Genomic DNA, 72,089 nt, shown 5'->3' on the forward strand with positions numbered 1-72,089 from the left:
ACGGTCAGTAATGTTGCTGTGGTTGTGTTCCATTCATGGTGTAGTACGTTGGTTTGGCCAGAAGGTGGCAGTTTAGTAGGTTCTCTCGTCCTCGCTCTTCGCGCGCTCTCATCTCATCCTTACCAACCAGTGCGAGTTTACAGAACACCGGTATCAGCAGTGGGGAACTGTCAGGGCCATCTAGGCCCTCAGAGAGGCCCTAATATATTCTAAAAATATATATTTTAAAAGTAATCTGTACTAATTTTATTTTATCAATTCATAATTTGACAATCTGAAGACAATATTTCTGAAACAAACACTTCAATCCTGCCTATTCAGTTTGTGTTGGAATGTGAAGAGTTAAATGAAAAAATCCCCCTTGAATCCCTTATCAGAATTTGTTGCCTCCGTTGTTGGGAGGAAAATGCTATGCAGCTCTGTGATTGGTGGTCCAGCTATAAATTTACAGAGGGCCGATTAATAGTAATTCAATGAAAGACTAATTTCCATTGACAGTCAAATTGTCCAATCATATCCTCCCTCTAAATGGGTGGGCTTTGTTATCGCTAACTTTATGACAAATTCCGCCCGCGGTGGGGGAACGCGATCAAGCTAATAAACTATCCAACAACGTTAGCTTGTTCGTTTACTTCCCAATGAAAGCCGCATGTAACGTTCCCGATAGTGAAGAGGACATTGTTTCACATTTGTTATATGCAACGTTTTCAAGGTTAACTTTGAATGATAATTTGGAGTTAATCGCCAAGGAAGACCTACACCAGAACTTAATTTTGTGCAGAAAAACAAAGCTCATCAAAGGTAGGCTATGTTACATAAAAACTTTTAGGCTGCCAATGCCATGCCAACTGATTTTAATCTAGCCGCCGCTGCCACTGTTTTGTAGCCCTAGCCTATCCTATATGTTACAGTGTTGTGCAGAATGACCGGTCAATCTGTAGGCTAAACGCAACGTCATTATGCACAATTACCGTAAATAGTGCCGCAAGGGCTGGCTCAAATAGTGCGTAAAGACCAACACAATTTCATGTAGGCCTAATGCTGTGTGCGCGCTGTATTGTGTTTTTTTCCGACGAGTAATTGGGGTCAGAGGGCCAAGGATGACTGACTTTTCACAGTCGCAAATGTAGGAGATGCAGAATTAGAGCTCAGACAAACACACTCAGAAGAAAAAAAGATGTATTTGAAAACTAAAGGATAAAAAGGACAGATTGGAAAGTACAGGATGGACTTTTCCAGCGAACAATAGTGCTCGTTAGAGGCAGATCGCAGCCCGGCTAACCGTCCGTCCATCTACTCTGCCATTACGCAGGAAATCAGCCCACCTCCGTGCCAGTTCTCGTTAAGGCATCAGGGATGATTCAGAACAGTGTGCTGAGGCCGCCACAGCTGAGATTACACAGCTAGAAACACTGTGGCCTGAGAGCTACTGACAGAACACAGATCATAATCAAGAAATGTCAAGGAGATCATGATGGAGGGGTGAAAGCGTTTTCTGTATTCTGCTAATAAGGAATGACATGGTATATGGATGGTATTTATTATTTTTATGTCCATGCACTATTGCTATTTACTATTTATATGTAGTATTTCTATGTACTTATTTACAATTTGTATGTGTTATTGTATGTTTAATCTTTGTTCATTTTACGTCTGTATGCACAACCTAGTACTGCCTCTTGAGGGCGACATTTACCTTTTCATTCAATCGTGTTTGTTTTATGTTGACTCCCTGCAGAAGCTGGTATTCAGTACTGACTTACTCTAATACTGAAAACGTTCCTATTTTACAATCTTACCTTTGCTGTAAGTCTGTGTTAGTGTATAATACATATGCAGAGCTGATGTGCTGACATTCATTAAGTGTAAACTGCCTGTTGACTCTAACCACCAACCTCAAACTGCCAAAACACTTAGATATGCACTTCTGATCTGATCTTCTGGACTTTCTACATACACTACTTTTATGTCGCTCTGGATTAACAGCGTCTGCCCACATGAATGACATGTAAAATGTAAAATGTGTGCTTCCTTGCTAACAAACTGTGGAGCTGCGTTGTGAAGACCATCCTGCAGGTGGCAGTAGTTGGCTGTGAACAGACTTCCTGTCATGGGAAAAATGTCAAGGCAATGCATTTAGTGCTGCCAGTGCCAACACAGCCATTATCTCCTCCACCTTGCTCTCCCATCACAGGGGTATTAGGTAGGCTGAACAATAGCCCTGTCACTGAGCTCTCAGGCCAGCTGGAGAAAGAGAAAAGGGAGAGGAAAAGATCATATACCGTCGTTTATGAACATTTTTATATAATAGTGTTGTGGAGTATTGCATCAATCAAGTGCGTCACCAGCTCAGGCCCATCTGCTATCACAGCGTTTGGATCCCCCAGCCTCCGCTTCCAAGCTGAGCCAGGGTACGGCATTCTGGGACTGTCAGTCTTGGCTTATGATTCGGACCTTCCCTCCGTCCATGCTGATTGATGAACTCCTCTCGTAAATCTGTGTTCTCTCTTCACAAGAGAAACGGGCTCCGGGTTGTGGCTCCACAGGCCCACAACCCTGAGCAGGTCTTCGTCCACACGTCTGTAATCTGGTGCTCAGAACCGCTAACTGTTAACAAAGCTGCTAACACTGGGAACCGCTAATGCTCAGAACCGCTAGCTGCCAATGCTCAGAACCGCTGAAGAATGTTTTGGGTTCAGAGGCAATTTTATGTGTTCCGGAATGATGAATGAATGCATGTTCTAGTCGCTCCATCCACATTTGAACATCTTCCGACATTTCACCAGTTTGTGGCATGAGTTTGTACTCATGCCATTTCACTGGTCATTCACAGCACATAGCCCTCCAGTCTAGTCTCAACCCAGTTCAGCTGTGGTCAACCATCTGGACTGAGAAGTAGCAGTTATTCTGGCACAGTATACTGTAGCAATTATTACATCTAAATCGCAATTTCACATCTCCCGAGCAATTGAGTCTCAAAATGGTGCACTTATGTGAATCAATCCATTACTGGTCATCACCCACCAGCCGTCAACAGTTGGGGTTTTCACATAAAAGGACTGCATACTGGTTTGAACACTCAGCAACTAGCAATTTGTTTGCAGCAAAAGTCGCTGTAGACATCAGTTCTCTATAAAGACCAGGACCAGAAAATACTCTAATCAGATGTCAGCGGCTGCTGTTTGTGAGACCATGAAACACACTGCCATGCAGAATGGTGTCTGTGCAGGTTTATTTGATATAAAAGAACAGACTTGTTCTTCATCCCTTTGTTCAATCAATACAGAGCGCAGGCAGACGGTTAAATGCCGCCATTATCGAAGAGTCAATACTGCATTACAAAGACGACATTTACTCTCATACTTTTTTTTTGTAGCATGTAAATCTACTCAAGTGTAAAATTTAATTATACGTTTAAATACTGAACTACCAGTTGCAGCTACGTCGCCAGGCCAGAGATTGTGTACAGAAGAGTTTTCTATGACGACAACAAACAAAGGCAAACCATAATAATGTATTTATTCATCCGAAAGCTTTTATCCAAAGCAACTTACAGGAGTGCCATTTGAACTTGAGAAATCTTGATCTGCGGCCAACCGCTCCCCCACGGAGCTACACCCATCGCTATAATGTGGAGGGACCTAAATCATTCGCAACCAGCGACCGTCGCACATGAGTAGGCCCACAGCTGTGTTCACCAAGTGGCAAACGGAGTGATGAGTCATGATCTGTGATATTCCGCTCGGGGGTTTGAGTCGTCGGTGAACATGGTTTGTGAGTCGAGACAATTCCCCTAAAACCATTTGAGCTAAATGACATTGGTCAGTATCACTGCCATCCTGCCATATTAAATCAGTGGACTTGCTCACTTCTACATTAGGCTACATTACGTTACGTTTCATTCAGTTAGCAGGCGCTTTTATCCAAAGTGACGTATGAATAGTGCATGGAAACTAAGTAGGCTACAGCAGAGGATCAAGGATCAGAAGTGCGTAGTTCTTAGTAGAGTGTTTCAGTGGTCAGAGTCAAGGAACAGTCAGGACCGGGGTTTCAATTTCCATTCCTTCTCTGTCGGGGTTTAAAATGACAAGCTCTTCCCGATGACGAGTTGATAAACACATAGTATTCAATTAGATCATCCCCTCACAGTACCTTATATTTTGGCATCAGGAATGAGGACGTCTAATGGTTTCACTCTTGATTCTACCTGATAGACGCACTGAGCAGTGATCCAATCCAAGTATGACAGTGCTGCTGGGAGACTAATAAAATATGTTTACTACTGTTTACATTATGTAGTACATTACTATCATTCACCCCATTAAGTACAGCACTCCTGAGCAAGGCCACTGGACCACACCCCAGGAAGATGGACAAGGCATCCTGACACATAATAAAGCCAATGGATAAAATATACTTATGGATCTGGGAGAAAACAAAATGCCATAAGTAAGCTTCATAAATGTAACTTACATTTGATATTTCATTGATTTACTTACAAAAACAATGCTATACTTTAAACTGGTGTTTTTGTGTTTTGAGCCTTGTTTATAAGATGTAAAACCTGGAGGAATCAGTTCCTTGACAGAATGAGAGAAAGCTTCCTCTGGACCCTCGTGCTGCCTTCGGGTCACATGACCCAAAGGTTCATAACGAACCATCGTTGTGTTTACCCAATTTTACCCAATACAAAAACAAATACAAATAATTTTCTTTTAACCTTCACAATGTGGGGGGTCTGAGACAGCCCAACGGTTAAAAGAAAATGCTTCACTTTGTTTTTGTATGCGTTAAAGTTGCCGCAATACGACGGTGGGTCACAATGACTGATGGGTCAGAATGACCCGAAGATAACACAAGGGTTAACCTTTCTGTTCCGCATCCAGCGCCTCGCCCTGAATGCTCCTAACCCCGCCATCATCATGCACGTCATGCCCTATTGATTGTTGGTTTGCAGGTGGCCCTGATGATGGGAAGACAACGCTGTCGGGAAGAGGGGGAGGGGAAGAGGGAGGAGAGGGGAAGGGGGTGGATGAGAGGGGGAGGGTAGGAGAGAGAGGGAGGTGTGGGTGGGGGAGAGGGAGAGGAGGAGGGGCGTGCAAGCAGGTGACCTGTCATTTCACACCACGCATCTGTCACCAGGTCTGTCTTAGAAACCTCCGTCTGACCATCTGGCAAACGGTGAATAGACCTGAGGAAATCTTTGCTTCAAAATGTATTTTTTATAATGTGTTTTTAAAGGGGGTAAAGCTGTAAATATATGTAAATTCATCTTATGTTCACTTTCACAGAAATGGTGGTATTGACGTGGTGTTCTTTTATTAATTGAAAGGATACAGTACAGGGATGAACAAGGCACACATAGATATTGCTTCTTAAGATACTAAATTAACGGAACAAGACTTTTAATCTAAATCCTCAATGAATTCCAATACTCTAATGAACCAAGATTGAAACCGGTTCCTTCACTTAAGAAACAATCTATCCAAGTCACTCTGGCTCGAGGCCTAGATCCTCATTACCCTAATATACTTCCTGTCTGATCCTTATTACCCTAATGCACTTCCTGTCTGAAGACAAAAGCCTGACACAGCATTTCCTGCCCCAACTGTTATATTTCTGTGAAGAAAACGTGATTGATAGGAGATAAACTGACCGTTAGTAGTCAGAAACTTGCTCAGCAGTTTCTAGGTAGACAAGGATGTAATGAACAACCGTGGATTCCTATTGGACAGCCCAACTTGGATTTATCACCCTGTAAACATAACAGCCTCTATCAAATTACCAAACTTTGGGATGACAAAGCCCTATTGAAATGGATGTTTTGCAGGAAACAGGAATACGCTGCATGATTACAGTAATGGCTGAAGGCAAACAATTCATGTTGATGGATAATGAAGGTTGTTACATTATGTGGGGAGAGGTATCAATAGACCGCATGGTCAAGTTCTCCCCCTATAGGTCGCTTTGGAGAAAAGCATCTGCTTAATGAAAACATTATTATTCGATTTTGAAGAAAGTTGCTTATTCAAACGGAGTGGACCAGAGGAGCATGCAGGAGAGTCGGTCTCACTCGGTTCTGAATCACTGTTGCTCTGGATGCTTGTCAGCTGTAGGTCAGCCTAACTCACGGCCCTCTCAGATTCTGTACCATCATGATCCTCTCTGTCTGTCTCTCTTCCCCTCCCTCTCTCTCCCTCTCTCTAAACCTCTCTTTCTCTCTCAATCCCTCTCGCCCTCTCTCTTTCTCGGCCCTGACTCTCTAATATCCTGCCCTCTGCTTCCAGACTCTCTCCCTGAGGCCATGGTAGCCGCTCTCCATCCTGCAGCACATGTGCAGTACAAGGCCTCTGGCTACTATCTCATTACCAGTGTCAGCGTTTGTTAGCATTTACGGCTAGCTAGCAGGGAAAGCATGTGAAGCAGTGAAGACAATCTTTCTGACAGCTTGTGAAAGACCCTAGTGACATCAGCAAGAGACACTTTCCTGGGGGTTAAAAAATAATAATTCAGGCCTCATTGTTCGGCACGGTTCCCTGAGGGTGAAATGTAAACGATCTCCTGGTATCTGTTCATGAGCAACTCACTGAAGTAGCACACACGCGCAGTGGCGCCTTAATGCACGGGCTTACCTGGGCTTAAGCCCGGGGCCTCGACCAATCAGGGGCCTCTTAATAATAATACAAAATAATAATGATGATAAATGTCCGTATTCGCGGTGTCATTACTCTGCTCTACGGTGGCATCTGGTGTATGTGGAGGCAGGGGAGGCCCCCCCTCCCCCTTATCTAAACAAAATGTAACAAAAACTAGAGAGGGTACAATTTGTAAGGTGTGCTTGCTTGCGTCGGTTGCAGATGGGTCCATTTAATATGAAACAAGCTGAACCCCCTTTGAGACAAGCTATTCTAACAACGTTGTCACCGGCAGTATTTTTCAGATGGAATCGCGATTCAAACGGTACCATCTGCTAACTGAAAATATGCCCTCAAACGCGACTTTTTGGTCTCAGTCTAGAGCCCTGCGTGGAGAAGCTGAATTGTGCTACAAGCAAGCTAGCCTAGCTGCTGTTGCTAGCCAAACTTCACTGAGGGGATTGTTTGAATGCGCCAGAAATTAACGTTTCTTTTGACATAAAGTTTAGGCTGTGGCATTGAATACAGCGACGCACCACACAAGCTTGAGTTTAAATACATAATTTATTGTGACATTACTTACTGTACATGCAAGTCTTGAGTTGCTTAAATGTATAATGCTGATAGTACACCACGGCACGATACGATACTTGCTGTGCAACATTAATGCACGTTGTATCCATGCGTCATTGCTAACGTGTGCTGACGTTGTGACGTAGGCTAGCACTGAGTTCCCTTCGTTGACACAAGACACTTTTTGAATTTCAGCCTAAACCGTGCAACGGAATGTAAATAACAATACAAGCAACTCGTGCGATTGTGCGATTAGCGTGTGGGGGGCCTCAAAAAATGAAAAAAAAAGTCCATAGCCCATGGGCCTCAAGTGCTATTAAGACGCCCCTGCACACGCGTACAAGAACCCACACAGGAACGGACCCTCTCATGACTCAGTAGCAGTCTCTGCTCGTGGGGAATGATTCAGTTGAGCAAGCCTGTAGAGTTTGTATTTCTAAAACCTTCAGGGTTAACCAGGTTCAATGGAATACTATATATTTGCATTGAATAACTCCCTATGTTAATAGTGTCTTGGCGCTCAGCCTGAATTGCAGCCAAAAGAGTTCAAAGACAAAAGGACCTCAGACCATCAGCTTATGTTAGGAGTCTTTTTAGAGCTGCATTCGACGGTAGAGATAACCAGTTCAGCTGGGGATTCTGCATAAATGTTTTATAGCCATGCAAAAAGAGAACATCTCACAAAATGGTCAATGTATCGTTCTTGCGTGTAGGCTATTAGAATATCCTGAACTACGCTGTTGAAATGAGGGAGAAACCTGATTCTGTTTATCTGACTGCGACATTTCAAACTTTGTCAAACACAGAGATGTAACTGCACTATTTAAATAATCCCACTTCTTATCGACCATTTTCTATGGATCCACATCCACACAAAACTGAGCATGAAACCGTGTTCATGGTTCAAGGCCGCCACGTGAACAAAGGCCTCCATGGAAGAAACGCTCTGCAGTGCGTTGTAAGATTGGACCAGTGCCACGCAGTAATGGAGCAGCACTCCCAGACCACTCAAGTCGCCCGCGCTCCTCGATCCTGCCTCCGTCAGCGGACGCTGGTCTGCGGATGCGAGGACCACACGATCATCACTTCTGGAACAGCGTGACTTTGCGACCGTCCTCCCAGTGACGCTGGGCTTTGCTGTCACAGCGTTGTCTCGAGGAATATCAGGTGTGCCGTTCAGCCCACTCTCTTCCAAAACGTTTTGGAAAGGTTTACTTGTCATATTTTGTGGGCGTATAGATAGTGTTTTACTGTAATATTTCTAGCATCAGCAGTCAGTTGAGGTACTTAGTTTAGGCCTCACGGATTCCTGGAGTACCCCAGCCTCGTCCAGTATTAGCGTCTCTACCACAACATGACAGCTCCCTGCCACAATGGAATTCAATTATTCATTTATTCCGACTGTCTTACATCCAATTCCCTCCAATTACATGGCAGCTGCCTGTCCCCAGGAGCAGTGAAGAAGAGTCTCGTTTAAAGGTACAGTGGCTGTTAACAAGGCATGCCCCCCCCTCCCCCTTGCCATCCACCCTGCCATATCCTCCCTCCCCCACCCCACCACCCACAGCCCCCCTCCTCCGCCCTTTACCACCCCTGCCCTCACCTCACCACTCCCTCCCTCTCTCCCTTTCAGTCTCTAACCAGAGCTCCACCCTTCTGCAGCAGCAGAATGTCTGTCCTCCAGGTTTGTGAATGCCAGACCTTTCGACTGTGAGTCCGTGCATGTGGGTGTCCTTGTGTTTGTTAATTATAATCAGCAAGACAAAAGGACTGTACAGTAAACCTAAACAGAAAAAAACCTCTTTACATGCCTTGTAGGCAGCCATCACTGCCCCAGGAAGGACAATGAGTACTACATGTGTCCTGGTCTGAATAGGCTCTTTCAGGTGGTCTTGAATGCAGATAGACAGAGGCCTGGCTGTTGGAATTAGCATTATTTCTATTAGACAGAGATAGAGAAATGGACATTCTTGACATATTTGGAAATGTATTCAAATGGTTGCATTGCAAACAGTCATTCACAGCTGTAAGTTAAAGACAGATGAATTGTTTTCAACAGGAATGTTGTAATTATTTCCTTTTTTCAAAGACAGCGATTTAATACTATCTGCTTCCCTATAGGAAAAAAACGAACTTGAATGTTTAATAATGTTTTTCTGTCTACAAACGCTGACACTCAAGGGAATTACAGTAAACTTATATAAAATCTACAAATCAAAAAATAAAGACAACATCTAATAGTATATATTCAGCATCCATATATTACTGTAAATAGTACTCACAACTTAAATAATATTGCTCTACTCTATCATTCTTCTTACAGTAAATCTGACCAAAGATTTGCCATGTGGTCCCTGTGTTAGTTTTCAGACAACATGCAGGGAGAAAAACAAGCTTTCGGTCACATTTACATTTAGTCATTTAGCAGACGCTCTTATCCAGAGCGACTTACAGTAAGTACAGGGACATTCCCCCCGAGGCAAGTAGGGTGAAGTGCCTTGCCCAAGGACACAACGTCATTTTGCACGGCCGGGAATCGAACTGGCAACCTTCGGATTACTAGCCCGATTCCCTAACCGCTCAGCCACCTGACTCCCAGGTCAAGTGTACAGGCTTCTAAAAAGCATCATCTCCACACAAACTACAAGTGCCAGTGGTACTGTTTCAGCAGGGGAGTTACTAACAACAGAACCCCTCTGAGCAGCACTGCTTTACTCGTGTGAAACTGGGGCCCTCACAATAGAGAACAAGGAGAGAGGGAGAGCGAGAGAGGGGAGGGGGAGGAGGGGAGGGGGGGAGAGGAGGGGAGGGAGACAGGGAGGGATGGAGGGAGGGGAGGGAGAGAGGGGAGGGGGAGGAGGGGAGGGGGGAGGGGAGGGAGACAGGGAGGGATGGAGGGAGGGGGGGAGGAGGGGAGGGAGAGAGGGGAGGAGGGGAGGGGAGGGGGGGAGAGGAGGGAGACAGGGAGGGATGGAGGGAGGGGGGGAGGATGGGAGGGAGAGTGAAAGAGAGGGAGAGAGAAGGAGAGTTGAATTGGAAAAAGCTTGACATTTTCTAAAATGAAACAAAAGAGACGAGGAAATGCAATTACACACAGCAAGAAATGTGTCAAACAGGTTGAGAGGGCTGTCTCGGTGAACACCCCCCCTGGGTAATGAGATGTTCCTGTTGTCAACAGCTTAGAGCAGGCTAGCTTTTACCATGAGGTGTGAAGGGAGGCCTCGACCCTAGGACTTGTGAGTTAAGCACTCACAAGTATAGGACAATACACACACTATCAAGTCCTTCACTATCTACCGTGTAGACACGCACCGACTGAGCTAGGCTAGTGGAAAAGACAAGACTGTAAGCATAACAATGTCAGTCCTGGTTGTAAAATGCTGTCAAAGTCACATTCCCTGTGTTAATACCATCCTAATTAATGTAAACATATCATTAGACTGGTGATGAGATATTAATAGGAAGGGTTCAGAGTGATTTTGTTCGGCACGATATAAATAGGTTTTCAATAGGCCTTTGTGTGAGGAGAGTAATTGTCTCTTTAATCATGGCATGTTGCATACTGGCCTAATGGGTCTCTCATACTGAGACACTGGCATGAATGTTGACATGAGTCAAGGGCTAGCTGTAATTGTCCTGTTTTACATTCCTGACAGACACACATCCTTCAAACCATGAATCCGAACACGTCCTTTAGAACCTAACCTCTCAAACACAGCATATTTGAATGACAGAGTTAAAAAAAAGAAAATATTTATATAAATGTGATAGTTGGTGAGAACAATATGGAATCGGTTTCCCTGGAAGGACTGGGTTACAGGTGTAGAAAATAACCCTTCACTTGATATGAAGATATAGATGGGTTCTCCGGTCACATCCTAAACTAAACTCGACTGTGTACCAAGAGACCAGGATCTACTGCAGAGACCGGCTCAGAGAGACCTTGTGATATATGTGCCCTGCACTCACCCCTCAGCTGATTTACCAGTCCCCTCAGGGTCACGTCTCTAAAGTTACCCCTGCAAAGCCCCCTCTCACTCCACAGGAGACTGAGGGGAACATCTGGAATTGCCATCCTCAGCCCAGACCAGGCCCTGGTCGATGTGAGGCACTGGCGGCCATTTTATGAGCGTGTCTCTGGAAGGCAGGGTTGATCAAAGCAAGAGACACTCAGCTCTGTCTGAGAGCATCGTACTGCTTTCATCAGCGCCCTTCAGCAGGCTGCGGGCTGGAGGGTTAGCGCTCAGTCAAGGTGATTAAAGTGACGTGGCACGTCAACATCATATGTAAATATAGCTCAAACTGGGAAAAAATGAACTATAAAGCGATGCCAGGTTCATACATAGTTGATGATCCAAAAATGTAGAGGTCATATGCTTGAATCCCCTACTCCTGCTGGGATGATGAGGTTTAAAGTGGTTAACTTAATATTTGACGAGGCAGCAATATTATCACGACAAGATTCAAGGATAGATTAACACCGGTTTAGTCATCTATGACAAAAACTACTACTTAAAAAACGACTTCATTACATTTCTCCAAAATTAATCAAATGGTTTATGTTGATTAGAAAATGTGACCGTTGTCCACTTGAATGCCTTGCAGGGAAAACATGCTCAACGATGCTGAGTTATTCTGATTGGAATCCTATCAATCTCCCTTAATTTTTGCGTTCTTGTTGCCCTCAAGAATAATGTGTCCCCCAGGTCATTAATTCCAAAGCGGCGTCCCCAGTCTTTTCACGGGAACCGGGTCACAGCCCTGTGCCTATAGAGGATTGATGTTTGACAGAGCAGAGTCTGTCTAATGTACTGGCTGGCCCGGGCCACGTGACTGAACCCAGTAAATCATCCTCCGTAGGGACGGTCTGAGACAGTCTGCTGAGGGTGGAGAGATGTGATCCTGTCCTCCGCCACTCTGGCACCACACAACACTCTTCTTTATCTCCATCTCTTTTTTTTCCTCTCCTCTTCGATCTCGCTCTTTTCTGGATCCTGTCCCTTCTGTCTCTTCCTCATTCGTCCTCTTTTGCTCTTACTTTTTCACTCCATTCCACCCCCCACCACCCCCCTCTCTTCTCTCTCTCTCTCTCTCTCTTTCTCTCTCTCTCTCTCATATAGTGCTCCTTCAACAAGCAGCTTTACTTAAGCACGATTAAGACACGTTGAAAACTGTCCCACTCTCGGGTCTGACTCCAGGGGGCACTGAGAAGACGTTTCTCTGTCTGTTGAGTAAATAAGATTTTATTCTGGGAAGACAGACTCTCTGGGGAGATTGAGGGAAATGAAATAGAAGTGTCCGAAAGCAGCCGTGGTTCTTAGAGCAGACATTAATACCCCGAAAAGCCAACACTGTAATTTAACAGGACTGAACTCTTTTTTTGCTTTTTTCTGTGAGGAAGTTGTACCATGATGCAAAGTTGAATGTGAGGATGGATTCAATAAGTGGCCAGTATACACATTTTAACATCAGCTTACTGGTCACTGGTGTAACTTCCTCAGTGAAAAGCAAGAAACAACACATGAATCATCAATGGGGAGTCAGATGGCTGAGCGGTTAGGGAGGTTCAGAAGGTTGTTGGTTTGATTCCCGGCCGTGCCAAAATGACTGTGTCCTTGGGCAAGGCACTTCACCCTTCCCTTGGAGAGAATGTCCCTGTACTTAGAGCGTCTGCTAAATGGTTAAATGTAAATCAAGCATTCGACCCAAATCACCATCACCACTCCAACCCAACACTCAGACCTGTACAGTCACGCATTATAAAGAAGGGAAGGCCTCTTCACCAAGGACTCCTCAGCTACTCCCATCAGGCAAGCTTCAGAGCATCTCTGGCCAAACGGAGGATTTGGAAAACTGTTTAATTCCCTCGGCAATATCCATTTTCAGGCCAAATAGACTGTTTAAGGCAGCTTTGCACACCTACTCGTTTATTTGTGGACTGTTTGTGTTCAAAAGGAGTTGTATGTAATTTTATACAAGTCTTTCATGGGTGTGTATTTTATGCTGTTTGTGAGCCCTAAATTAAGAAAATGTTATTTTATCGTGTGACAGACTAAAGTCTTTTTCAATCTTGGAATCTTGAATTGAATCTTGAGCTCTATATATGTGAAGGTTTTTTACCTTTTACAGGAATCCACTGTCTGCTTAACTCTCAGAAGGATGTAGGGATTCATTTTGAATCTTGCAGTAGGGTGGCTGCAGGCTATAAGCTATTTCACCTTTAAAATGTCAACATTACACACACACACAATCAGTGGGGCCCATTCCATGTGCTGAGGTTGCCTGGTGAGCCAGCTGTTGGTGAGTTTAGTTTACATGTGCTGTTCAGTCAGGTCCAAACACAGTCTTTTCCCATGGAAGTCTGCCCAGGTCTTGTCAGCAGTACTCCCACAACGGCACAGCGGGCATTTATAATCAAGCATTTTCTCACTCTAACCGGTGTGACTTATCAGTAGATTACAGCGTTCCCAGTGAGTTATCACCTCAGCTCATGTGACATCCAAGTTAAAGTGTAAGCAGCAGAGCTTTTAAAGTCTGGTATGGAAGCAAATCAGTAACATAATGTTTCAAATTTTAAAAGGCATTGAATACTTAATATTGAAATTGATCACCACCGAATTAGTTGGTTTTTAATTCACCTCTTTCAAATTGAAATATAAATATATTTCAATGTAACAAAAAAATCGGATCCAAAAATTCAAGGTTCAGAAATTCAAATAGAACAAAATTCAGGCTGCTCAAATTCGAATGGTGAAATTTAGATCCCAAAAATTCTAGCCAAAAAAATTAATGACGAAAAAATTCTGACCTAAAACATTCTAGCCGAAGAAATTCCGTCCCAAAAAATTCTAGTCAGAATATTTTTTTCAAAAAAATAATATATATCCGAAAAATTTCAATTGCAACATCCGGGATACCAAAGTATTGCTTGCCTCTTGCCCTTGACCGAACCTTTCTCCTCAGACCCCAGACTGTGATTGTATGACTGATCTGCATGTAGGCCTATGTATGCGGCTAGCCAGTTAGCTACCGTCCGTGAGCTTCGCTTTTAACCACCCCCAAAATAATTATGCCCAAACCGTGCAACGGAACCTTCCAGCCGATAGGAACGCAATCAACATTTTGACACCGACACTGTCTATGTAGTGCACATATTGAGGGTCTAGTTAGGGTGGTAAAATAAATAAGTATAGTATAGGGTATATGAGAGAGAAACATTGTGCCTTGCAAAATGTGGAATGTTCAATACAAATATTTCAGTGCCGTTAAGGATGAATACAATCCAGCTCTACTGACATCTTTTAATTTTCATATTTTATGAAGTATGATCACAACTTTGTCGGACATTTAATTGTGTTGTTGGCAGACTCTTTTAGCGATGGGGGAAATTTGAACTTGTGACCTTATGATCTGCAGTGAAATGCTATGATCGCCGAGCTCTACCCACCCCTGAATTAAAAAAGTAAACAACAAAATCAGAACTAAAGCAAATAGCTCGAAGCCAGTGAGGCTGAACATGTCCAGTTACTGTGAGAATACCCTATTGACCCCTGTGTGACGCTGGCTGTACGTAAAGTGATACTGGAGATCAGATCTCACCTCACAGCCACTGTCTCTGTGAGGTAGGAAAGTTTTAGGACAGTCAGTTAGCCGTCACATGTGAAGAGTTATATACTGCAGGCGCTACATCTGACAACAGGGTGTTGAATTTTCAGTCAGCATTCACAGGGTTAAAACACCTGGTCTCCTTGTCTGACCACTGTTGTTAGAGCTGGGGAACTGCTTTGCATTGAGATTACATTAACTACCATGTAACTACATAGCAATACGTAGGGCCTACAGTAACAAAGACAAAACAAACAAGCTTCCACTGCCACCAAGGTCACAGTGGCCGCAAAGACACTAAGGCTAAGACATATTCGTAATAGAGAAAGTTTAATCATTAAAATATTATTTTTGTCAGTAATTATTTGAATCTGGCATTATTATTTGTATATTCTGTTTCTTATATAGCGTTATGTGAAGCTGGTTTGAAACAGTTTCCATGGCGAATAATATCTGTTAGTGGTTGGCCTCATCTGCCTCTGGTTGCCCCATCTGCACTTTATTTCTCTACGCATGTTTCCTTGTCATAATTTATAAGCTTGCAAAACTAAATAATGAAGCACATGATAAATGTTGATTTAAAATACATCCGTGCAAGTTATGCAGCATATTCATCGGTCTGTATTTTGCCATGCCTGTTCTATGTTTTCTACAGTTAAAAATAGTCTGGAGTATCTACTGAAACACAGAAAGGCAGTGTAGAACCAGAAAGCCACTACAAAGCATTTCTACCAGGCTTTCATCCAAGACTCTCTTATATGCCTCAGCACACACACAGCCTCTCCCCCCTCTTCCCAACTCCCGTCACCCCCTCTCCTCCCATCCCCCCAACATCATTGCAGGGTCATTGCACTCTTGAACCAGAAAAGTCTAGGCAGTCATTCTGACATATTCCATATGAGGCTTCTTTTATACATGGCTGTGTGTGTTTGATCCATGGAAACCACTTGTCTGTTACTAACAACATGCATAGAACAACCTCAGACGTGTAAAATAAACCAAAAATCAAAGCCGTCATTGAGTTGACCGTGTCTTGCAGACGAGGGTCAGTAAAGTGTTGAGCGTACCGAAGTGTGGCTCACTGTACTCAGGTAGTGAGAGGGAATGTGTCTGTTCTGAAACGGTGACTTGGCACAAAAAAAAATTCCCACTTGTGAACACCCCTTTTATCTTTGTCACTCCAGAACAATCTAATATTTACACTGCTCTGCATCTCCAATCGATGGTAGCATTAGCATAGACGTGTATCACATCCATGTGTTCACACCCCACGTGCATACCCCTATGTGCAACAACCCTAGGCCAAGAATATACCAGCCTCCTCCTAGCCAGGGGAGGAGCCAGCCAGCTTCCTACTGTGACCAGCCCCCTCCATAACAGCAGCTAATTGATGTGGAACCTAACAAGTCAAGACTCCCTTTCATCTTTTCCTGAGAGACAGAGGCTCGTGCTGCTTGGGGGTGGGAGGGGGGTAGGGAGGAGAGGGGGAAGGAGGAGAGGGGGAGGGAGGAGAGGGGGAGGGGGGAGGAGAGGGAGGAAAGGGCGAGGAGAGGGGGAGAAGGGTGAAAGGAGGACAGGAGAGAGGTTGCCGAAGCCTAAGGACACCGTCATGAAAAATGTATGGTTGCCGTGCAACACCCAGCCCATAATTTATCCTCGGGCACCAATCTCTCAGACGCGCCAATCTGTGGCTGCACCTGTGGGACCTCCCAGGCCATTAAAGGTCCATTGTGATCGGACAGGGACAGAGAGAGGCCCAGGCTCAGTGTTTGTGTTGCAGCCAGCCACGATGATCAGTGCCCCTCCATTCCATCAACGCCATCATCTCAGTCTCTGTGTTCAGGAGGCCTGAACAGAGGACCTTCCACTGTGTCAGTGGAAAATCCTGGCATTCAAAGGCAATACCGGTATTTCATTTCATAATGATTCAGGAAGTACATAGGGAGTAGGGAGTCAGGTGGCTGAGCGGGTAGGGAAGCGGGCTAGTAATCTGAAAGTTGCCAGTTCGATTCCCGGCCGTGCCAAATGACGTTGTGTCCTTGGGCAATTCACCCTACTTGCCTCGGGTGGAATGTCCCTGTACTTACTGTAAGTCGCTCTGGATAAGAGCGTCTGCTAAATGACTAAATGTAAATGTACATAGAGTGACAGATGAAGTAGCCACGTAAGAATGCATTGCGTTCATTCAGCAAACACGTTTATTCATACAGGAGGGGTTTGAACCTTCGAACTGGAACCTCCTGATCTGCAGTGAAGTGCTCTACTTCTGAACTGCACCCTCCCCCATCTCTCCTTCTCCCTCCCCCATCTCTCCTTCTCCCTCCCCCATCTCTCCTTCTCCCTCCCCCATCTCTCCTTCTCCCTCCCCCATCTCTCCTTCTCCCTCCCCCATCTCTCCTTCTCCCTCCATCTCCCTCCCCCATGCTTGGGTTCAGTATGGTAATGACTGGCATGAAGTGTTTCCACACACAGGGAACAGCAACATGGACATGCATAAGCAGCAGCTGTCAAACCCACACATCCTAATTAATTTCATGCATTGGTAGCTGGCCTTGATGAGAGAGAGCTGATAAATGAGATAATAAGCATCAATGAGGGAATCTTAAGTGGGGCAATGTTACAGATGAGGACGGTGTGTGTGTGTGTGTGTGTGTGTGTGTGCGTTCATGCATGCGTGTATGATAGCAGTTTGTGTGTGCATGTTTGTGTGTGCATATATGTGTGTTTGATAGCAGTGTTTGTGTGTGCGTGTGAGTGTGTGTGCTAGGTGTGTGTGTGTGCATGTATGAGTGTGTGATAGCAGTGTGTTTGTATATATATATATGTGTGTGTGCGTGTGTGTGTGTGTGTGTGTGTGTGTGTGTGTGTGTGTGTGTGTATGCATGCATGAGCTCAGTTCCCTCTGTGTCATGTGAGGACAATGCTCAGGCAGGTTAGCTGGGGAGAAATCTCTCGCCAGCCAAGTCTCTCAGACAATCAATGATCTGCAGCAGGATGAACCGCTGCTCTGTCTGCTGGTGAGGATCCAGATTAGTCCCCCGTTTCACAGTCCTCCTACCTTCCCTCGCTCCATCATGAACAGAAATGCTTTATTTCAAGTGGCTCCTTCTGGGCTCAGGTGAGGACGTGGGTGTTCTGGTGAGCTGAGTGTTGGACCATGCGAGCATATCTAACCCATCTGGCGGAGGCCTTTTCACATCTACTCTCACCTTGAAGGAGGAGGAGGTGGTTAGAAACCTTCCTTGGGTGTTTCAATAGCCTCGGGGTGTTTGTGGATGTCCTTTGTGTTGATTGAACCCAGGAACGGTCCCAGTTCCTGGTAGGACTGTAGATTCACCTGTCATTAAATGTACTGCAGACTCTAGTTAGTGCCTGTATAGATCATTCACAGAAAGGATATTATTTTTCCTTAAATAATCATTCTTATAATTATAATCTCTATGTACTATTGAAGTATTGTATATCATTAAAGTATATCGTACAAGTAACAACAATAAAAATTATCTTCATAGTGTCATGATTGATGTTTATAACGATAGATTCGGCAACTTATATTTTATTTTATTGTATATTTAATTCTATTCTAATCCCACTTAGTACTGCTAGTTTATGTACCCTTAGTATAGATAGTCCACATATTTAAATTTTAGGTCCCTATATGTTTATTGTATGCACCTTCCTGCCAAAGCAAATTCCTTGTCTGTGCAAACTTTCATGGCGAATAAATCCCATTCTGATTCTGATGACATTTAAATGCATTCATTCATCAGACACTTGAATCCAAAACAACATACAGGGAGATTTAAACCTGGAGTCTCTCTACCCGTCCAAACCCTCCCCCAACATTAAATGATCCACAACCTGTAATTGTTGCCTTTCTCTGGGGCTGTTGTCATTTTGAAGGTAATACTTTTCCTCGTGGCAATGTGTTTCCATGCGCTGTGGTCAAGGAGATTTCTCGATTGCTCCCTCTCTCTAATTACGAATTAGTTGCAGGCCTTGGATATCTCTCTCTCCTTTAACTGTGCTTCTTCTTTTCCTTCAGCCCAGAATGAACACCATCAGCAACAGCATGGTTCGTTTTGATACCTCAGTCGGAAATAAAATATCGAATGAGTAATGTCTGCAAATTGAAACCTTAAGAGTGAGAATCGCAGGCACCCAAAGCCACACAACATAACAGTGCTCTCTGTTTTACCTTTGAGGCTCCTGTCAAAGAAATCGCACACTGATAGATCCTGTTCAACAAATCCAGCTTTGCTGACTCACGGCCTCCTGTTCTTTGTCCAGACACCTCATACAGGTGTAGAAGATCTGAAGGAGAGTAAATATTGAATCACAAAGATGAGTCCTCTGCTATGCTTCAGCTCGCTGTTCAAGCGTTTCTGTGTAGAAAAAGGCTGTGACATGTTTAAATTAAATTTGTTGTGGACAAAAGAGCTGTGTCGATCTGGGAGAAGTGTCACTGTGTCACCTCATTTCCTGTAACGACTATTCACACTTCCTGCTAATTCACAAAATCCAGACAAATGAACTGCTTTTGAGAGTAGACTATCACATAGATGGAACTTCATGCTGTTGCTTTGCCAGTATACCCAAGGACAACAAACATGATGATTTTATGGGAATCGGTTGAATTCTAATACCCATCCTGTTGATTAGCGTATACTTTGTTACATGTTGAAAATAATATAATAGGCTATTAAAATCTAATTTCAGCAGATGTATTATCTACAGATTTGCTCGTATTGAGTCACGAACACAAATGCAAATATCTTACGCAAGTGTTTCTGTTCTCTGAAAACAAGACGTCTAAGCCAGAGGCTAAGATTTTAATGAGCGACATCTTGAAAAGGACAACTCCTGTCGGAGTCAAAGTCCGGCCCCAACGATCCGAACGAGGCGAGCAAACACACACAGCCGTAAGAAAACCCACGTTTAATGTGTTTGTCATTTCTTTGTGCTGTGAGCAACTGAGAAACAACCCACGTCTCATTAAAGATGCTCTTTCTTTCACCGTCCCGACGCTTCCTGCGAGCCTGAGAGGTAATTTGTTGCCGGGGCGTTGATGGGGAGAGCAGAGCTGCACGGAGGCCTAATGGCTGTAAGGGGGCGGTCCTCAGTTGGGGCCGCTGCGGTACTACCTACAGTGACTCAGCTCTTATCTCCTAGACCACCCTCAGGTTTCTAAACCGAAGTTCTTGGATGTGTGAAGCTGATAACGAGTTGCTCATACTCACTTTTGGACCATATGGTACAAACTGCCTGGCAGTCATTTCGGAGGATAAATGTCAAGATTTATAAATAATATAGCCTACTGATAAAGATGGGACGCTTTACTGGGATAAAGGCACGATTTGAAAATGTTTCTCTAGATTTTTTTTAATTTCATTCTTATAATCCAGGAGTTCATTATTTGTCTTTCAAATGATGTGGGGAAAATCACACATGCATGCAGCACACAGTTGCACAGTCTAAACTAGTAAAGCTGAGTTAGCAAAAAATACCAGTGTAGGCCTATCATACAGAACTGTTGAGGCCTGACACAACGCGATCAACGTTTTTCATAACCAATTTGGTTATGAAAGTTTGTGGAGATTAAAAGCTACGTTTGAGGCGACGCTACATAATTAGTATGGTTTGAAATCATTACGCCCTGCGCTTAAGTGCTGTTACGCAAGCCGTGTCGCTTATGCCATACCTCAAAATGTCAAACCTCGGTTTAATATATCAAACATATTGGCAAGCAATTATAGGCCTACGTGGGCTATGTCTACGTATTACATCACATTATTCCTTTAGCTGAACACAACTTTGGCAGAGCAATTTCTGAATCAAAGGTGCCTTTGGAGACCATTCTGAAGAGGCTGATGCACATAAATGTAAAATACGAGTGTTTCCACGTAAACACGCGTCCTCTTGAGTGGTATGGCTTCTTGCATTTCAGACACCTATCCATCTTTCAAAACCTTGCTGACCTCGTGGCGAGTCGGTATAAACAGATAGGAAACGAAGGGCGAGATCCCATCTGTACTTTCATTTATATGTTAATCTGTTGGGGCCTTGCTCTTGGTCGTGAGTGATTCGCACATACAGGACAGTAATGGATTCAGACGGACATGTTCTTGCTGCCCTGGACCTCATGCATTCTCTGATGGCGGAAAATACATGCAATTTACCCTACTGCTGACTCCATAATCGTCCCATTTATTTACAACATTACCTTCTCTGAGCAAAACAAGCTGCTAAATGTAAAACTGCTTTATATTCGTGCTTATTAGCAGTCGTAATTCTAGAGGACACATATGCATTAGTCTGCGTTCGCCGGATAGAAAGTTGCGGTCGCTATTCAAAGGCATAAACATGCACTGAATGCCAAGTAAGGCATAGAAAGGATGAAACGAACATTTCACACGCAAAAAGTGAGGTCATGGTATTAGGGGAGGGCACAGATGTCAAAGCTTTCTTCTTGGTAAGGGTACCGAGTTTGAACCCAGCAAAGTGCAGTCCTTTTTGATGTGATCTTCATTTTTGTAGGGGTGATCCTAAGCGGAAAAGGAGTATAGCCTACTTAAATAAATAAAAAAGAAAAGAAATTATCTAGCTCTTTCCACACAACTGGAAGTGTACTTGAAATGTGATTTTGTGTATAAGATTACACTTTATTAATCCCTAGGTGGAGAAATATGGGAAAATTCCCATTCTCATTGAAACTTTCATATTTGTCAGGTGAATTAAGTTAGACTTCCTGCAAGACAGTGCAACCTGCATTCCTCCGGTGTATCGCTATAAATACTTTGATTCACAACACGTCACCATCTGAAATGACTGTAGCCTACATTCACAGTATACAAAACAAAACATCACCCACCATCATACCCAGCTTTCCTTCACTCTCCCAGCCCCTCCCCCCTCCCGGGCCCCTCCTCTTGGCAGGCCTGTCCAGTCACCCCCAGCCCTGCCACCGTGACTAATGAGTCCAGACTCCTGTACTGGCTGCCCACCCTGGCCCGGCTGCAGAAGGGGTGAGGGCCTGAGGAGCCCAAGGTACTGACCTGGAAGAGGGGGGTGCAGATAAAGAGGGATGGGCAGGGAGGGGAGGAACTAGGGGGCTCCGACGGAGGTGCGTTTGGGGAGCGCTCAGTCGGAAGGTCATGCACTGGTTGGGCTGAATGGCGATCACCTCGAGGGTCAGTCGAACACAATGGGTCAGCCAATGATTTTGGATGTTGGTTAAAGTCTGTCTGGATGGGGCAGGGAGGCTGGGGAGCTGAGGGGCAGTGGAGCTGTGAGATCAGGCTGGATGGGGCAGGGGGGCAGTGGAGCTGTGAGATCAGGCTGGATGGGGCAGGGGGGCAGGGAGGCTGGGGCAGTGGTTGTGAGTTCCTCTTCTCATCCCATTGGGGTTCATGGGGTTTTACTGCGTGCCATAAAATATTTTAAATTAAACTATTCTAACTGTGCTGTTGTGGCCCTCACATCTGGAGTGGGATGGTATCTTCCCATGTTGATTCCAGTTTCCTCATGTGTTAATCCCTCATAACAGAGGGCCTGTGGAGAGTCACGCATGTGTCCCTGGGTCCTGTTACACCACACACTTTGATCCAACCCTCAGGAGGAGAGCGGAGGTGTCCTGGACTGAACTCTGCAGCAGTGGTTTGCTGACTGAACACCAGGAAGAGGGGGGGGGGGGGGGAGAGAGAGAAGGAGAGGGGTGGGGAGGAGAGAGAGGAGAGAGAAAGAGAGGGAAAGAAAGAAAGATAGATGGAAAGAACCAGAGTCGGCTTTGCCATCGCTGCATAACTCCCTGACTCTTGACAATAATAGCTCAACATAATAAGCAATGCGGCTTTTCAATACCTATAAACACCCAGGTGCTCCTCTCCTCCTCGGCGGGGGGCAGGGGCAGGGGCAGGAGTTCTTTGTGATAGAAGTCGCTGTGCTCAGCTCAGGGAGGGAGGATCTGATGGCTGTCATTCCCACACACATACGTGAACACACACACACACACACACGTACACACACAATCATATGGTAATCATTCCCAGCTTCAGGATTCCAGTTCCTTCTAGTCCCACATGTGGAAGGAAGGAGAAGCCATGATAAGCTATTGAATACTGCACACACCAGCTAAGACTCAGACCCCGGATAGATCTGGCTTCACTGCTGCATTGTTTATTGTACTTGGCTTCAACTGTAATGATTAATGATGTGAGGCATAACATGGTATGCTATGGCCTATTCACACAGTAAGTAAAATCAAGCCTCCAAAGGACTTTGTTCAGGGGACAGGGCTGCAGTAAACAGTCCCTGTGAGGGCAGTATGAAAGCTTGCTCAGGTGAGTAATGTAGGTTGTTGTGTATGCAGTGAAAGTAGAGCGGCTGTGTGCATGTCGGGGCTGAGCTTCAAAGGGAACCAGTTTGTTTAAGACGGTCTTCTAAAGCTTTTATTCACTTTATTTGGTGGAAGCCCATGGGGATTATGCAAACGTTAGCAAACATATACACAAACAGTATGTGGTAAGCATGATCCATCATTCTTGGCCCTTTGTGTGTCTACTGAACATCTTCAGCATTATTGTGAATCACTTGTGTCTCAGAACATGACTGGTTATCTTCATTGAATCGGTGAGGGGTATTTTGGTCACTTAAGTCTTTAAGTCATTTATGGTAAGACTATACCTCTTTCACCAAACAGGTGAGATGGGTGTGTAAAGGGGCTAAACGTCTTCAATCTTTTCACAACAACTCTTTGAAATAGTTTCTTTTGTATCTTGTTGTCCATAGAGGACAACAAGATACAAGGGTTGTCCAACCCTTTGATGGATCAAAGTATTTTTTTTACCTGTTCTGCCACGTCCTTAACTGTGTGTGTTAACCGACACTCCCCGGATGCTAACCTAAGTCTTATTCGGCCTCCCACTGTGAAATGGTGGCGCATTTACTGTATGAAAGACAAGATCCTTTCTCTAACTTATTAGTGAAGACGATCCAGCGGCAGCTCTAAAGGTAATAGGATATGCAGCAGGGCATGTATTTATGCTGCTGCCAAGCCCATTAGCCACCTCCATCCCGCCATTATACATCTCCATCCAGCAACGCACCGTGAATCACAGCCGCTCCCCGCTGTGAATTATCATGTCGTTTACAGCGCGAGGAAGTTTATTTTTTTCTCTGTTTGAATTTACGATTATTAAGAAAAAGTGTCCACAACCTTGGCTCATTTAATTGGAAACCGACGACGATAACGTTGTACACCTCACCACACGTTTCAAATTAAAATAAGAAATGGATGAGTCATGAGTGGGTTTACTGGAGTGGTTCGTGCATGGCTTCCCAATCACCAAGCAGCATGTTACTTTAGCCCATTAAACTTAAACATTGAACAAGTAATGAATAATTTGACAAATGTGAACTATGTTGGCCTGAAATGATGCATAGCTGCTTACTCTCTACCATCCTATGCAATAACTAGGTAAACGACTAATGTAACACTGTGGTAGAGCATTTGACTGCAAACCAAGAGATATCCTGTTTAAATCCCTGCTGTAAATTGCTTTGGATAAAAGCTTCTTCTGAATGATTGTGTTACATTACAAGAACACAAGTCTCATTCTGAAGCTGGACCATCCCTCAAGGTCCACCATTCCTCCTCAAACATGCACCAAACACAGGCCGGACATTTCCAACTAGAGTGGCCAACTCATTTCAAGCATGGGAATCCATTTTGTGCAGTCCTGGGATATTGTGTAGGTGGTTGTTAGTTTCCACAACAAGGGTGGAGGAGGAGAAACAGATGTGGTTGCTAACAGCATCCAAGACGGAGACGATCGTCCAAGTACGGACTTGGACGCCTCTTCGGACGATGACCTCATCACCAGATGTTTCGATTGTTAACACCCATTTGAAAAACTCTCAGAACACCTCAACACGTTTTATGGCTGAAACGGTATCTGTAACAACCCGTACTAAAACTTTTAAATTCAGTTATGCTCCTGTGCATTATGGGGACTTGCATCTGACAGCTCTCAAGCAGCCTTTTGGTTAGACAGGGATGACTGGAGAGAGTAGTGAAGCTGCTTAGCAACGACCTCAGATCAGTTTAATTCGAATGCGTCAATGCAGTGTCCTGGCTTCGCCCTTCATCATCGAATGCATAGAGGAAAGACTAAGTGCAGCTGTGATTAAACTTGCAATTGGCAACATTATGAAATAACAACGGAGAAATAGCACCCCCAATTTTTGTATGACCATCTGTGTTTTCCTCCAGCTGGAGTTTGATTGACAGCGGTTTCACAAAGTAGGCCAAGGAGGAAGACCCGCCTCGCCAAAGATGATTGGCTGGAACAGGATTGCTGGAACATAATTGGCTGGAAAGTAGCGGGCCACTCCAAAATTAGAAACTGACATTTGACTGGCACTGAGCCATCCATGTTGCTTAACAACTCTGAGGGCCTCATTAGTTCACATGTTTAATGGGAACGAAACATTATTTTTTTACTGAAAAAGTCTTACCTATTGTACCTTTACATTGTGAGTTAGAAGTTGACCCCTTTTCTGTATGTTGATCTTTGGATTCCCTCTTAATCTTCTCTAACAGCTACTGAATAGGGTCGTTATTGGCTTGACATCTGCGAGGTTTACAAACTAGTTTCTGTATACAGTAGATAATTGCTGTTCCTATCTATCCTAGATATCATACATACACAAGATATACCCTGACATGACCACGATGAAAGGACAACTCACATCACACTACATGATAGTTTTGGTGACTAGTATTCATCTGCACTTTGTCAGGCTATTTCATGTACATTTTGATGCACTGCTGAAGAACATATTCTATTATTAGTTTACATAAACAGAAAATAAGTCAGCAGCGATTTTAGAGTCAGAGAATTTTAGTTCCCAGCATTAAAGCAAATATGTTTTATTAAGCACTTCAATATACATCAGAAAATTCAGCTTAATATAGTACAGGAAATATTTTTTAAAATGAAAAGGTCAATGTACATGTTAAGCTATTTACAATAAAAATATTGAAGGTCAATTCAAAACAATGTGACAGACAAACACAGGCAATAATACAATGACTGCTTGACAAGACGGCTAAATAATTCGGAATACTGTGTTGAGAACTGATACTCCAGTCCTTCCATTAAACCTTCATGGCATACCTTCAAGCTAAACTGAGAAGCCAAGAGATGTGACTTGGGTTAATGCATGTTGTGTTTGTGCATGCGATAGCAGGCCACTCCCCTCCCCTCCTTCCTCTCTTCCGAGTTGGCACAAGAACAGCTAACTTCTAACATTATGAAAAGCACAATTATGACATTTAAATGCTAACACAGCCCCAAGATCGTCCATGAGAAACAGATGTCTTAGATCCAGCAGCACCATCTCAAAAGACATCCCTCCGATCCCTCTGGAGTTTTATCTTGAGGAATGGCGCTGCAGTTGCTAGGAGAGACAACTGCTGGTTTAACTTTGGCTTGACACGTATACATTTCAAACAATGCTTTAAAACCCAAATATCACCGAAGTTTACAAGTCTGTTGTGTCGGTTGTGAAGGGAGGAACAAAACACTTTGCTTTGTGTTCATATCCAAAATATGCAGACAAGAAAAACACAACCAGCCACACAACAATTAAAAGAGAAGCAAGCTTTTCTGTCTTGCATTGCAGGTTTTACATTACATTGGATTCTGGGGATGAATGCATTTTAACATTGCTTTTGCTTGAGAATTCTGCATGGAGCATCAGACTGTTGACAGTACACAACTTGTTTACTTAAATATCAATTTAAATGCGCACACAAAAAATAAAACTGCTAAACAAAACAAATGAGTCCCACAGGGACAAAATGAAATCACATGGGTTGAATATTTCCAATGAACTCTTTACTTTCGCTCTGATTTCTCTAATACTACAAAGCACATTGCAAACAAAAAGTATTGAGATCACCAAAATAACTGCAGGCAACTTTTGAACACAGCACCAAGATAAGAGTATACAATACAAACGAGTGGCTTGTCTCCAAAATAAATATGCTTGATTATACTTGTTGAGTAAATTGCGATAGCTAGTAACATATTACACACAACATATGTTAAGCACATATAACAAGGTTAACACAGATTATTTTGGGTCTCTAGATAGGCAGAGTATTGATGAGTTGAACATATCCCATGAGTTGTCTGGATGTTCTCTGGTTAAAGGTGACAATGTACTCTGCGGAACATTGCTGTCAGTGTTTGTACAGTTGCAGCCGGAAACCAAAAAACATGTAGAAAAAAAAAAACGAAACTAGGTATATTTCCTTTGAATGATTGGTTTGATAAGGAACACATGGGTGAGTGACAGGCTGACGGAACATATGCATGTCTGTCATTTTCTCTCTTTTAAAAAAGTGCATACACTGCATATTAAATATCAATACATTAAATTAAAATGATAGTGTGCATGATTAGACTGAGGCTGTAACAGATGTAGGCACATCGAAGTATCAGTTCATGTAAGCCTTGTGCAGCAGTCAACATTCTTCTCTAGGTTGTCTGAGTCGTCCCACCGGAGTGGAAAAAACACGAATCGGTTCTTATGCAGATGAATATGGTTGCTTTGGCACATTCCTTCCATTGCCTGCGTGATGAATGGCATTCGAGACATCTGCAACGGTATGAGGATGACGATCTAGATTAGCTTTTCGGTTGGAAAATGTAAGTACTTGGCCAGATAATTAAATTCTTTCAAATACAATAAACAAGTTAAGAAAGACTGTTCCACTAATGATGGTTAGGAGTAAAATATCAAGCTCAGCTTAAGAAATTGTCATCTTTATTTCAAAGCAAGGAACACCTTTAACATTTATTTTGTATACTATACGGTCATTATGGTTTTTACGTTTACTTTGATGTTGAAATGAATGAAAGTCTGAACTAATGGATGTTCGATATTTCAACAACTTACACAAACAGTACAATAATGCCAGTGTACATTAAACATTATCAATATTAAATCACCAGCACGTTTTGATTAGAACGACAAGAAACACACCCCTTACCAGCTATAATGGAGTCTCCTTCTTGTAGTTAAACCCAGGATCAGATCCTTCAATCTGCAGCTTCAGGGCTTGTTTAAGGCTTAGTTCAGTTTCCCCAATGGGGTAGTTCTCCAGAACGTCCTGATGGCCTCTGCCCTGTACAGTCCTGGGGACAGAGACGCGCCCTAGGAAAACCTGATTGCCATGAAGGTGGTAGTTAGGGTTGGTCATTATGCCGTTCCTCTTCTTCTCTGCACAGCTCTGCTGTTGGAAGAAGAACTGTTCTGGAGTCGGGACCCCGTCCTGCTGTGTTGACCCACCGACCAAGATTTTGCAATGAGGATCCTTCACGGAAATGTTTGCCACGGACTTGTTCAGAGCAACCCTTTTGTCAAACTGGGTCATTTCGTACTCCAAAACCTGACTCGAGCCACTGTTCTTGAGCTTTTTCTTATCTCCAGATCCCCCTTTTCCATTCGAAGTGCCGTTTCCTGTTTTACTACCTTTGGTTGACTTCAGACCGGGCTTGACCTGAGCCCAGTCAAATTCATTCAACGGAGAACCTGGCTGATGACCGATGGACTTGGTAGTGGAGGAGGGGGAGACGATAGACTGTCTACTTCGGCTGCGAGGCAGAGAGTGTTGCTGTATTTGCTCCGTGAAAGTCAGCCCGTGAAAGCTGTCTATCGGCACGGTCTGCGCGGTGGCAGTGGATGAAGTGGTCCTCAAGGAAGAGTTTTTGGAACTCTTGAGAGAGTTGTTTGAAAGAGAGGACTTCTGCCTGTCGACAGTTGAGTCGGGAGATTCCGATGGGGAGCTGAAAGCGTGAACAGGTCCGTTGGGTAAACCGCGTCCTGACGACTGTAGTTCCCCAGCCCCGGTGCTACCAGAGCTGTTGGATTTAATCGTAAGGGACTGCATCTTCCCAGTTACAGACAGAGGGGTTTTCTGTTCCATGGTGTGCACCGGAGAGGGACTACAGCCATTGACACTCGAAGCTCCGTACTTCTCGAGAAGTTTGATGATCGGCGAATGGCCCCCTTTTGCAGCCACTCGCATGGCGGTGCGTCCAAACTGGTCGGCGTGATTGGGGTCGGCCCCGTGCTCTAAAAGTATCTGCACGACATCGATGTGCCCCTCCTGGGCAGCGATGCCAAGCGCCGTCGCCCCCTGATTGCAGGTGTGGTCCACGCGAGTGCCGTTGTCGATCAGAAACTGCACCACTTTCACGTGACCTTGCCATGCGGCGGACTGAAGGGCGGATCTCTTTTCGTTGTCGCAGGAGTTCACGTCGGCGTGATAGTTAATCAGCATCCGGACCATTTCGACATGTCCCTGCCAGCAGGATACGTGGAGGGCCGTTCTTCCCTCTGTGTCGTTGACTTCCACGTTGGCTCCGTTTTCAAGAAAGTACTCTGCCATGGCAAGTTGGTTCTCAAGTGACAATATGTACAAGGTCGGACGTCCATCTGCGTCCTTGTGGTCAATGTCAGCACCGTGACTCAGCAACAGTTCAACGATGTCCCTGTGACCTTCTAGTGCAGCCACCCTGAGGGAATTCCTCCCGTCGTAGCCTCGCTGGTCAATGCAGGACTTGTTTTCCAGAAGAATGTGGACGCAGTCGTAATGGCCCTCCTGTGCAGACAGTATCAGAGGGATTCGACCATCGTTGTCCACTTCTATGCACCGTGCTCCTTGCTCGATGAGGGCGTCACACACCTGGCGGTGGCCCTCAAAGGCAGCCATGTGTAGCGGGGTCCAGCCTGCGTCGTCCCTGTGATTTTCATCCAGCCCTCTGTCCAGCAGAGTACGCACCACCTCCACGTTCCCTTGAGCGGACGCGATGCTCAGGACCGTCCTTCCTTCGCTGTCGATGCTGTCGACAGCCGCCCCCCAGAAAAGCAAGGTGTTGACAACAGAGGCATGACCCATCGAAGCCGCGGCAAGGAGAGGCGTTCGCCCATTATTGTCCGTGTGATCTACATCCGCACCGCCTTCAAGCAGCAGATCCACCACGTCAACATGCCCTTCGTAGGCAGCTACAAGTAAGGGAGTCATGCAGTCTTTATCACAGTGGTCGACCTCTGCGCCCCTGTCAATGAGAAGGCTGACCACAGAGGCGTGGCCTTTACTGGCTGGCACACAGAGAGCGGCGACGGAAAGAGCCGTCCTGCCGTCCACGTCTTCGTGATTGATTTCCGCGCCGTGATCCAGAAGGTGCTCGACGATCTCCCTATGCCCCATGTACGCCGCCGCGATGAGGGCAGTCCTTCCTTCGTTGTCCGCTTTGTTGACCTCCGCCCCGTGTTGCAGGAGGTTCAGGACGATGTCTTCGTGACCTCCCCAAGCGGCGGCTCTCAAGGCGGTCCTGCTATCGGCGTCGGCACAGTCGACTTTGGCGCCAGCGTAGAGGAGAGCGGACACCACCTCTGAGTGACCTCCCCAGGCCGCCGACCTGAGGGCGGTCCACCCGTCATGATCGGTGTGGTTGATGTTGGCCTCACAGCCAATGAGGCAGTTCACCACTTTAGTGTGACCTTGCCTTGCTGCAAGGGTAAGTGCCGTTTGCCCATGGTTGTCCACCAGCTCCATGTTTGCCCTCCTGGAAATGAGCAAGTTCACCACATCCAGGTTCCCGCTGTACGCGGCGTTCGCCAGCAATGTCCTCCCGCTGGAATCGCACTGGTTGACCGAGGCTCCATTATCAAGCAAAGTCCGAATGGAGTCCTCCCTCTCCAGCGCCTGTTGGATGATGCAGGAGGCGTGGTCGTCCTCGTTGTTCACGTGAGCTCCTGCCTTCACCAGCAGCTGGAGCACCTCCTGCTCTTTGGGGATGGAGGTGGTCAGGGAGTCCTTGGCGGGCGTGCCGTTCCACACCATCCACAGAGCGAGGTTGAAAGGCTCGATTTGCAGGTTGGAGTTGATGAGATGCAGCGCAAACTCCTGCACCTCCAGCGGTTTGAGCTGCTTGGCCCGACAGGTGTAGCGCATGGCCATCATCCTGTGACCCTCTGCCGCATTGCACAAATACTTCTGGGTACAGTGCTTCACGTCCAGGAGCCACTCAGCAAAACTGTAATGAAATAGGATCTTGGTTCCTCCAAGGCCATCCACCAACAGCTTAGAGAGGATATCAATCTTCTTCTGAAAATCCTCTATGGTAAGAGTCGTGTTTTTGGTCCAGACAGCGTGATAAAGCTCCTTGATGGTGAGAGGCCTGCAGGTGGCAAGGATGACATTGAGGATCGGCTGGACTTTGGCGAACTGTTTCCGGACGAAGAGCCGTTGACAGAGCCACAGGTAGAGGCCGTTGAGAGTGCCGGGGATGTCTCGGATCTCGCGCAGCATGATGAAGTTCTCCACTACCCCGTCCAGCACGCGCTCCAGGTAGAGGAAGCAGCCGCTGCTCTTGATGTGGAGCTGGTTGAGCATCTCCGCGGTCTCCTTGGTGAGGTGCTGTCGCAGGGCCTCCTCCTGGTCCAGTCGCTGCAGGATGTACTGCTGCACGTCCTTGACGATGTACGCCTTGCGCAGGTCATCCAGGCTGATCTTTCGGAATCCTGAAAAGAGAGAAGAAAATGTAAGAATTAACAACCCAGTACTCTGTGAACAAGATCAAACGCAATCATTCTTAGTCTCAGATATTTTCCTTAAGAATGGCAAAGAAATCCTGTCCTTGATTATTAACTTTGCAATGTGTCAATGTATTACCACCAGGGTATTATTACATTGGGTAAAAAAATTTTTATTGTGACCATATGGAGGTGACCAACATTTCTTCACTGTACTCTATAATTAAGAAAATTGGGTCTGACCTTCAAAACATTGTCATTTCATTTTTAAATGTGTTCTTTTACCTTTGAAGAATTCTATTATGCCAACCTTTAATTTCTGTAGACGCGGGCTAATTAGTGGTAAAGCTATGTGGCTAAAGTAAAACCTTTCAAAGGAATTGAGAGCACGACCCTTTCAGTCTCTGGCAGTGCACCGCATCAATAGGAGTTCAGTATCTGCATGGCTGATCTTTTAAAGGACTATCAAAAAAACAACTTGTGTAATTGATGTTGTAAAAGACAGTTGGTGTCAAAGCCACTTTATCTTTCCTGACTTGAAACACCTTCACAGTTCCATCCACATCTTTCAGGATAATCAACTCTCAAAAAAAAATTTAGCTACAGATTACGAGGCAGGAAGGACATTTACTAATAGTTTTATTTTCAGTCTTATAGCAGCAGAGAGGAAGTTTACAAGACATTCCACAAGGTTACTGATATTATTTTCTTGTCTAACTAGCCTCCTGTTTTGGGAAAAGAGGCCGTTTAATTCTTCAGTTTTATCTAATTTCCTGGTAGTTTGAAAAACAGCCTGCCAGAAAAGATGGTTTAATTTCCTGCTACCCTGGTTGGGTGAAAATTTGCATTTTACAAATTAAAACAATTCTGTGACAACTTAAAACACACCCAACACACAAAACAAATACTCTGAAGTATTTATCTGATGTTCCTGAATGGAGAAGGATAGTATAAACAACATAAATCATCCTTGCAGAGAATAAATTCCAGCACATCCCTCTTTAATGTAAATTAATCTGTCTTGAATTATGCAACTGCAAAGATTCTCTTAGCACTATATCACACACACGTCACAATGCCCAGGGCAACATCCCATTCAGTAATGGTTATTGTTTGGGAAAAGGACTATGAAACTGTATCCCACACCTGGGCAATAGAGCCACACCTTTAGAGTAATGAGGGGAAGAATGAGGAACCCTTGGAATAGAGGACATCGTTACCTCATAGACCGAGCTGAATGCATGCTTGTCACCTCGTGAAATGTGACCATGCTGGTCACTGCAGTTCAGGCACACAACTAATCATGCCAAACTACAGTCCAGAACACAGAAGCCCATCTGATAAATGGTACAAAAACACATGGGTATCACCCATACTATCGCCATCAAAACGTCACCAACCCTAGATGACAAACTATGTAAAAGAGAACCCAACGACCCCAACCTCAGAGTTGGCAACAGTTTTTTAGCAACCGAGAGGATTTTCCACTGGCTCTCCCAGGGTCCGTGACCCTCCCCCCCCCCCCCCCCCCTCCCCCCTCGCCTAATCCTCCACTCTGCATGTTGGGATAGATCCAGCTGGGGCAGGAAACCCTGACAGAGAAAAGGAAGACGCCATTAACAGACAGTGTAGTGAGAAACTACGAGGCTATGACCCAGGAGCCCATTTTGAAACCTGTCGGTCCAAGTGCCATGAAATGTTGCATTAATGGTTGTCTAATGTTCGATTTATACACATCGGGTCATCTACCCACTATGTATGTGAAGAAGAAGCCAAAGGCAAGGCGTAGCGGTAGGAAGTAGTATATTTTGTTTCCCTCAATTTATATAGTTCTTTGTGAGAATGTAAACATTCGAAAACATCTGTTAAGTGTAAACTAAGCATTTGAATAATGACTCAATAATGACCATGTTTGGGGAACACAAGAACACGAACAGAGGAATGCAGAAGCCTGAGAAAGAAAAAAACAGATTTGAAAACCCAGAGGCCCAAAGAAAAGAAAGAAACGAACAAGGGAGAGCCTCCAGTCTCAACATGCCAAAAAAGCTTCTCTCTTTTTTTTTTTATTCAATTACTGTAAATGGATGAAGCTGACCTACAATTTCCACTCGAGTCATCCCAGACATCCCTTCAGATGGCCTGGATCTCTGCTGAGCTGCCACTGCACACCCTTATTGTTCCTGTCATGGAACATGGGAACTCTAGGGCACGAGGACGAATAAGCTCTGCACTGCCCCTACGGCGGTGAAACAGGAAGTGACACGATTCAGAAGCCATTTTCACTTTTCTTTGGCGTTCCTTTTCCAAAACAGGAATTTCTTCAGGTCTCACTGGCTGTCAGCCTAGGCCATGGAGACTGTTCATACTGGAAAACAATAGTTGGTAGCTGAGGGCTGGGGGAGGGTTGGTGTGGATGGTGGGGGGGTGAACGACTACTAAACAACCAACAACTGGCACATTCATCAGGGAGAGAGGAGCAGCTGCTCCTCGTTACTGAACCACACAGACACAGCCCTGCACACACAAAGAGCCAACTGTTTACCTTCCAGATTAATTTTTCAGATGACAAACGAGTGCGTGCGAGAGGGTTTGCATGTGCGTGAGTGTGTGTGGTAGTGTGTGTGCGTGAGCCTGAGTGTGTGAGTGTTTAGAATAAAGAAGCAGGGTCAACAGGTCCATCAGCCAGGCTACGGACCAGCACTGTGTCCAATTCAACACATTATTTCAGCAAAAAAACAATCTGAAGTCATGAGATCCTTAACATAAACAGAAACCCAAGCTACTCTCTAGGCCAGGCCTCTTCTCCCCTGGCCTCTTTTGTCCCCCTCCGGCCTCTCTTGTCCTGGCCTCACCTCTTGTACCCCCCCCCCTCCCCGGCCACTATTGTCCTGACCTCACCTTTCCTCTACTCCCCTCCCGTGGCTTCACCTTTCCTCCCATGGCCTCTCTTGTTCCCCCCTGGCCTCTCCTCCCCTGGCCTCACCTCCCCTCCCCTGGCCTCACCTCTCCTCCCCTCCCCTGGCCTCTCCACTTCTGGCCTCACCTCTCCTCTCCTCCCCTCCCCTGGCCTCTCCACTTCTGGCCTCACCTCTCCTCCCCTCCCTTGGCCTCTCCTCCCCTGGCCTCACCTCTCCTCCCCTGGCCTCACCTCTCCTCCCCTCCCCTGGCCTCACCTCTCCTCTTCTGGCCTCACCTCTCCTCCCCTCCCCTGGCCTCACCTCTCCTCCCCTGGCCTCACCTCTCCTCCCCTCCCCTGGCCTCACCTCTCCTCCCCTGGCCTCACCTCTCCTCCCCTCCCCTGGCCTCACCTCTCCTCCCCTGGCCTCACCTCTCCTCCCCTCCCCTGGCCTCTCCTCCCCTCCCCTGGCCTCACCTCACCTCTCCTCCCCTGGCCTCACCTCACCTCTCCTCCCCCTCCCTCCCTCTCCCTCTCCCAGCCTGTCTTCTCTAAGCCGCCAGTTAACCTCCCCTGCACTAGTGGCTGCTCAGCAGCTGCAGGGTAGTGGGTTCCAGAACATAAAGCCAGCCAGCTAAACACAAGCTATGTGCACAAGCCTTGACTCTAAACACACACAGAAAAACAGATTCTAAAGTACCTTGGAATTTCATTGGAAAATACTGCTGAAATGATCTTCTTTGCACATGAGAATGTACATTATATTTGTGTTTTAATGTGTAGCTAGTGTAAGAACAATACTTGTGCAGTATTTTAGCATTCTCAAAGCATTAGTTGAACTGCACACAGTCTGACAAACCGGACGGAACTACAAAACATTTTAGAATACAGGCATCCGACGGGTCTGGAAAGAGGTAACATAAACATTTTAAAGATTAGTTGGCAGACTGACATCTTGGCGACAAAAGATGAAACAGCCGCGCCCGAACATGTCCTGCAGTGAACCTCACTGACAAGGGGAGGATTTCCAGTTCGACCTGTTTTGTGGCAAGTGATAGGTTTAGGGGGTAGGTGTAGCTCAGCAGTTACCTGCATGTCAAAGAGGTCTTTGGATAAAAGTGTCTGCTAAGGCAACACCTTATTGTTGTAACATGTTTTTATCAACTGAAAAGACTGCAGGTGAACAGATGAAACACTGTTGAGTAAGAACATCAAGTCCTGTATTAAAGTATGTCCTCCTGTTACCTACAACAAGAAATAAAGCCTTACGTGCTTCTAAAACATATGAATAATAATGTGTTCATTTAGCAGACGGTTCTATTCAAAGCTAGGTACAGTTGTATTTGAACCTGCGACCTATAAATCTGATGCTGGGTATTGCTCTACCACTGAGCAATACCCCTTCTCATCAATCACATCACAACTCTCAAGGATTACTTATGCCAAGACCCAGATCACAGAGATGTTTTCCAAGACGATGAAACAAAGTTTGAGAGGTGTGAACGCATCGAGAAGCTAACCTGGGTGGGCATTACATTTACATTTAGTCATTTAGCAGACGCTCTTATCCAGAGCGACTTACAGTAAGTACAGGGACATTCCCCCCCCCCTAGGCAAGTAGGGTGAAGTGCCCTGCCCAAGGACACAACGTCATTTCGCACGGCCGGGAATCAAACCGGCAACCTTCTGAGTAATAGCCCGATTCCCTAACTGCTCAGCCATCGGACTCCCATCAGACATACATCGGCTTAGTTGTGCCACACCTTGCAAGGTTATATTTGAGCGTCTTCTTAAGAGTTTTGTCACTCATACAGATCAACCTGAGGCCAGACACTAAACCCACTAGAATTGAACGCAAAACACACATGGTGACAGCCCAAAGTCTGAAGAGCTCAATGTCAATAAACACAGGCTCATGGGAATACTAAAAACCCAGTCAGCTAGGCTAATTAATATGTCACCTCTACAGAATAATTATCTTTTCCCATGATCTGTTAACTTGAGTCATACTCGACTCTATTTGCTCCAGGAACACAATGACACTTATTGAGGGACTTGCTGCACTTGTTGGTTAGTTGTAAGTGGTTTAACTGCTTTTACTCGCTGTGAATTATATGGTTGCTTGCTTTCCTCCAGGTACACTCTAGCGCTTTCGAGGATCATGTTGTTTAATTGAAATTTGTTTACCTACATGCTCTTCTGGTTCCAACCATTGGCACTTATTTGCTTTTCACTATGTATGCTTCATGTTTTGGCTACCTGCAATGTTTTTGGGGCTATCTCGTTGTTTATGATCATTGACATATGCACTTTTTGTAAAAGCTCTCTCTCGTAAGTTGCTTTGGATAAAAGCGTCTGCTAAATGACTAAATGTATTCAAATAAGACATTATTCGGTTGCACTGTTTTTTGGGGAAACTAGTACCTGGTCGAAGGAAAGGGCTGGAGATTTGCTCATATTCCACCAACTTGAAATTCTCCCAAAACTGACCTCTAAATGAACTTGGGGGCCCCCCCCTCCCCCAATCACAGCTTGGTTCTTGTGCACAATAATGTACTCAACTCCTGGATGTCAATCATGTTTAATTAACTAGCAAGTCACTTCAAATGAGCCAGCTACCTGCTACAGCAGCGGGGGAAAATTTTGGTTTGCATGCCCACACGGCAGACTTTTAGTTCTCAGTTGGAGGAATGTACACACAGCTCTCAGTTAAGTCAGGTACTTGCAAAGTTATCATTGGCATGCGAGTCAAGACGGTGAGGGACAAACCCTTTCTACCTTCCAAGCAAGGCAAACCAAAAAACGCGCCGGGATTTTCTAAAAAGGCATTCATAATCCCCATCATCTAACGAAGGCCTAATTGAAGATCCTTAAATTAAAGCATGAACAGACATGCTTTTTCTTTTACAAAAGAACCCTAAAGTCATACCAATCTTAGTCTGTCAGACTGGCATCTCTGGCAGGACCAGAGAGCATACAACCGTCACCTGAGAGGAACTGGGAGGAAGACAGAACGAAGACTCGTCTGCCTTGTCTACCGCAGAGCTTCAGCCGCGAGGCACCTGAGGTGTTCCAGAAACACATGGAGCAGACCTGTAATTAGCCTGGCTGTCAGACTACTCTGTGGTAAATTACAGTATTCATGGGGATTATAACTGCTTTCAGCTTGGCTCAGAGCTGGACAGGCAGTCTCACAGACTAACAGCCTAGAAATCTTTACATGTTGTATGTGTGTGCCGTCAACAACAGTGTGGTTACCGGTAGCCTCATCCATACTGAATCGTTTGAGGTGAAGATCTGAATCTTTCAGAGACAATATCTGAGGTGAATGAAAGGGATCTCTTTTTTTTGTTTAGTTTTGATGAGAATTCTCGCAAATGCTTAGAATACCGTCAGGTGGTCCTTACGTCCAAGCCTCGTCCATCCATGACACTTACGCGCCGATGACAGCGCGTGTACGGATCCAAACACCATCTGTGATGACAGTGGACGTCTGAGGATCTAAACAGCGTCTCCTGTCTCTCCTTGGGGCAGCATTCCTCCGCTGGCTCAGCAGAGCTAAACAGCTCTCGCTGTCCCCCCGCCAGAATATCTCCCTAGTCGCTTCGGTCGGGTCGCTCGCTTTGCCCAAAAAAGACGAGAAAGAAAACTCCAGGGCAGGAGACGCTGGGCGGCTCTCACCTTGTGTGGGGAGGAGAGCGGACGCCACAGGAGGCTCTGTGGACGAGAGACTAAGTGCTGCGGCGCGAGGGTGGAGGGTGAGGAGGCCCGCTCCAAAACAGGATGACAGGGATCCCCCCCCCCCCTGATCAGAGGTGGTAAATCACAGCTGTCATCTGGCCTTGGGCAGAGAAAGGTCCATTCATGGCATGCGCTGGAGAGGTGGAGGAAGAGGAGGAGGAGGAACCACTCTCCACTGCAGTAGGCTAACGTTTCCCTTAAGATAAATTAGACTAGGAAACAAGCAACCACACACCCTTTCCCCATCAACATCTGCCCTGTTGAGAGGTGGTTTTAAGGCAGGAATGTGACACATGAAGTTAAGTGTAATGTGCCGCCAAAGAGCTAGGGAGGAGACTGGAGATCATGCACAAATAATGGATATACGTCAGCTCTATAGGAGGACATCTCCCTTTACAGGAAGCTGGAAAGCCTCCCGAAAGCAGTTTGCCCTCAAACAAATGTTCTTAGAAGAAAAACCGAAAATATGTCAGCCTTCATTACGGTCGCTATTCATAGCACCAGAGAACACAGCGCCGCCCACATGGGTGTGCTCACAGTGTGTGCACACCCAGAGTGTGTCGACGCTCAGCCACAGACTGCATGAGGCACATGGTGCCCCATGTCATTTCCATTTCAGTTCAGTGCCACTGAGTTTCCACACGGTCAGCAAGTCATCCTCCATGAAGACTGCAAGACTTTGACGTCAGGAAGATGACTAAGGCGTATTCTGTGAGCGGAGCAAACACAGAGCGTGAGAAGGAGACATCAACATTTACCTCCAGCTATCCATGGACTGAACATCAGCCGGATCTTAATGCGTATAAAAACACACACCGAAGACGTAGTGTAATCTAATGCTGTTATTTATCCCCCCCCCCCCCCCCCCCTCGGCATTGCCGATCCTCTTCAGGCGAAACATATTGTGAGATATTCTATTAGCAGAAGGCAGGAAAAGATGCATTAAGATGCAAAGCCTTGTGATGGATGTCTGAGTGGTGGCGAGTTGCTGTGTGTGTTTAAAAGCCCCCCCCAGGCCATCCTCTCTCTCCTCTTACTCTCTCCTTCTCCCTTCCTCTCATTCCCTCAATCTTTCCTTCTCTCTCAATCTCTCCTTTCACTCTGTCTCCCTCTCCCCCTCTCTCCTCATCCCCCTCTCTTTCTTATGGGTACAAACTCAACCCAGCTCTACTCAACTAGGATCGCTGCCTAAGTGTTTCCACTTGGCTTCCCCACTGATAGCCTTCCAGTAGCCCTGGGGGGTCGGGTCGGGGGGGGGGGGGGGGGCAGTACCTTCCATAAGCCTCCTGGCTGCGGGAATGAAAAGGCAGACTTGACACATTTTCTACCATATGCTTCCCCCTTCATCAACTTGGATGGCCAAATGAATCACAGCCACACTTAATCTCACTGTTTATGAGTGTGCAATGCTCCCGCTGAACCGGGATCATTATTTTTTTTTTTAAAGCCCGATCTGACTCAGCCTTTAAGGACGGTTAGAAAGCGCCAGGGGCCTTCTCACAAACGCTACATTCTTGGTTTGTGAGGTTTGAGGGGAGCGGATGCGAGTCTTCTGGGGCGGCAGGAGGGGTTCATACTTCCTGCAGGGTCTCTGAGGTGGCAGCGCTTCCCACGGCGCATTCCTCTCATGCACTCAGACACCAGGAATAACAGTTGAGCAAGGGCTGCGGAATCCCAAGTTTGCTCCCTGGATAAACAACATCATCCATGCTTAGCAACAGAACCCCTGCAACCGTGGTTGCAAGAGAACCCACGGTTTCCACGGCAATACGTTTTTTTTGTTTTTGTGTCCCTTTTTCTTTCATAACGTTAATATAATTGGAGAGACACAACACTGTAATTTGACCCGGAGTAGTGGGTTGTTTTTCTAACACGTGCTGCTTAGAAAGACAACCTTGTGGTCAAGAAAGAAGAAGAAATAAAAGAAAGAAAGAATACTAGTTATACACACTTCCTTCTAACAGATACACGGTTTGATAGTGTGTTATAATGTGTGCTAGCAAGAAAGAACAAAAACAAATATATGACAAATACAATTTGACAGTTAAGTCTAGTGTTGAAAAGCAAACCCTTATACAGGAGGAATGCAGCTGACAGTTGAGCAGAATTACAATGTCAGTTTGTGTATTGCAGACACACAACATGTCGTGGCAGTTGCAATCGTTCAAATCCATTCAAAGACAAGTAAAGGAAGTATGAAGCTTTCGTCCCTGACCCGGGAAAAACAGGACATATCATGGGGATCTCGTCTTACTGCCACTTCCTGTCTCTCTCATCTCTCTCTTAAAAGGGCCACTGGACTTTAATAAAACATTATTAAATACACTCCGGGCGAATTCTCTCCTTCAGGGAGACAGAGCAGCAGAATCCAACTCATTTTCAAATAAATGGTAAAGGATCTTTCTAGAAGGGTATTAACCGTGGATGCCAAATTAATTGTCAGTAGTTTGACACAGGTTCGGCCCTTGTCTGGAGGTAAATAAATAATTGATCGAAAGGCAAGATGAAGGAAATCGACTGACGAAACACAGTCAATAAACTTCAGCTTATCAGATTGCTCTGAGGTGGACGGTCTTTTCAGCAACGCTGCAGCAAAACAAACCCACCAGTAGGTCTGTCTACAGTCTGAACACCGCGACCCAAACCTTCTAGGAAAGAACACCCTTCACCACTAATAACTAACCCCATTTACACAACTATGTTACACTATCCCCTATGGCATGGCAAGTACTTATCTATCCATCCATCCATCTCTAATCACTATCATGCCAAAGTGTAACTGTGAGTATAACATTACATGACTCACAACTCCAGTCAGCCACAACCACTGACAGGAACCCCTTGTTCAGCTCTCTGCCTATGCAATAATAAACTTATGAAAGAAAGAAATCAGCTTGTCTTCAATCTGTAAAACTAAAATCTATGTATCATTCCAAATGGCGGAGTGTGCCACAGTACATAAGGGTAAACTATCAGCAATAAAAGTTCCAGCGACCGAGACTCAAAGCCTTCTCCTGGCCTTCTGATTCCACCCCAACACAAACTCGAACACCCCATTTACACAGCAGAATAACCAACACCTACCCACATAGTTCTGGCCAATTACTTCTTGAACCAAGCACAAAAAAAATAAACAGTTGCTACTCTAATGGGTTGTTAGGTAATCCTTCCTGCTGCTTGTGGAGGGTGTTGTGAAGCCCACACTCCAAGCCTGCGCTGGTGGGGACACCAGCGCAGGCTTGGTGGGTGAGTAACACACCCACACTCTCCAGCCTTGATTAATGTTATGCCAGCCTCTGTGCTCATCAGGAGATAGCAGGCTGCTTCTCTGACAACTAGATAATGGCTTCCAGTTCAGCTTGTCACAGCGCATCGAGGAACTCTCCTTTCCACCCAGCTCCAGGATCTCGAGGCTTTCTGTGTCAGGACCTAATTTTGAGCATTTCGCTATGTTAAAATGTCGCTTGAATAAGTGTTTTTATCAACCGACGCGACAGGTGCTTTGTCTAAACAAGCCTTTTATCACGATTTGCCGCAGAATAAATAGAGGCATGAAATAAATTGGGAATCAATCACAAAATAAACGTGTTTATTTCTCTCAAAGCCACCGGGGCAAGACTCTCTTTTGTGAGGGAACACCATTTCTGAACAGAATTTTTCTGCAATTTGTTGCATCACGAGTGTCTACATTCCTACAAACACAAGTACTCAGTATATGAAGCGTTAAACATCGGAGCGGAACAGCAGAGAATTGAGGAAGAGCGTGAGGGTGCAGGCGTTTTACCTGTGAACAGTTTGGTGATGGTCTTGTTCTGGCGCCGGGCCGAGCAGACAAGCAGCAGCCAGGGGGGGAGAAGCTCGTGGTGGAAGGCCAGGAGCTCGGCTATGGTCCTGGGGGAGCAGGGAGGGGGGCGCTGTTCGCCCTCGCCCAGCTGACAGCCCTCGTCGATGGAGTCCACCAGGAGGAACAGAGACTGCTGGGGTGGCTTGGAGCTCAGGAGGGGGAGGAGGACGCACCTGAGAGGGGAGGAGGGGAGTGGAGGGAAAAAAGAGAGGAGGGAGAGAGAAAGGAGAGAGGACAAAAGAGGGAAAATTGCTCAGTTTAAGTTGTACACATTGAATTCCTTACAATTTACCCATGTGACATTTACATGACCTAAAATTACCCTCAAACAAGGGTGTGACCCAATAAAACAACGGCAATTAAAATAACCAATAATAAATACTTCACTAAACTCACAAACCCAAGGGGTTTTAACACTGTGTTAACCTTTAAATAACATGAGCCGAAGGGAAACGCAAAGACCCCATTTGCTTGAATGCTAATGAGCGCCGCAGCCATAAATGCCACGGAAGCACAACTGTACTTTTTTCCACTCGTGTTGTTGCTGGCAGGACTTCAGTCCTCATGTACACGGCCAGTCAGATGCCAGTCTGTACACCACCATATTGCTGTTTTAAATTAAATTCCCATAACAGCAGCCCATAGTTATGTATGCCCCGCCAGTCCCACAGACTAATTTAAAACGCTCCTTGCAGTCACACTAGAGCTCAAATCTAAAGAGCACAGCTGTCAGTATCAGAACCAGTCTAACATCAGCAACTCCCCAAAAAAAGAGCGAGAACGAGAGAGAGAGAGAGGACAACACACAGACATCCACCTGCACCTGCACGGCTACAGGTCGCGGTCTCTGACAAACTACAATCATGGCCAACCCCTCTCCCTACCGGCCGTGGCCCGGGCCGAGAGCGATGCATGCTGAGAGTCTGGCCCAGAGGAATGTCCATCTGTAGAGTTCAGACCTCCCAACTGCAGACACGTCGCCTGCAGAGACAATCAAATCCACAGTGACAGCAAGAGGACCAAACAAAGCAGCATTCTTCCCATTCAAATCAAAACGCTTTCAGAACTCTTCACCGTCAGAAAGGCAGTTGACAAAAGTCAAGCCTGCTGAAAGAAAAGTGCTTGAAATGAGAGTGGCAGCTATGGTCTGGTGAACCAGACTAACTTTGAACATACCTAAGCCAATAATTTGAGTGGAAATCAATGACAGTGTGGGCGTGGAACCCCGGGCACAGCTATTCTCGGTTCTCCCTGCCTAACGACATGTGCCACAGTTGAGGCCGGTTACCATTACAGAACAGAGAAAAGGGTATGTGAATCGTGTCTGATGCAGTAGCCATCTGCTTTGCTGCAGTCCCCCTCCCTCAGCACGGCCGCCTTCTGCAGAGAGGCCTCCTTCGCTGCCATGCTTCATGAAGACGTTGGAGCAAACTGGCAGAAGCAGGCAGGCTGCCAACGTCTTCACACATTTCACAGTGGCCATTTTACAGGCCGGGCCTCCGGACGTCTCCCCACCCTCACAACCTGGACCGTGGCTCCGGTCCAGTACGTGTGTGTGGCCTTGACACCGGCCTATTTTTAGGAAGAGGCGTCAGGTGAGTGAGTCAAACACAAACTGACAAACGTCCCTGCAGGTGAAACACAAGGAGACTCTTAATTAGCAGGATCAATCCTAATGGAACACCTCCATCGCTTTGTTTAGAAACTCTTAACAGGAAGAGAGAGGAAGCCAGGTCAGCTCTTTTTGTAGTCAGGAGGGTGAGGGGGGGGGGGCATGACAACAGCTGACCCATTGAGAGAAAAGAGAGAAACACTTAACTCTGCTCTTCCTGGCACATTTTTGTATTCTTTGTGACATCACGCAAGATGTAATTCCAGTCATCATCTTCGAAGCAATCAAGCTGAGGAAGACAATGAGATGTGGTTTGGAGGAGGGTAATAAGCGCTGTGTTCGAACTTAGCAGCTCTCAACAGTTTCATCAGATAATCTTCCTATTTCCTTGACATTCAGTAATGAACTCCCTATTTTCCGTCTTGGAGTGAGGTCTTAAAAGACAAACAGAACGATTTCCTCAGACATACCAAAAACTGAAAATGAGAGTGTGATGGAAAATGAGAAGCATTGGAAACAGGGGAAACAGGGCCCTCTATCCATCAATCACACACTGCTACCCACACAAGCTGAAATCAACAGACTAGTGCGTGAATGAGACTGGGTGTGAGACGGTTTGTGGAGATGAACCAAGTACACGCTATAAACAGAGGAATGAACAGAGAGAGCACTTTGTCAAAGAAGTGTAAAGAATCGACATCAAAGAGCCATGGCTCTGGGGCATTCTCAGAAACACTGTCAACCAGAGCAGAGGAACACCGTGGAAAAACACTTCTGAAGCTTTGTGCATCTCAACCACCTGCAAGCCCCGCGCGAAGCACAAACCCTGCTGACATGTCTGATAAACGGCAGCGTTTAACAGTTAACAGTAATCCCCTGGCATGAAGATATGTAGTCCAGTTCTCAGATCTCTTGTGTTTTTTCATTCCTTTGCAGTTCCAGGGACTTCTGGATTGTTGAACTGGACTGAACTGGCAGACTTAACTTGAACCCTGCTCTGAACTCTAATCCCAAGGTTGTTTTGCTTTTTATCTCAAAAAGGAAGTGATAGTAGAATAAACGTGAATTCTTAAATCCTTTCAGTTTACCATTTGTCTGAGGGAACCTAAACGTGGATTGGTGTTGTGGTACAGTGAATCCCAGTATTAAAACTAAACCCACCCAGATGATTCTGCTCTCCAGCGCCTCTCAACCTCGACGCGTTCTGCTTTTCTGCCCAGTTATTCAACACAGTCAGTGGAATCTGAAATTTCATCCCTCCAAACCCCTCCACCTCCCATCTCTTTTTTCCTGCTGCCCCTGCTACATTTTGGCTTGAGGACAAGTTCCATACACACACGGAGCACAGTCGCTCTGTAACAACTCTCTCTGTCAGGACAATGACAAGTCTGCTGTGTTTAACACTGATGGGAAACAACAAGACATGCCGGCTAAAGCATGACTGTTTGTGCGTTATTGTGAGTGAGAGGGAGGCCTGTCACACAGGGGGACCCAGGTTCTACCCCAGTTCTCCTCACACAGAACGGCCCCAGTTCTCTGCAAACAGAACCCAGAAGAACCCAGGTTTTCCTCAGAAGTGGCATGCAGGCTCTGTAGACGTTAAGCATCCCTCCTTCCAACAGAAGCATCCGGGCACATCCCAGCTCTGGGTGTAATATTTGGTGAATCAGAAAACTGAGACAGAGGGAGATAAAGAAAAAAACTGAGAGAGACAGAAAGACACAAAGAGAGAGTGTGAGAGAGAGAGAGAGAGAGAGAGAGAGAGAGAGAGAGAGAGAGAGAGAGAGAGATGAAGGGAGAGAAATAGGAAGAGAGCGACAGAGAGGCGGGCTCCAGATTGCTGAGTCATGGCATCCACCACAGTGGTGTTTCCTCCCCAGTAGGAGACGTGTCACAGCGGCGTCCTGTAGAAGGATCTCCTAATCTGCAGCGACTGCTCTGCAGCCATGAGCCACAGGATGAACATGCGGCGCTACACCTGTTAGCATCTTCCCTCCTGTTAGCTTCCCCCCTGTCCCTGCTAGCATCCCTCCTGTCCCTGCTAGCATCCCTCCTGTCCCTGCTAGCATCCCCCCTGTCCCTGCTAGCATCCCCCTATCCCTGCTAGCATTCCTCCTGTCCCTGCTAGCATTCCCCCTGACCCTGCTAGCATCCCTCCTGTCCCTGCTAGCATCCCTCCTGTCCCTGCTAGCATTCCCCCTATCCCTGCTAGCATCCCTCCTGTCCCTGCTAGCATCCCTATAAGTGAATTACTACAATTCACTGAGACTGCGTGCAGGCAGAACTAGTCAAGGTTATATGAGGAACATCAATATGACTATCTTTGCAGTTGTTTGTGGTCCTCAATCGCTAAACTAAATAAAGGGACTATTTGGGATACAGATTTGATGGAATGAACTTTAGTGCTTGCTAGAGGCAAAGCTAAGTGATAATGTTTTTATTATGCTAACCTTGATCTGGATTGTCTGACAAGTAAGGAGTTTAGAAGATCTGACAGTTATGTGTTAGTTATAAATCACCACTGAAATTGTGTCAACTCCATGGTATTACAGCTGGAAAATATTCTTAGTCGAGCCATCTACAAGAACAAAACATAGCAATAATGGTCTGGTTAGCTACGGTTTGTATGACTAATACTAGGATCTAATGAATGAACTACTCCTGAAAACCAAAGCCAGAAGCTCACACTGAAACAAAACATCAACCTGCCCTTTCAGCAGTATGGGGTTGTGCCTTCAGCCTTTAGGGCCCCAAACAGCTATGTTAATTCCACTTATTTATGTATGGGCCCTTTTGTCCTGGGGAATAAACCTAAACAAGACAGAGACAGAATGTGTGAGAGTTTCAAACGAGGCCAGATATGCATCCCCTTCAAGTACAGCAGTCATAACATAGCAGAATTGTATTTTCATGAAAGGCCTTGGTTATTATCTGTGTGTACCCTCCACCAACATAACACAGAAAAAAGCAAGAACTCACTGCTCTTCGCTTGGCCCAAGGCCACCAAACAAGCTGCACTTACCAGTTCGCGACTTCTTATAATACTTACAAATCTGTCTTCTTTCTACATGTTGTATTTGAGATCATGTTGTCCCACCATCTGGTAAGAAACAGAACCCATGGACCCGTCTGAAGCTGCACTTAAAAATTGACATTGTATTTACCGCACTGTACTAGTTATTGTTTCACTGTCGTTGAGATATTAATGTCGTGTCTGGTGGCTGGGATGGGGATCATTTGCAATGTGCCTGGTGAATACAGACTGTTCCCTGACTCTCGCCACCGAAATACTGTTGGAACGACGCACTTGACAAAACCTCCACATTTTCTGCTGTACTTTCTACATGCACTCTGTCGCTTTGAACAAAAGCGTCTAAGAAATGAATAAAATAGTCGATGTGATGTCATGAATGTTCCTGTGACTGAAACAGCAGAGTGAGTGGATGTTTACGAATGCTCTGCATTGGAGGGGCAGACACCAACTGCCAGCTCTAATGCATTAACCCGTTAAGGAGTAGCGTCACACATATGTGATTCTGAACATTCCAACCGACGATTTTCCGATAGACAAAAACTATATGACAAACGCTATAGTATGGCTTCAAAATGTACAATTAGGAGGCTAACAAGTAACACTAGCAGGTAGTAGCATTGCTACGAGTATTATGCTAGGTTGCTAGGTAACGGAAGCTAACTAAAACTAGCTAGCTTCCGTTTTGGAAAAATAACTCACTCCAAACGGTGATTACGGCCAACAAACATGCTCGTTTGTCAGTGATGAGGCTGAAGAATCACAGCCCCAAAGGCACTCCAACGTTGGCCTGTTTAACAAGATCTTTACTTAATGGAATACCGTTTTTGCAGAAATGTAGCCTGTGTTTTATATATACATATATAGCATGTTCCCTTGAGGGGGCTGTATTGAATTAGTTCGGGGAAAAGGCTGTATGGTCAACTTAAATTTTTGTTTAAAAAAAGGACACTCCCTGTTTTACACATGGTTCAGATCAAGCTCTTAACCCTCCCTATAGTTCATATTTCATCGCTTAAGGCAGTAATTTGCGTGTCCCTGCCTCTCGTGGTGTTGGAGATTTGCATATCCCAGACCCTGAGTAGTAGAGAGAAGAGAACCTCAGCCAGACTCAGACCTCTAACCCAGCCCTTGTACTGTGTGTAAAACACAGGTGAGACACTGGTGAAATGTGTCAATCTGTGAGCACTGACCCAGTTGCTTGATTCCCTAATGATGAAAAAAGATATTGATGCTGATGGTAATAAAAAGGCTTTTTGACAGATGAGCTTCAAATGCACAGTACATCTGAATTTTCGGCCAAAACAGAAAACTAAAATGTGGTGCCTGTCCACAGATGAAAATCTAATTTTCACCCTCAGCAAAACTTGGATCCCTTAAGTAGGTTAAATTAGACAGGTTTCAATCTTTTTTATATATATATCCCTTTTACACTTCAACGTATGAGGTGTAAAAGTGTGATTTGCACACGCCAGAGAAGAAAGACAGAGTGCGGAATCTTGGCTGCGCTACAGAGGTTCCACATTCCAGGTTTCTGGAATCTGATAGCATCTTTGTCGCCAAGGGCCCATCAGATTATCAGATTATTTGAGCACTATGGTGCCCAAATGCTTTTTTACACCCGAGACGGCGATAAGCCATTCTCCAAAGTGCATATTTACCCCACAAACGAATAGCTGTGATCTTCCTTGATAGCACAGTCTGTTGTGCTCAGTGTCTCAGGCATCAAGTGGTTGAGAGGACTGAATCGCCATGGGAACGACAGGGGACTGTCTCCAAAAGAGTTCACTTTTGCGTTCACTTGACACTGGCCAGAGCTACCTTCAATCTTTTGTTTATGTGAAGAGAATATCCTGCCTTTTATCACAGTTCACAGTCCAACTCAACCCAACTCACGATCTGAGGGCCAAGCATCAGGAGCGGATGACATGAAGGAGACTTTTGTGACTCCCCTGCAGGAGGGAAAATGACCCAGGGCTAAATCAATGATTCTGTTGACCATTTAAAAAATGATTTACCTTGCTGAACGTTTGACCTACTTTCTCCCCCCGTGCGAAGCTGAGAAGGTGTAGTAAGCGCCACCAGATGTCCAGACAAGAGGCATGTGTGTTCAGAGCTGCATTCCAGCCCATGCTGCACACACTGCCTGAACCACAATGTGTCGACAAGCCGGTCGAGTAACTTACACACATGGCAGATAAAGCTCCCCTTTTAAAGCCCCAGTCTACAAAAACATTCAGTCATGATAGTATGACAAGCCTGGGCACGATCCTCTATGTCAAACTGTACAGTCAGAGCTGACTTCCACATGTGCACTTCATCATAACAGAGCAGCGGCAACCAGCCAGTAAGCCATCTAGTCAGTCGGTAAGATAGTCAGTGAACCACACAGCCAGTCAGCTAACCAGCCAGCTTGTCAGCACAATACTTCAAACACCGTTTCTTCCTCCACCCTCAGCCACCTGAGTTTGGCATCCACTTAAAATAACTGACCTTTCCTCAAGCATGGCCTGGCAGAGACAGTCCCACACAGCATGCTGCACAAGGGGGTGAAATAACAACAAAAACACTACATAAAGGATAGGGGCAGGGAGACTGCTGGGTCGGGATGAAGAGAAGTGTGTGAGACGTAAAAGAAAGAGAGAGAGAGCAAGAGAGACAGAGCAGACAGGAATGCAGGGATAGAGACAGAGAGAGGGAGAGAAAGAGCGAGAGAGAGAGCAGATAGGAGTGCTGAGTAGATGGATTTGCACCTACTTCTTGAAGGCCTCTGAGGGGTTCCTCTCACACTCCCCAAGTTGCAGGGCGCTCTGGATGTCGGGGTCGCAGACCCTCTCCTCGTAACCCTGCAGCAGACCCCCTCTGCAGATCTGGGCCACCAGGCCCCGGATGAAGCCTCCCACACACAGGGTGTCCGAGTCGTCTGCCCGGCTGAAGTGGAAGGCCAGGCACTGCTGGTGCAAGCCCCGATGGGCCCCCTGGCCAGAGGTGGGCCACAGCAGCTCTGTGCACAGGGCAGTCTTCCCACTTCCCGGCCCCCCTACCAGCAGCACCCCCCAGGCTGTCCCCTTGGCTGGGCCTGCGGCGGAGCTCCCTCCAGTGGGGTTGCAAGCACCCGTGCTGGGGGATGTGGAGGCCAGGGGCCTGGGGGAAGTGGTCACCCCACTCAGACTGTTGGTTTTCTCCTGGAGGCAGTGCTGGATCTTGTGAAACACCCACTCCCTGCAGTAAAAGCGCTTCCCCTGCAGCAAACTGGTTTGGGCCATTTTGATATACTGCTGTTCCAGCTATGGTTTCATAGGGCTTGTCCCATCGCCCTCACATTCTCAACCCAACGAAGGCCAGCTGCAAATCTGAGTATCCATTTTGTTGGCTCTACGTGCGACTTCCAGAGTAGATAGCAGATGTCCTTAGCACAGCCAAGTCGTCACTGAGGATTCCTTACAGGTAAACAGGGTCATGCAGAAGGCAAGACAACCAGTTGTGGGTCAGTCTCAGAGAGAAGGGATGACGGGAGTCACTTTTTAAGTTGATACCATACATTTTCCACCAGCTTTTTCCATGGCTTTCTCATTGGCTGGTCAGAGAACTCAGTGTTATTCCAGTTTTGTTGTTTTAACATGGTGTTGTGCATGACAGGGCCCAGGGCTACGTGTGCATCCACTGACAAACTCAACCACAGCTTGATACATCTAGCGCTGGACGGTACTGATATGTTTCCGATTATGTATTTTGGTGGCTAACTGGGGCACAGATGCTGTTTCCATTACATTAACATGCTGCAGGCTGCCAGGGTTGCCTCAGTACCTCCAAGAACTGCGGCTGGTCACTGGTCGCTGCTCCCTGAGACAAAAAAAGACGTGGTTTAGACCTTAAAAGGAACAAACTTGAGACTAGTTTTGTGTAATTTCACGTTTGATTATCCTCAACAGCACATGGACATCTTCAAAGAAAGGCATTGGTAATAAACTCAGCGCTAAAGGGGATAGAATCGGATAAGTTATTGTGAATTATTTGAACTGTTTCTCCATCCCCTAGATCTAGCTTTTTTCCTTTCTACTTTTTCCTATGTGGCTTTAAATCTCCAAACAATTCACATCCGTCCCGAACGGAAAATAATTCAATACGAGTGGACCCCTTCACTCCGCCTACTACAGCGTCACTGATGTGCCCCAACCCCATGATAATATATAGATACACTGTGGCGAAAGTGAGTTTTTTTAAGGACAATACAGATATTCTTCCCACTATGACAAATACGTTGAAATAGCCCTAATACAGCTATCAACTGTATCTTAGGTTATCCACCTCTTTTTGAACACCCATTTAAACATCACTCAACCCGACAGCTATGGCACGAAATAGGGAATATCGGACAAAGGGTCCATTTCAAAATTACCGAAATAAAACGGCAAAAATAGAGAACGAATGAACCAATTAGAAGAAACGCTTAACATGGTCGGAAAGATTAATCAACTGTGATGTGCAACAGAATGTGGTTCAAAACCTTCTGTGGCTACAGAACAGTATTGTATCATGAGCAAAAAAACTAACCCATTCCATACGGGATAGAATGTTGCCTACACCTTTCAATCAACAGCCAACAACAGTGACATGCAAAATACGATATAAACTCAATTCGACGATAAACCGAATGTAGAAAATTGCTACATTCCTTGCAACTATGTCTTAAAGTTTATGTGGCACGTTTGCTGATTTTTCAGGTTACAGTTTTAAATGTCTCGAACACCCAACGTCTCCTCTCACCTCTCGCGCTTCGCCTCGTGCTTTTTAGTTGCAAATATCCTTTCCTGACGCCTTTCATTATGCACGTAGAAACGACAGCATACTTAATACAAAGCATTTGCGAATATTATATTACCATCTCCACTTCGTTCATCCTCGCCTCTGCATTTCTCTTTCTCTCAGCAACTCCTCCTGTTCGCGACACGGTTCAATACTGAACCAGTCTCTCCGCCTCCAAACATTCTCAAATTCTATCCCTTGCATACAGAGCAACACGCAGGGCCGACGAAATGTCTGACGGGACATGGCGTTTTACAACCCCAAGTCGCCATCATTTCGGATAGAAAATGGGAATTTCTGACTGACAGTGTGAGCATAACGGATTATATATATATATTTTTTATAAAGTAGGCCTACATACCTGAGGACTTGCAACATGGAATTGTAAAGTGGAAAACGATGCCCGTTCCCCGATATATATATTTTGTTTTGTATTAATTTTTGTATTTTACACTAAATACTTATATATCCTTTTAACCTGTTGTCTCAGTCTTCACTTCTGAGTGTACTAGAGGTTCCCCTGGCGGACACAAAGAAGAGATTTACATTTAGCAGACGCTCTTATCCAGAGCGACTTACAGTAAGTACAGGGACATTCCCCCGAGGCAAGTAGGGTGAAGTGCCTTGCCCAAGGACACAACGTCAGTTTGCATGACCGGGAATCGAACTGGCAACCTTCGGATTACTAGCCCGATTCCCTCACCGCTCAGCCATCTGACTCCCAAGAGATAAGAACATCTATACATTGAACCAAGCTCTTCTTCCATAATAGGTAGGCTATTTAAACACGCCTTTCACAACTTCTTTCCAGTGCTGCCACTTGATAAAAAATACAAAATAAATAAACCAGGTTTTAGTTCCGCTCGGTTTAAGAGATATGGTGCCCCATCAAGGTGTTCGTAGAACATGACAACCATTAAAAAGCACAGCTTAAAAAATCGAATGGAATTAAGGTAAAGAAAGTACAACTAGGCTAAGTCTTTAGGTGGAATTGATTTGTTTCACAAGATAATTCCTTGAGGCTGTAGAAAAGCTTCATGCAGTTTATTCGTTGTCACTTGTCACAGTGCATATTGAGTAGCTGTTCTTAGTCAGTTGAGCCAGTCTGTGGAATTTAGGTAATTGCAGCAATTTTCTTTCTTTGTGTTAAGTTCCAACCATCTCATTTTAGTCCAAGACGCAGGATTCAGGGGGCCACTGATTATTCTCCTTGAAAATGTGAATATATCCTGCATCAATTTGGCATCATCTATCTAAACATGCTGGTAACCTGCGGTAGGCCGAGGAGGCTTGGTTTATGTGGAAAGCATAGGTTGACACACGCACATAAACACATCTCGTCAGTTTTGAGATTCAAGGGTTAAAGCTTGTGTCTTCAAGGAAGTGGGTTGTGGATAGGCCTATAAGTGTTTAAAACAACACACGGTGTGGGCCTTGAGGGACTAGGATCTGGGTTAATAGGTTACTAGAGGGTCTTGCCATGCTGGGTAAAAGAATGCTACATTTAAAAGGGCCCTTCAGGCATAAATAAATATGTTGGCAATCTTAAGAATTAGGATGCCTGGTGAGGAGGAGAAAACAGCCCTTGGTATGCTGTTCTCTTGGGAAAACACAAACAAAACACCTCGTGAACGTTACATTTTACTTTTATATTTTATTAGTAGACACCTTTGTCTAAAACAACTTTACAAATGGTGCATATAGAAAGTAAAGCAGAAAAATACTGTAATTCTAACAGTATTCTTGAGTCAAGGAACACTAGATTTACCAGGCACAGTACAAAGTGCACATTTCAGCAATCAAGCATCGTGCAACAACAATACTGTCTCAGCTGCACACCAAACAGCAGCCTACTCTTAACCCAGTGTGAATAGGCCAACCTAAACAATATTATAGGGGAGTCAGGTGGCTGAGCAGTTAGAGAATTGGGCTAGTAATCCGAAGGTTGCTGGTTCGATGTTATACCTTCAATTGTTTCTGCACAATCATACAGACAAATCAATATTTAATTGACATTAGCAGATCATGTGACATTAATGACCAATAAGCACACCTACTTTACCTCCTGAGCTGTGTAAAACGTAACCGGCAATCATGAACGCTGACACCAGACAAGACTGCTAATAACAATCCACAATCAGTGATCCTCTGAGAATGTTTGTTGATTGGGAGATGTGTCTTGTGTGTGACATCGTTTCGGTATAATTGTCTAGCACAGCAGTGGTTGTTGAGTGTGGAACCTAAGGGACAATCGATAAAACAACATCTTGTATAAACGAGAAAGGTTGCAGATTCTATCTGTCTATGTAGTCGATATCCATAGGGGTTGGATGGAGTGTTAGTATGTTAAAGTGTTGCCCTGGCTGTGTGTCAGGCCAGATCCTGACTCCATGTCCCACCACACTGGGAAAGTACTCACATACCGTGGAGCTATCCCATCCAGCAGACTGGAACTAACAATCACATTAAAATATTAATACGCCTGAACTGTGTGTTTGTGTACCTGTGTGTGTGTGTGTCTCTGTATGTGTGTGTGCTTGTCTGTGTCTGTCTGTGTTGTGTGTGTTTGGTTCTCCTTGTGTAACCCTTACCCCATCCCAGCTGACTATAGAAGACTAGCAACAAGATTGAGGTAAACAGGAGAGATGTAATAAACAAGGAGGGGGTGTTCACTTCTCACTCTCTCATCAAAATCATCATATTTCAGTTGATAGCCTGTCTCAGTTGAAAAGGAGAATATGCTCTCTCAGAATATGTGTATTTTGTCAAAGGTGTTTTCAGAGGATGCATAGCAATTCATAATAGTAGCAACCTGATAAGCGGAAGACGAAATTCATTCAAGTTTACTGAATAAAAAACGGTCTTAATTTAAACATAATTACTGTAGGATGGCTCTATACAGTATCAAACTCAACACACAATTCTCATTGAAAATTCCAAACCACTTGAGTACTGAATTATTCATTCTAAAACAACAGAAGCCTGTCTTACCATAACATGTCATCTTTCAAAATCTAGGACATGGAAATTGAATCCTGAGCTTTGTAAAACAACGCTTGCTTTAATAATTTATCCAAGCGGTCGGACGAGTGGAAGCATTCCTTATAGGTCCCTAGACTGTCACAGACCCCAGAGAAGTTTTTTTCTTCTTCTGTGAAATACTTTGAAAGAAAAGCAGCTTTTTCTCGCTCTTATGTTTATCTCAACCTTGTACTAGTTTCAAACTCTCCCTCAGATCCAAGTCGTTTCTTGAATGATGAGTCGTTTCTGTTCAGTGCTCCTCGGACAACACAGACTGTCAACACGGGGCCAAACTCAAAGAACAAAAGGGACGTTTCAGGGGCATGTATCGCTGATGTCACCCCCAGCATCAGAGTGTTACACCTGTCCATGCTCTGGTTGTTTACACGGTAAACAGGGTTGTGTACACGGTAAACAACACCAGGGGACATGGTTTGACTGTGAAAAGAAACCCAAGTGCTAGTAGTAGTGAAAATATGCCCGGTCACAAGGGCCTGTGGATTTGAACGAAAGCCAAACGGTTGTTGGTTGAAGTCTGTCAGTGTGGCTCAGATGGAGTGTGCATCTCTTGTCCAACTATACATGAAGATAGATACACATCACAGGCACAGTGATCAACTCCACTTAAACCAAATACTGCTACAGTATGATTAATATACTGTACATGATGTGTCTTAGAAATGCAATACACCCATAAAGGAATAATAAAATCATAAAGTAATTTATGTTCAGAATTCTCATGTGTTCCCTTTCCTTTTAGGCCAAAGCATAGCTGACTGTCGACAGTGTTATTTTTCATACATCCTATATTAAAATGATACACGCAGAATCCCTCACTTGGTTTTCCATGTCTGTTTATGTAGTAATTGTGCTAATCTTGGGATCTAGCCTGTGTTGGAGTTCTTCCTGGGCCCAGGATGGAGTAATGGATACACCTGCTGCTGTTCAGCAACTCTCCAGTCTGCTGCGGTGACCTCCACCATGGAGGTGACTGACGGTGGTTTACACACACATCACACACACAGACATCCACACAGACACACACACACACAGACACCCATGCACACACACCTACTCACTGTCACACACACATGAACACACAGATACACACAAACATGCACACACATACATACACATTCACTATCTCTCTCTCTCTCTCTGTCACACACACACACACACTCCCAACTGTGGCACTTTAACTTTGTACAGGGCATAAAGTCAATTAGCCCGAGGTCACCGGTTGGCCCTGTAGTCGTTATGCAGGACAGAGAGACAGAGAGAATGTGGAGGCTGTTAAGAAGGACCTTGATTGTAATGGAGGAGAGGGCTGTATGTGTGTGTTTGCTGGTCAAGGCAGGCAACAGTAGTTTTAATGTTTCCTGGCTGCATGTGTTCCTCTTGTGAGTTGAGTTAGACTCTTCTGCCCCAAGGCCAGTGAGAACTGTTAGGGTCATCCCACTGTGCACCTCTCCACAAAAGTCCCAATTACTGGAAAAAAACTGTTGGAACTGGACTCCATGCATCTCCTGATTAACCCCATGATATCAAACACATTCACCCAGGCCCCGACATATGGCCGGCCTCAGGGGTGAAAGGTCACAACAGCTCCAGATGAGTGTCCTAACACTTTTTCCAGAGCTTTTTAAAAACAACATTTTAGTCGCTTAGCAGATGCTTTTATCCAAACCGACAAAAAAACCCCAGTGCCTATAGTAAGTGCTGCAGAACATCAAGGATCAGAAGTGTTTAGTTCTCCTGGTATTTTGGTGGTAGGAGTCCAGGAACAGTTTGTACTCATGTTTCATTTCGACGCTCTGCACCCCACTGTGTTTCCTGGTGGGTTTCTGGGAGTCTTGTTCTAGAAGTTTCTGTACTCAGGCTACATGTTTCAGGCAATCTTTATCACACATTCAAAGAAGATGACACTTTCCGACTATAATTTCTTTCAGGTCTCATTTTTGGTCTTTCTCACAACTGTGCCTCCAGACAGACTTCTACAACCGCACGGGAGATCGAGTCTGTGTTTTCACAAGGCGGCTGCAGAGTTTGCGAATTATACAGTGTTCGAGTTAGCAAACGCATTAGTTAAAAATGACGCACAAATAGAGCATACACTGTAGAAAGTGCTGCAGAAAATCTAAGATCAAAAGTGCACAATTCTAACAATATTTCATTGGTCAGAGTAAAGGAATGGTTTGTACAGCCTTGAAATAAAGAGTAATGTTGCGGTGAAGAAAGAGACTGCCATATATCTATAGTGTATATCTTTTTTGATATCCATGTTGAGATCTCATTGGTTGTAGACAGGGCTGGCCAGTTCTCTCTGCCCATGGGCCCAGCTCTAGGGAGAAAGTGCAAAGCTTTCCAAGACGTCATTACAAAACTCTCCTTACTTGTGGCACAGTAAATCTTATTCCATGCCACCATACATCACCATGAATGCGGTTGCTATTGTCACTGCAGAAGTCATTTGCATATAACCCATGCCGCCCCTGGTACAACTGGTTCTGGTTCTCTCTACAGTAACAGTAAACAATGGCTTGTTCAGATACAGACAAGTGTTAAGGGGCTTACATTTACATGCATCATCTGGCTTTTAATCAAAAAACGGAATACAAATAGTGCAGTACAGCAGCAGATCAAGGATTAGAAGTGCACAGTTCCAACAGTATTTCCATGGTCATAGTGAAGAGACAGTCTATATTTACCAGGCACAGTGCAACAATAACAATATCTCAGCTTTCAGTTGAGTTCTTTCATCACTTTGTTAATGTTCCCTTCCACAAGGGCAGGGGTCTGCAAACTGGAGAGGGTATAGAAGGGCCCTGCCTCAATACTGAAGACCTCCTTCTATCTTCCCAAAGGCCCTGTCTCGATACTGAAGAAGACCTTCTATCTTCCCAAAGGCCCTGTCTGAATACTGAAGAAGACCTTCTATCTTCCCAAAGGCCCTGTCTCGATACTGAAGAAGACCTCCTTCTATCTTCCCAAAGGCCCTGTCTCGATACTGAAGAAGACCTCCTATCTTCCCAAAGGCCCTGTCTCGATACTGAAGAAGACCTTCTATCTTCCCAAAGGCCCTGTCTCGATACTGAAGAAGACCTCCTTCTATCTTCCCAAAGGCCCTGTCTCGATACTGAAGAAGACCTCCTTCTATCTTCCCAAAGGCCCTGTCTCGATACTGAAGAAGACCTTCTATCTTCCCAAAGGCCCTGTCTCGATACTGAAGAAGACCTTCTATCTTCCCAAAGGCCCTGTCTCGATACTGAAGAAGACCTTCTATCTTCCCAAAGGCCCTGTCTCGATACTGAAGAAGACCTTCTATCTTCCCAAAGGCCCTGTCTCGATACTGAAGAAGACCTTCTATCTTCCCAAAAGCCCTGTCTGAATACTGAAGAAGACCTCCTTCTATCTTCCCAAAGGCCCTGTCTGAATACTGAAGAAGACCTCCTTCTATCTTCCCAAAGGCCCTGTCTCGATACTGAAGAAGACCTTCTATCTTCCCAAAGGCCCTGTCTCGATACTGAAGAAGACCTTCTATCTTCCCTTCCTTAAAGTTGTCTCTGGTCCAGCAGGACTGGACAGGTGAAGACTTGATCCTTCCCTCTGCTGGCCATCATCCAGTCCACTCACGTCAAGGAGAGAACATGTTCTTTGAGATTTCAGATCGCACCAGAAGCAAGTCTTTACAGGTGACCATGCAAGTCCAATAGAACAATGTTGAGGTGAATGAAGGGTGGAGTTTGCCGGAAGCACTATTGAGAAGAGAAACTATTGAGACACTGAGAAGAAGTTTATAGGCTACAGTGTGTGAGACAAAGATCAGACAAAACAGTTTTTTGTTTTATTTAAATCAATGCAGGATGTTAATTTAAGCTCCTTTTCATTGAAAAGCATTGGTACGGTGCTGCATATCTCTTCATCCTAAGTTTATGTCTACTTTAATGTACGGTACAAAGCAGTTGTTTTAGGTGATGCTCTACAGGGTTGGGTTTTGCTGTGTAGAATAGGGCGTGAAGGACTAGGCATTCTATGTGTTGACACCAGGGCAGGGAAATCCATCTTGAGTTTAAGACCATCTGGAACTTTCCCTCCTGGGGGTTGGCACCACGTGTGTGTGTGTACGCTTCAGTGGAGAAATGCAAACGTGTGTGTGTGTGTGTGATGCATTAATTTAGCAGACGTGTGTTTGTGTGTGTGTGTGTGTGTGTGTGTGGAGAACCACAAACATATGGTGTGTGAACCTGACTAATCAACAGAGCCAGGGGGTGGTTGGAACATGCGATGTTCAGACCCAAGTCTACAGTAGTGCTCCATAAACCTCATTAACAGCCAGAACGAGAGTCAATGTCGTCTATACTTTTGTCTAGACATTTGACTCGAAAGCACTTAGCTTAGCCTGTGAAAAACAATAAATTAAACTAATTAGAAGAACAAAACGCTTGCTTACCTCAATTGAAAATCACCATTGAATTCAGAAAGTTTAGAATACACCCAGCTTTCGCCAGCCATCCGTAACATCCCAGACCCCTGTGAAGTATGCGTGACGTGGTGAGTATTTGTAAGAGGGAGTCGAGTTCACAAGTGCGTATTGTTTACCTGGACTCCAAGTGGTAGGGGGTGTTAAATAACTTGGTTTATCAGCCTTTGTTTTCTTTATTTCTTTGTAAAGGTAGGAGTCAGGTGGCTGAGCGGTTAGGGAATTGGGCTAGTAATCTGAAGGTTGCCAGTTCGATTCCCGGCCGTGTCAAATGATGTTGTGTCCTTGGGCAAGGCACTTCACCCTACTTGCCTCGGGGGAAATGTCCATGTACTTTACTGTAAGTCGCTCTGGATAGGAGCGTCTGCTAAATGACTAAATGTCTAAATGTAAATTTCTCTGGGAAAAGAACTGTAGCCTCAGGATGGCTCCTTCCAGTCCTGAAAGCAATTCCATCTCTCTGCTTTATAAATCTGTCCACTCACACTGTGTTTCTCCTGTATGCAGATAAAAAGAAAAATCCTGAATGTTGTTGTCTAAGAACCTAGAATGTCCACTTGGTGGGCATTTCTAACTAAGTTAGAATACTAAATTTTAAAAAGTGTCCAACATTTGTTTTCTCTCATGAAAAAATGGCTAGGTTTTAACATTTCGGTGACATGCACTGATGTATATTTGCAAAAAGTCTCCATTAATCAGTCTGGCCTGGGTGTTGTAAGAGGCCGTTTGAACATTTTCAGGGTTGGCTCAGTCTGAGAATGCAAGGCATGTGGGTAGGAGGGCAGAGTGATTGACAGATAAGAAACTCAGAGAAGGGTTGTATTGACCAGTGAGAGGCCAGTTTCCACGACGAACCCCCAGAGAAGAGAGTAGAAAAATAGTTCCTGACAACTGGTTCAGTCCACCCCTCCCCCCAAAGAAAATGACGAAGACACATTCTCACACACAACAGAATCTTAACATGTGTAGGCTCCGATCCATATGTATAGATACGCACATATGCGTGCACACACACACACACACACACACACACACACACACACACACACACACACACAGGCATCTGCTATCACAACAAACAGACAGGGTACTGACCCATGGTGTCTGGGAGATGTCCCTGAGGTCAGTGTGTGTGTGTGTGTGTGTGTGTGTGTGTGTGTGTGTGTGCCCATGTGTCTGTGTGTGTGCCCGTGTGTGTGTGTGTGTGTGTGTGTGTGTGTGTGTAAACAGACAGAGTCTGCAGGTGGTACAAGAGGGCCATGCAGCACCTGAGGCAACTGGGCCACAGGAGTGTGCAGAAAAGATGCTGTGACCGTATAATACTGCAGAGACTGTGCTGCTCCAAGCTAGACCACCCTGACTCTGCCCTGGAGACAAATAACACATCAACATAGGAAGGACACGCATCAGGCCCCTTTCAGTAGAAAATAAATAAATTCAGTATATCTCATCACACATTTCAAATTAATTGAAGCACTTTCAGGGACAAAAAGGACGAGGACATATTGAAGAGTGTAGCTCAGCGGTTAGAGTCCTTTCCTGCAGATCAAGAGGTTGGCGGGTTCAAACGTCCCCTGTCCTATGTGTTGCTTTGGATTTTCTTTAATGGAGGGTGGAGTAAAATGGATGGAGCCTATGTCCCATGTTCCCAATGTTTGAAGGCAGTGCCATAGGTCCGTTCAGTTCAGTTATTTTCTCCGTTCTTATTGGATGACAAAAGTAGGTCAAAAGGAAGTGAGACACCGCGTCTGGACTACACATGCTTACCAGGCAGAAGGACTGTTTAGGTTTTAAAACGTGGAATTGTGCATCTAGTACAGCAATTTCTAGGCCATGAAAGTAAGCCAGAGACTCAATATTCACCCACCTGGAAGTGAAGGCTAATTAATCTAGACAATTATACTCCTAAAAGACCTGCAGAAAGCTTTGCTGTTCTAACTCATGTCTTCCAGGAGAGAAGCATGCCCACTCAATTCCCCAAAATATATAATATAATAATTTGTCTGACAATTCTTTCCAAAGCAACATGTAGTAAATGGGAGGATTTGACCTCTTGATCTGTAGTTAACTCCCCAGGGCCCCTGCCCTACCACTGTGCTCAACTCTCCCCTCCATAAATAACAAATCATTTATTCAGCTACTTCAAACACTGTGTTATGCTTTTGTTCTATTTTTGGTTGACATTACCATTTGATTTTAAAAAGCCTTTTTTTCTGGTTCTCACACAAAAAAAGGCAATTAGCATGTAATGTGTGATGATAGAATCTCAGCGGCATTCTCTGGGTCAGCGCTGCTCTCGAATGGCCGCAGGGGAGGACACGCGTCGCTAGAGGAACAACCGTTAAGTGGGAGAGTTCGAGTATGAAGGTCCGTTTAGGACATAATTCAGACTGTCCTTACACAAACACATATGAAACATGACATAACACATTCGAGCGTGCAACACACACAGTCTGCAGACAGTTTGGGCGGTTTGGGCAGTATGGAGCGAAACTTCCCGCGGGTGATAGGAGAGAGGAGCAGGCCCATGGACGTGTAACATATTCCTTGTGAATGATTTAGCCGCCAGCTAACCGAGGCAGAGAGACCGATATAGCACATGGGACAGCTGCTTTCTCGCTCGGAGCTGTTTCAGAGACGTGTTCCACAATTCCTGTCAAGCTAACCCATGCAGCCTTCTCTCACTGCGGAAGACAGGGGTTCTCTAATCAGCAGGGTGATGACTTACATTTACATTTATTCATTTAGCAGACGCTTTTATCCAAAGCGACTTCCAAGAGAGAGCTTTACAAAGTGCATAGGTCACTGATCATAACAACGAGATAGCCACAAAACATTGCAAGTAGCCAAAACATGAAGCACACATTGTGAACAACCAAAATAAGTGCCAAAGGGAAGAACCATAAGAGCATGTAGTTAAACAAGTTACAATTAAACAACATGAGCTGCTATAAGTGCAAGTGTACCTGTGGAAAAAAAGCAAGCAACAATAATAAAACAATATATCACAGCGAGTACAAAAATTTAAGTCAGTTACCACTAACCACAAGAGCAACAAGTCTCTAAGCAAGAGTCATTGTGATCCTTGAGGAAACTAACATCGGGTCAAGCGAACCATTCCTAAGTACCGTTGTACTCCCGGAACAAGTGCGTCTTGAGCCTTTTCTTGAAGGTGGAGAGACAGTCAGTGTCTCAATGACTTAATCTGATGTGTGAGAGGAAGACTTAAAAGACCAGGAAACAATACCGAAGCACTGGAAGCTGAGTAACGTACATCTTATAGATATAGCTCAGTGTTGTTCTGTATTAAAGTAAATTAGATGTTATTGTTACACATTTTTCTTTTTTGTTTTGGTTCACCGGCCTGGTAGCTGAGATGTGGTTGCTTTGCGCTGTGGCTGGTAAATACTGAGTCTTACTTGAACCTGACCACTGAAATACTTTTAGAGTATTCTAAATTCAGATTCTTTTAGAGTATTCTAAGTTCAGATTCTTTTAGAGTATTCTAAGTTCAGATTCTTTTAGAGTATTCTAAGTTCAGATTCTTTTAGAGTATTCTAAGTTCAGATTCTTTTAGAGTATTCTAAATTCAGATTCTTTTAGAGTATTCTAAGTTCAGATTCTTTTAGAGTATTCTAAGTTCAGATTCTTTTAGAGTATTCTAAGTTCAGATTCTTTTAGAGTATTCTAAGTTCAGATTCTTTTAGAGTATTCTAAATTCAGATTCTTTTAGAGTATTCTAAATTCAGATTATTTTAGAGTATTCTAAATTCAGATTATTTTAGAGTATTCTAAATTCTGATTCTTTTAGAGTATTCTAAATTCAGATTATTTTAGAGTATTCTAAATTCTGATTCTTGATCTTAAGCTGTGCTTTACTACTTGTTTGCTGCTTTGGATAAAAAGCGTCTACAGACATGGCGTTGCCTTTAGTTTTTCCCCTTTTCACATGAGGATGTCCATCTTCGCTGGGTTTGTTTTGACTACAGAGGATCGGATCAGAGACTCCTTCCGCATGCAGGCCCAAGTGGCAGTCAGAGTTGAGATGTTATTTTTGCACAGTCTAGAGTTATTCTTATTGTTGCACTGTTCCTAGTAAATACAGACCGTTCCTTGACTCTGACCACCGAAATACTGATGCAGCTGTGTAAACTTCTGATCTGAGCCCTCAAGACAGAAACTCATAACTGAACAGATGAAAACTGACTAGAAATACTGTTCCATGGATTGCATATGACAATTTACAGAGCTTATAAAGTTTACAGTCGTACAAGAATCGTTTATCTCCCATCTCCTCAAGACATGTGACCAACAAGAGCATCTTCTGTAGATTCTGCTCATGATAACAGTAATACTTCTACTCTTTTCTGTCTCAAATGCCTCACTGTGAGAGAGGAATGATCTCTTGACGTTGTCCAGAAGGTCTGTGTGTCACCGGCGTCCTCCTAGCGTGTGATTAGATTAGTAAAAGCTGCTCTCATCATGTCTCCTGGTCCCATCAGGGATGTTGAGGATGTCAATGTTGGCACTTGTGTAACAGACAGATACAATGCAACAGTTTTTTTTTCCAGGGAACGGGTTGGCTATAGCTCAGTGGAAGAACATTTGCTTTCGGATCAGGGAATCCCAGTTCAAATTCCCCTGTCTACTTCGTTTTGGTTAAAATCGTCTGCCAAGTGAATACATTATATGTCAATCTGTTGTTTTGAGCAATCGTATCTTGCGGTGCTGATGCAACCAGACTTGGTATTCTAACTGTAAAGTGCTTTGTAAACAAGGTCCAAGTTAGCATGCGAGTCCATATCGACATCACCTCAGGTTGGGTAAACAAACTGCTACAGAAATCCAGGGATTAACATTGAACCATCTGCTACTAAGCCTTCTGTATTAATCTCATAGCTCAAAGCATCTTGTGCACAAACTGTCTGAATACATTTTGCAGCGCTAATGAAGCAAGCATGTGTTACCCCTCCAGCAAGATGCCCCCAGTCAGCCTCCTCTGTCTGAAGACAGAGAGAAGACAGAGACTGAGGGAGTCAGGTGGCTGAGCGGTTAGGGAATCGGGCTAGTAATCGGAAGGTTGCCGGTTCGATTCCCCGCCAGGCAAATGATGTTGTGTCCTTGGGCAAGGCACTTCACCCTACTTGCCTCTGGGGAATGTCCCTGTACTTACTGTAAGTCGCTCTGGATAAAAGCGTCTGCTAAATGACGAAATGTAATGTAAATGTAAGACATGGGCGACCGGGTCTGCGGTCGTAGAAAACACCTGGGTTGGTCTTTGCTCAGCACCTGTAATTCACTCTTCCTTTTTTGATTGCATCAACACTTCAGTACAGGATACCCAGAACACATTCAACTCCCAGCATTATCACAATCACACATCCAACTCCCAGCATTATCACAACCACACATCCAACTTCCAGCATTATCACAACCACACATCCAACTCCAAGCATTATCACAACCACACATCCAACTTCCAGCATTATCACAACCACACATCCAACTCCAAGCATTATCACAACCACACATCCAACTCCCAGCATTATCACAACCTCACATCCAACTCCAAGCATTATCACAACCACACATCCAACTTCCAGCATTATCACAACCACACATCCAACTCCCAGCATTATCACAACCATACATCCAACTTCCAGCATTATCACAACCACACATCCAACTCCCAGCATTATCACAACCACACATCCAACTCCCAGCATTATCACAACCACACATCCAACTCCAAGCATTATCACAATCACACATCCAACTCCCAGCACTATGACAACCACACATCCAACTCCCAGCATTATCACAACCACACATCCAACTCCCAGCATTATCACAATCACATCGGCCGTGCTTCATGTCAGCGCTCATTGATGAGGTCCGGCAGGGTTTTAATTGAGTAGTCTTGTTTTTTAAAAGAGGCAATTAAATCTGGGATGGAATGTGAGACCAGGGAATGTGGATCAGTGCTTCAACCCTAACCAGGGAACACAGGAGCTCGTCTCTGTGTCAATTCAATTCCTACGCGGATCTCTTCAGAGATTTGATAGATAAAATTAGCATTTTAGTTTAAAAACATGATTGAAATATTATCTTTTTAAACACTCGCACACACAAAGACTTGTTTCTAAAACTGCATAGAACCTTGTTATTTGAGACCCCTGCCCCCCCCCCCCATTTAATGATAAAGTAAAATATGGGATGGTTAATTTGATGCAGAACGATCGTTTCAAGCAGTATAACTCTCCTTGACAGACTCATACATTTCTTTTTCCCTCTCCGTCAACTAGATTGCCTTTTGTTGGTTGCGGCTGGCACTCTTATTAATGGGGCCTGTCCAAACAAGCAGGGGATTGATCTAGCCATAATCCCATCACACCATGTGCAGTCCCCCACCGCCACACTCAGGCCTCAGCACTCCTCGGCACGGTGTCAGGTTCGCTCACTATTTGTCAGGTGTCAGGTGGCTGAGCGGTTAGGGAAGCGGGCTAGTAATCTGAAGGTTACCAGTTCGATTCCCGTCCGTGCCACATGACGTTGTGTCCTTGGGCAAGGCACTTCACCCTACTTGCCTCGGGGGGAATGTCCCTGTACTTACTGTAAGTCGCTCTGGATAAGAGCGTCTGCTAAATGACTAAATGTAAATGTATTTCCCCCGCGAGCTGTTCCTCTGGTGTAGCAGTGCGATAATGGCGGATGAGGGTCATCACATCCTCACCTTGATGAATATTGAGGAGGAACCTTGGGTTTGGCAAGGAGGGAGGCTGCACGTCATGACGACACGGCCTTGCATCGTCTCCTGGGACGCATACCTTCTGCTCTCAAGGTTGACGACACAGGAATCGGAGAACTCTGTTCATCTGTTCTATTGTCGGTTGGTTCCGTTCTGTTTGTGGGCGTTTGGGGTAAACAAAGAAACAGTGTTCAGCTTGTGGAATCAGATATTTCGACACTGTAGTTGCTCAAACACAAGAAAGAAGAAGAACGACTCGAATTTTAGGAGGAAAGGAAATCCCAGAGTGCATCAAAGCGAGAGGTTGTGCATTCTGAGGCAGGGACTTTGCCGGGGAAGCAACAGAGAAGAGGTCTATTTCAGGTCTTGAGTTATGGAGGCTAATTCATCTGGGCAGAGTGGTGTGACAGGGTGAGGGATAGGGTCTCTCTGCCTCAGTTATCTCCTCTTTTCTCCCGGCCACTCAGCAGCTCCACCTTCTCCACAGCCCACCAGTCTTCAAACCCTTCCCTTCACTAGCAGGGAGACATAGCAGGCCTGGGTGACATCTGCTCGAGTTGTCTCAAACGGGAGCATGAGGACACTACCAAATACCTGCATGTCTTCCTGCTCGGTCTTGAACCTGGCTAGATCAAAGTCAAAGTCAAATCTGATTCCCGTGTTTTGCCCTGCACGTTGCAGGCCCCCGTCGTGTATTACGCAACAACTCAATTGAACTGGCCCTGTTTCACGCCGGGCCTTTGGTCCTATTTTTCGTTTGCGTCGTGTGAAGTTGGACTGTGGAACGCACTGGGGATGTCCCGTCCAACGGTTGCATGGTGGGTTTGGTGTGGGATCGCTCCAGATGAATGAAAAGGCAAAGATGCATTGCCAGATGGGGTCTGCTGTCAGGAATAGCTTCACCACACCCACCCAAAGCCACACTATGGTTCTGTACCATACCACGAGACAGAGGAGAAGAAAACTGTCTAGAGAACCTATCTTACAGTATCTAGAGAGAATTAGAGTCTTCCATTTCTGTCTGTCTGACAATTGTGTGTCGAATTCTGCTCCTGCACCATTTCTGAAATGTGAGGGGGGAAAAAAGGAATAGTGTTCAGTATGTCTCAATAATGATTGGGTTCATTGTTTATTCAGACAGCCAGCACTGAGATGCAGATACGTCTCAGATGAAAGCAGGAGGGAACAGCTGTCATCTTTCCTCAGATGTCTCTCCAGGCACCGGTTTAGACGTGTCACTTTCTCCCCAGTCGAAGCAACACCTTCTTCATTGATATGTCAAACACGTTACGCAAAAACGGCAACACTCGCCCTAAACTGACAATTTAACAACAACAAAAACCTGTTGTAGATTATTATAATCAGTATCTGTATTTTGGAATATAATTTTCTTGTGTAATTTACTGTTTTGCCAGAGTGGACTGCGGAGTTTAACGTCTGTTTTGCACCAAGACTTTTTACATTTAATTTGCGCAAACATCTGAGAAAGGTCTCCGATCTCCATCTATAAACAACCACCACGCTCAGACTAAAACAAAGCAGCGTTTGTCGACATTTCCTGGATGGCGAGATGCTTATCCAGTGAAGGAAATGTAATGAGAGCCACGGCAGTTGGTGTTTTGGTTTAGTTAGTCCTTTACGAGGGAGCGAGGAGAGGGCAGTCTGTCAGGACAGCTGCTGCGGCTGCACTTATGTATTGATCTTCTTCAAGAAGCACTTACAGACGTCTCTTAACTCTGCGAGCGCATCGACTGGATGAGCAGTGTTCTTCAGAGGTGGCGTCATCCATTAATTTAGACTCGATTCAGGAATCGGTTAGGTTTTTCTGTTAGAACAGAAATGACTGATTGGCTGATAAGAATATTCTTTGCAATTCCAGTCAGTTGATTGTCCGTATAAGAGACCCTTGGTGTGAAGAAATCCAGGTTGATGACCAGGTTGTTGCGAGCTGACCAGGTTGTTCTGAGCATCTACAAACTTTGTCACTGACAAGCTCTAAAAATAACTACTGCTTAAGAAGAAGGCTGGGTGTCTGTAGCGATGTGTCAGAAATAAAGCATACGTGGATGAGTTAGAAAACACACATTCTTTCAGCTGTCTACACGTCTAGACTAACGGGCGTGTAATGCCAGCCTTGTGAGAGAACAAAAGAACAAGGGCGAAAATGCTATTAGCTGTTGGAGGGAAGCCATAAAGCATGGCCTGAGGTTACAGAGACACTTTACAATAAAGTTACATTAATGTTGTTACTATAGGTGTGGTTATGTAGGTTGGAAATGTAACCGTAATGTAAGGTGTTGCTATCTAGTTAGATAGTTGGAAATGTAACCTTAATGTAAAGTGTTGTCCTAACCCTGAGGTACAGCAGGAAGGAGAGATATCCAGTTAAACATAAACTGCGCATCCTCTACAGAGTAGTGGAGCGGGCCAGTGAGTGAACTGGCAGACTAATGTCTGCTGAGGAGAAAATGAGAACGAACATGAAGTATTCTCCTTTGCAACCTCACTTCCTCACCTCCTTACCCATCCCTCCTCACACTCTCCTCAACCCCTCCTCCTCACCCCCTCACCACCCCCTTCTCACCCCCTCACCACCCCCTCCTCACCCCCTCCTCACCCCCTCACCACCCCCTCCTCCTCACCACCTCACCACCCCCTTCTCACCCCCTCACCACCCCCTCCTCACCCCCTCACCACCCCCTTACCACCCCCTCACCACCCCCTCACCACCCCCCCACCACCCCCTCACCACCCCCTTCTCATCCCCTCACCACCCCCTTCTCCTCACCCCCTCACCACCCCCTCCTCCTCACCCCCTCTCCAGGTGCTGCTGTAAAGGCAGAAACACAGCAGAGTGACGTGCTCTGGCTGACCACAGCTATGCTCTCTCCTCCTAGTTCCAGGATCTCACAGTCTTGTTTACCACATTCCTCTACCCACCAGGACGACTTGATTGACACCTGCGGGCCGTGAGTCACAGGTAGCCCTGGTCTCTCTCAGTCATTCACACAAAGACCTCTTCAGACAGCAGTAAGGTAATCCGACAGCCATCTATCCACTCCGGTAGCTCTCTCTCTCTCTCTCTCTCTCTCTCTCTCTCTCTCTCTCTCTCTCTCTCTCTCTCTCTCTCTCTCTCTCTCTCTCCGCCTCTCACTCTCTCTACCTTCCTCTCTCTCTCCCTCTTCCCTCCCTCTCTCTTTCTACCCTCCACGAAGACCTCACCTGGGCAGCCCTCTTACCCTGAAGCAAGAGTCAGGGAGGGGAACACGCACACACACGGAAACACACACCGACACATACACACACATTTGTATAGCACATAGACACACACTCATATCCACATGTGTAGACAGACAGACAGACAGACAGACAGACAGACAGACAGACAGACAGACAGACAGGAACACAGACAGGCAGTCAGACAGGCAGACAGACAGGCAGGAACAGTGCAGCTGGTAGTCGGACAGACAGACAGGAACACAGACAGGCAGGAACAGTGCAGCTGGTAGTCAGACAGACAGGCATGACATGAACAGTGCAGCTTGAAGTCAGACAGACAGGCAGGCAGGAACAGTGCAGCTGGTAGTCGGACAGACAGGCATGAACAGTGCAGCTGGTGGTCAGACAGACAGACAGGAACACAGACAGGCAGGAACAGTGCAGCTGGTAGTCAGACAGACAGGCATGAACACAGACAGGCAGACCCGCACACAGACAGCTAGGCATGGTGCAGAAGGGCAACCATCCCTCAGCACCACCCTCATCAACACCAGCCATGCAGGTGAGTTCTGGGGGCATCCATCAAAGCTGACACATTCTCCAATCTGAGGACCCATCCCAGCCTGGGACAGGCACACTTTCCCCCTCATCAAAGAGGCCACTGTTCCCTAATTCTTCACCATGTTGTGTATAAACACTGACTAGGTCTCTCCTTTAATTACCGAAGAAGCCTGATTTGACCTGCTGACAGTTGCTTCAATAGACCTAATTGTGAGTCATTTCAGAGACAAAATGAATGCGTTGGCTGATGGCCCAAATGTGTCCATTAGACGTAATTATGAAGTCTGTAATGGAGAAACACAATATAACTGTGTTCTTCTGAAAGCACAGGACTTAACAACGATCCCTATCCTGCTCAGGTAGAAAGCAGATGACTGCTGAAATCTATATGACTCCATTTTCAACACTCGTCATTTAGGAAGAAATTCAACAATGAGTCAGAACTCCAAATCATGCATTATTTAAGCGAGCAGTAATGCTGACCCCTTAAGGTCTCTTTAAGGTTTGCTGGTAATTGAAATGCTAACTAAGAACATATACTCTAGGGCTTTATATTTGGTCTGCATTATGTTAATGGTTTGCGATAAACATTTTTATGATGTGGCCATGATATCACGAAATTCCCTTGGTGCTAGCAGAACGCCATGCTAACATTAACTGGATTCAACCACACCATGCTAGCAAACTGCCATGTAAAGCATGCCATGCTGGCATAATCACCCACAACCACTTGCAGGACTAGAGACGACCATTCAATGCTTGCAGAACTGGATTCAACCACACCATGCTAGCAGAAAAGCTACACCATGCTAGCCAAACTGCAACCACGCCATGCAAACATTTACATTTAGTCATTTAGCAGACGCTCTTAACCAGAGCGACTTACAGTAAGTACAGGGACATTCTCCCCGAGGCAAGTAGGGGGAAGTGCCTTGCCCAAGGACACAACGTCATTTTGCACAGCCGGGAATCGAACAGGCAACCTTCTGATTAATAGCCCGATTCCCTAACCGCTCAGCCATCTGACCCTACGTGCTAGCAGCTTTTACATTTTACGTCCTCACCTCAGGCCTCGGAGACAGCTTCAGTCACACACGATTAGCTCTGTTGACAACACAAACCCATCATGACAAAGTCCATCATAACAGGTTTGATGAATGGCATCTGCTTGCGTGTGGGGAAACCGAATCACAAAGGCAGTGAGCCGCCATCAAAACAAGTACGATAAACATTGTATTTCCTCCTAGTCACATCTCAAAATGACATTGATGTTCACGTTAGTATTAGGGATGGCATGTTGACTGTACAAACATAACACCCACATCTTGGTAAGTGCTTGTTCAGTTTCTCTTAACCAGGCCTCTAGATGAGCCGTGCAGCATCTATGTTCATAAACGTTATTGGCCGAGTTTCCCAGATTCGTTAAGAAGCTCTTAACGCTAAGAGCTTCTTAACGAATCTGGGAAACCCTGCCCTTGTGTGTTTACAGGGAGTGAAAAATAAAGAAGACGTCCATCTTGGAAGAAATTCCATCTACAGGCCTATAAAAAATCCCCATAAAGTATGTATGGTGACTGATGGTCTTGCATGGCTACGGGGTGAAAATGCATCATGTACATTACAGCACTTTTGGGTTGTTATAGCTGATTAATGGGACATGAGAAACACTATATACTCTGGTCTAGAGTGCCTGTAGGTCTGATCAAAGAGATACTGCAGAAGGTATACATTCCTGGGAGAAGATCTCACTGTGGGTTATTCTGTCTTCACAGTGACACTGTATAACAAATTTGTTAGGAGGACATGTTTCAGAGGAATGTGTGGGGGATCAAGCATGATATGTTTCACATGAGACCCACTCACATCATGATGGGAGCACTGTCCGTTTTCCGTCTTTGTTGTGCCTGAAAAATGTCATTCACAGGTCATTTAAATTGAGGAAAGCTTTCAGCCTCATCGAGTGAAACCCTCATGTTTATTTTCAAAACATATTCAACGGGCCACACAGCCCCAAACTAGAGTCGTCAGTCAGTCATTTTAATCCATGACAGACACAATGTTGTATTGGTAATTTCATGGATTTGGGCATTCGTAGGAGCAACACAAGACTTTGGGAACGTTGTAATCCTGGCGTGTAATCCCAAGGCCTACGGAGGGGTTTGTTATCGAGCCGACAAATGAACTGGAGCTTCCAAACGAGCGCCTGTAAAGATGCTCTGTCTCAAACCTAAACGAGTCTAGGGGAGTGTGCCTTTAATTAGAGAGGTGACAAGGAAGACATGAGGCAGTGCAGATGCTGGATCCTGTCACCCGATGTGGAAATCACACCCTTACCGCAGAGCAGGCCGGAGAGGTTACCATGGGGACGGAAATTACAGAACATCTCCGGACCCCGGTGGAACTCTGCATGTGCTTGCCAACATGTACAGAATGACCCGGTTCCCGGACGCACCGAATACCCTGGTATCCTTTACAAATGTATTTGTCCAGATGTTATTATTGGCCCAACGGACAGACATAGCACATTTATTTTGCTTCCCCCCAAGTATAGCAAATTCGATCTTATTAAGTTTGGGCCTAATGGGGCTTAAAAAAAAGATGTCGAGGGGGCTTGAGTTTGAATGTGTAGTAACCTCAGGCAACTCGTTGGTAGCAGTGAATTTGATACCAGAGTAACTTCAAAAATGCATACGTGGTTAAACTTAA

The 72,089-nt window shown here is 45.2% G+C and overlaps 1 protein-coding gene across 2 annotated transcripts; it reads right to left on the reverse strand.

Moving 5' to 3' along the window:
• Positions 1-25,718: 25,718 nt before the first annotated feature.
• ankrd50 (ankyrin repeat domain 50) lies at positions 25,719-51,542 on the reverse strand. Of its 2 annotated transcripts, none has more exons than XM_062475928.1 (5): positions 51,431-51,542; positions 49,306-50,391; positions 41,846-42,078; positions 27,874-31,412; positions 25,719-27,479 (listed from the first exon to the last, which is right to left on the reverse strand). In XM_062475928.1, the coding sequence occupies exons 2-4, from the start codon at positions 49,812-49,814 to the stop codon at positions 27,877-27,879; spliced, it is 4,278 nt and encodes a 1,425-aa protein (XP_062331912.1). In that variant the 5' UTR covers positions 49,815-50,391; positions 51,431-51,542; the 3' UTR covers positions 25,719-27,479; positions 27,874-27,876. The 2 variants fall into 2 exon arrangements, with proteins under 2 accessions (XP_062331912.1, XP_062331913.1); XM_062475929.1 differs by having other exon boundaries at positions 51,316-51,542.
• Between the last annotated feature and the right edge of the window lie 20,547 nt (positions 51,543-72,089).

The sequence above is a fragment of the Osmerus eperlanus genome, chromosome 13, assembly GCF_963692335.1.
Source record: "Osmerus eperlanus chromosome 13, fOsmEpe2.1, whole genome shotgun sequence".
In the NCBI taxonomy this organism is placed as follows: domain Eukaryota; kingdom Metazoa; phylum Chordata; class Actinopteri; order Osmeriformes; family Osmeridae; genus Osmerus; species Osmerus eperlanus.

Excerpts from the sequence above, each read along its gene's own strand:
- ankrd50 (XM_062475928.1), bottom strand. The coding sequence starts at position 49,814 with ATGGCCCAAACCAGTTTGCTGCAGGGGAAGCGCTTTTACTGCAGGGAG. Across the intron at positions 42,079-49,305 it reads CCCTCAGAGGCCTTCAAGAA|GTGCGTCCTCCTCCCCCTCC; the intron begins GTAGGTGCAAAT and ends CTCCCCTCTCAG. Across the intron at positions 31,413-41,845 it reads CATCACCAAACTGTTCACAG|GATTCCGAAAGATCAGCCTG; the intron begins GTAAAACGCCTG and ends CTCTCTTTTCAG.